The sequence below is a fragment of the Garra rufa genome, chromosome 1 (assembly GCF_049309525.1).
Source record: "Garra rufa chromosome 1, GarRuf1.0, whole genome shotgun sequence".
Classification (NCBI taxonomy): Eukaryota; Metazoa; Chordata; class Actinopteri; order Cypriniformes; family Cyprinidae; genus Garra; species Garra rufa.
This window is the reverse complement of record NC_133361.1, coordinates 104,715,908-104,787,996: the sequence shown is the minus strand read 5'-3', so window position 1 is coordinate 104,787,996 and position 72,089 is coordinate 104,715,908. Positions and strand designations below refer to the sequence as shown.

General features: G+C 39.7%; 1 protein-coding gene and 1 non-coding gene across 2 annotated transcripts; both read left to right on the top strand.

Moving 5' to 3' along the window:
• The first annotated feature begins 13,549 nt into the window (after positions 1-13,549).
• On the top strand, positions 13,550-58,695 carry LOC141323283 (uncharacterized). Its single transcript, XM_073833469.1, has 2 exons — positions 13,550-14,049; positions 58,312-58,695. Exons 1-2 carry the CDS (start codon positions 13,606-13,608, stop codon positions 58,693-58,695), a joined length of 828 nt encoding a protein of 275 aa, XP_073689570.1. The 5' UTR covers positions 13,550-13,605.
• trnat-ugu (transfer RNA threonine (anticodon UGU)) lies at positions 15,828-15,901 on the top strand. The gene has a single exon. It is a non-coding gene; the product is annotated as a tRNA-Thr (tRNA).
• Positions 58,696-72,089: the final 13,394 nt, after the last annotated feature.

Below are 72,089 nucleotides of genomic sequence, written 5' to 3'. Positions count from 1 at the left end.
CATTCACCAAAATATTTACCTTCTGCATCTGCAAGGTAGTCTCTCCAGAAAGGAACAACAATTTCTTCTGTACGCCTTCTATTGCTGCCAGCTGGAGACAGGCGAATGGTAAAGAGGCTATCAACCAGATCAGCTGTGAGGGTTGTAGGAGACCAGCATAGAAGGGGGCGAAAACTCTCCGGGTGAGCTTGTATTTTGTCCAGCACACCAAGTGTTCTCAGTCCATCATGAAATCGTAAAAATCACAGTTAAAGCTGACTCAGTTAAATTGATGATTTAGTTTTTAATCGATGATTGTTGTTTGAATGTTTTGACACAAAAAAAATTCGATTTTTATGTCTTTGTGTGGCATATATTAATTGTAACTATAAACCCTATAACCCCATTAAACATCTACTATTCTTCAGGTTAGTTACAACAGTTAAAGTGCATATTGCAGGTTAAAAAAAAATTGAGATAAACATATATCTGTGTATGAAAAAACTATATGAACCGTTAATGCAGAATTTGAAAATATTTTACAAGACGTAAGGGCACAAATTTAGAAGACAAAGTGACGATTTCCTTGACCGCTCTCAAAAACAGCTTTTTTTTCCACACCGCGTCATATGACGTCACGAGAGGGAGTCGTTCGCCAAAGCTCTGTTGCTATTCAGTAGGAGCAGTCGTGAGTTAGTGTGTTTTCGGTAGTTACTTTTAATTTCAATTGTTCATCGTCATGGTAAATTATTGTGTTTATGGAGGCTGTACAAACGCTGTACAAACGTGTCCACGGGTTTACTTACAACGGTGCTATCTTCCATATCTGGGTGCGTTTGTGCGGGCGAAGAGACGGGCCTATACTACTGCATCTGCTTCGAAAAACACGTTCACTTTACACTGGAGGATTATCCCGGCGATATGATGCAGTTCAACATGAGATCCTGAAGCAAGAACCAAGTGAGGCTCAGAGCTGGTGCAGTTCTTTCGGTGCACACAGCACCTTCATCGGGTCCGCCGTCAGCCTATGGCTCGTCCGAAGCCGTCAGAGATGCAGCTCGTAAGTCTTGTTTTTCTTCTCATAACTTCTCATAAATACCAAATCCGTGAAAATATTTTTTTTTAAATAATGAGACAATGAGATGTAGCACCGTAGCTAGCTTGTAAGCATTAGCAATATAATTTTAAGAACCGTGTAAAAACGGTACCATATGAGAAGGAATTACTGGTCCGTTATCCTCAGTTTGTTAATATTATAATCATCAAGTCTAGTTACAGCTTAGTAACATTGTTTGCACAACTAATTTGTAATTTTTTGTCATGTGTGTTTATAGGGCTTTGGGAGACATTGCAAGACATGAGGGTGTGTGAAGATCTGAAGCAGTGGAGGCCAGCTGTTCAGGGTTCTTGCACCATTTTAAAAGTAAAATTTAATGCTTTTTAAGACCTTTTTAAGACCTCAACAAATATAATTTAAGACCCAAAAATTTAATAATTTCTTTGGAATAGGCTACTCAATTTATTTCCTACTAAAATGGAAATCAAAACTTGAAAGTTTTCCATTTGGGATCAATTATGTGCAATGTGTAAACTCGGTAAGTAAAAAAAAAAGTTAAAATATTTTTCTTTGAGACCTTTTTCTTTTCTTTTCTTTTTTTTTTTTTGGTCCTTGTGATGTAGAACAGAGCCAACGTGACATAGATAAGTTGGATTACACTAAACGTAGTGTGTGCCAGTCAAATTTTTAGTAGTCCAGAATCGCAAATGAAGGTGTTTGACGACACATGGCTTCTCACTAACGCTGCACGATAGCTCCTTCTTGATGAATGAAGTGATGCCATATTTGGTGACATATGCAGTTTTATTTTCACCAGGTGAATGACTTTGCAAGCTGCAAATCGGGGAACATGGCAGCAATCATAACACTGATTTTGAGTCACGGATCGGATCATTTTTCGGATCAGCAAAAAACAAACAAAACAAAAATAAAGTTTGTTTTTTTTCTAATTACTGAATGCTTTAAGTAAGGGATAATGTACAGGCAGCCGGTAGTTATCGCAGAAATAATCCCCGACAGTGTGATCAGGACCCGACGCGAAGCGGAGGGTCTTGTATCACACTGAAGGGGCTTATTTCGCGATAACTACCGGCTGCCTGTACATTATCCCGCTTATTACACGGCTACTTGCCACATAAGGAAAAAACTGGACATGAATATGAATTTGAAACCTTTTATTGGCATATTTGTTTTAAATTAACATTTTTATCCTTCCGCGAAACGATATAGTACCACGTGACTAACATTCAAACTATGTACGTTAGTAAGACAATTTAAATAGATTAATGTCGAAATTTTCCATTGTTAATTGTGGTTGTCCAGTGTTTGTCACAAGATGGCGCCAAACGGTAATCTTTGTTGGCACGGAGGGATTTTAAACATACAAGTAGTACCGGCTATGCGTTATTACTTTGGAGCGGTGATTATTTGAAAAGAACGAACCTGCAAATGTCTCAACTGACCAATCAGAATCAAGCATTCCAAAGAGCCGTGTAATAAGTACTTCTAATCCACAGCAAAAACTACTAGCTGAACTAATAAAGTCAATAACAAAACAAGAAGAATTACACAAATGACAAGTGTAGATGAATACAACAAAGTCACTAATAAAATCAATAACCCTAGTATTCAGGTGCGGAGATTTAATAATTAATTGTAAAATAGCTAATGCTTCTCACTGCAGGTATTTATAGGATGCTGTCTCTTTAAGGCCTAATGCACGTACCGAATACTGGCACGCATCTCTTTCTCAGCTGTTTCGCTTCACTGAAGACATAACCGACTGCGTTTACCAGAAGAACAAAATGGGTATTTAGACATGACTCTGTATGTATGTTTCCATTCAAATAGAAGTTAAAGAGGAATCAATCTGTGTGAATCGCGCCTCTCTCTCTCTCTCTCTCTCTCTCTCTCTCTGTGTGCGCGTGCTCGCTTCAGGTGTGTGCGACAGCGGTAAAAAAAAAAAAATAAGAAGAAGAAATCATTGTGCGTGTTCCCTTTTTAAATTGTTTGAATTGGTAAATTGGCAAGACAAAACGTGCTAATTATAAACTTACTCTATGATGGTTAAACTTAACAGTTAATTCGCGAATCACATGCGTGCCGAACCGTGGGGGTTGGTCATCATGGATCTGTTACAAAGCTAGCAATGTACACTTTCCTATCTTTGCATTTTGAAGCTCACCTCGACAACCTCGTAATGGCAGCACGCAGGTGCAGACCGACGTCAGTGTCTGTAGCCGACCTACCGTAATAAGCTAATAAATCATGGAGACTGTCATTTCACTCCTGTTTCACACATACTAAATTAATCAACTATTAGATGTTTTACGGTGGACCACTGTGCTGCTTCCCTATCGTCATTAAGCACACCGGCTGAAAATTTAATACCTACAGCAACTTTTTAAGACCTTAATTTCCCGGATTTTAATTTAAGACATTTTAAGACTTTTTAAGGACCCGCGGGAACCCTGCTGTTATAACCACCTCTAATATAACACATTAGTGTGATACCCACACTGAAAACAATGTTCTTTCAGCAGTATATGTTTGGTACATCTACATATATATATATATATATATATGAACAGTTGCAATGTTGTGTTTTAATTTGGGTATTAACAGTACTATGAAATAATATTTATGATTTATTGCTTAATTAAATTAACCATAAATGCAGATCTGCTTGATATATATGTTGTAAACTAAATAAAATTTTTTTTTACAGTAAGACAATTTGTGATTGTGATTATTTTTTATTGATTGTCACCAAAATGGGGCCATTCAAAACCCTTATAAAGTAATCCTTCCTCTGTAAACTGTCTAATAGCTGACACAACACATGCAGGTAAGGGCTTCCTGATGAATACCAGCAGACAACTTGACTGTATGCTGTCAATATTAATTGTCTTATACCAATGGCATTAAAAAGTTTTACTTTATATGTATTTGCGACCTAAATATAGTCAAACTGTAATTGAGATTACATTTTACTGTTTAGTTGTACGTACAAGTATTTAGCTCAGAGTAATAAATGATCTCTACCATAAACTTACTCATGTCTGCTGGCCTGGAGATGTCTATGCCCCTGCCTGAAATGCATATAAACCATCTGTAGAACCTGTTTTGATTTCAGACAGCGTCCCTTAAAGCCTGGGTGCAGAGTCAGAGACAGCACACATCAAGTTTGGGGGCATTTCCCATATACTGTAAGCATATAATAAAACAAAAAGGTGTTTCTCTCTCTCTCTCTCTCTCTCTCTCTCTCATTCTCTCTCTCTCTCTCTCTCTCTCTCTCTCTCTCTCTCTCGCTCTCTCTCGCACGTGCGGTAATAAGAACCCGCTATATCACGTTTATAACGTTTGCGTCGGTGACACGCTTGATCAGCGATTATTAGTTTGTGTTACTGGTAAGTAGAATCAATACTTCTAGATGACCAATGCTATGATTTTGCCTGATTAGACATCGTCAGTTAACACTGATCTCTTACCAAGACTCCTGCCCTGTTCTCCTCACACCACAACTTAATTTGTCTCCCCTGACCGTTGTTCTGTTTAATCCTGCTCTCTTGGCCACATAACAGGCTCATATTTGTGTCTGTGGTTCGTCATGCAAGTGTAAATAAACATTTTAAATGTTCTCTGCGTCCGAAGAGTCATTGCGATCCATTGTTTTCCTATGGTTTACATTGACCGCACTCCCTCTCGTGACGTCACTGCCGGTTTTGCCAGTTTTTCAGATGCGGAAGTAAAATTATCTCACAAAAACGACTCCAGAAGCCCTAATAGCGTATTTTGAAGTATATTTTAAAGAAAATCTGGTTCCTACATTATTTTTCTAGACATCAATTCACCAGAGTCTCTAACCTGCAATATGCACTTTAAGAGCTGAGGGTGAAAACATATATATATGTAGTACGGCCTTTCAAAAGCAGAAATGTAAATGTAACACTCCCAAATAAATGTAAAATGTAAATGCAGAAAAAAAACAGAAGATAGGTGTTTCCTATAAGACAAAATAAGTTAAATTAACTCTGATCTTCAAATTCTAAAGTTTTAATGCATTGTTTTTCCTTCTGGAGCATCACTGAGAGTTTGAACCTTGTAATAGTTGCATATGACTGAAAAGATGGATCTCAAAATCATACAGTCATTGTTGGAAAGGGTTCAAATACACAAAAATGCTGAAAAACCACAGAATTTGTGGAACAGAGGGTAGTTTTACTGTTCAGGACAAACAATGGACTCATGAACAACTATCACTAAACAAAAAACACAGCTGTGGATCTTTCAGGTCACAACACAGCATTAAAACAATGAGTATTTATGTATTAGTGAAATAACCAGATAAATACAGTAAGGAAAATAATAACAATACCTTAAAGCCATCCTCCAAGCGTCTCCTTTCAAAGCCAACGCTGTATCTTCCTCTCAGAGCACTTTACTGGCTTCATCCCTCAAAATGTAGTCTTTAAAACAGATAATTGTAGTTGACATAAAATTTCAAGAGCTGACGGTAGTTTATGAAACTGTCTTTGGTTATGGCAGTAAACGCACCTTCAGCCATCATGTCGACTTGAACTAAAGCTGGACTGGACTTTTGACCACTAAAAGTAGCCTTGTCCTTCTCCAAACTCTTCCTCCTCATCCTCCTCTCAAGCAATAACGCCTGACGGTTATTCATCGCCACGTCGTGCTGAATTTTGGGAGTGTAATAATTGATGTTCACTTGAATAAGTCGCTGTAAATGTGTAAAAGTGCTGAATGATCAATCAAACACTATGCAGTCTGTGAGCGCGAACTCAAGTAATGCAAAGTTAGCTCTGCTCGCGACTGGAGAATGTTGTGATTCAGTTATAACGTCATCGCCATAGCAACGGCTAGTTGCGTAATTTAAAAAATATATGATAATAAATGTTTATGCATTCGTTATATAATTATTAAATAATAATTCAGCAAACAGCTAATTATATATAATATAATTATTAAATCACTATTATTCATTAGTTATTAAATTGTTTAATTTATGTTTAATTTACGCATTTATTGTTTACAATAAATAAATGACTAATAAACGATTAATAGCAAAAAATCGCATCCAAAATAAGTTTTTGTTCACATGCTGTGTATATTTATTATGTATAGGCCTATATAAATATGCTTATAGTTATTTTGAAAATAATTACATGTGACCAACCAAAAAACTACTTTTTTTTCATCCAAAACACTAGACGTCTTGAAAAATATAGGGAGAGGCAGCTGCATAATAAATAATCCTCTGCTGCCATCTATTGGTTATATGGGTAATTCCATATTATTTTAGCCAAAAAATAGACGTTTTTTTCGTTAAATGTCATTTTTCCGATGCCTTTTTTTATGAATGAAAAGTCCTTGAAGTACATTTTATTTCACAGCTGTAGAGTTAAAAAATAATAAAGGCTTTGAAATATTGCAAGATTTTAAAAATATGTTCATGACTATGAAGGCAAGTTAGTGATTATCAAGAATAAATTAAGATGTCCTTGAAGAGAAGTATTGCTAGCTAGCTAACGTTAGCCTAAACAAGTTACGATAGTGTTTAGCTGTCAGCATTTAAATGTACAACTATGCAGATACGGAGAGTATGGGATTACTGCAGGCTCCGCATTTAAATGATATGTTCAGAGCCGGATTAAATAAATGGACTACACTAGGCAGGCTGCATTTTTGGGCCCCACTCCATCGATGTTATTTATGAATTGAAATCTGAAACTTACCAAAGTTACTAATACAAGTTAATTCACATTTTACATAGCCTAGTCTTTAGTTACAAATTGGTTGTTTGTATACCAAAATAAGTCATGTGTTGTATATTAAACAGTCTATCAGACTATTTTTTGATATTCATTATTTATACGTCATTACAGGGCTCTATTAAATGCTATTAAATTATCCTCATCCATTGGGAGTATCATTGTTAAGGCAGTAGTATCAGTAAATAACCAATAGGTGTCAGTAAACTATGTAAACAGAGCAAATAACTTTATCTGTATAACTGGCGCCTCTATATGTATCAGTGATGCGCGGGTCAATGTATATACAACCCGAACCCGACCGATGTTTTCAACTAACCCGCCCGCAACTCAGACCGCAAAAAAAAAAAAAGTAAATTGTACCCGACCCGCTTCCTGACCCGCATGTTTAATATTTGCGACTGACACCAGCGATTATATGCGGCTATGCGGTGGAGATGCGTTCACTGTCAAACATCATTCGGCATTTATTAGGTAATTTTGTCAAAAGAAATGTTCTTGATTAGAAAAAAAATACAGATTGTTCTTATTGTGATTTATTTTGTCTTTCCTTTATACACATTAGTTTCGTTTTCGAAATATTCTAAATGATGTCAGTGATTCTGCGATGTTAAATATGATCAAGAATAATTTTATTTCGATTTACAGTGTAATAAAAGTTAAGAAAAATATTAGCCTGTAGCCCTAAATATATATAGACTACAAGCTAATTCCTTTTTTCTTAACTTTTAACTTTTTCTAAAAATTATCAAGAATATTTAAATCAACTTAATAGGCTAGGTTAACGAATTTTCTTATACAAACGAATGCACTTCAAAACGAAGTTTTCATATAGAAATTCAGGAATCAGGAATATGACAAAATAATATTATTTTATATATATTAATAGCTTTATCAAATGAATAAGGAAATTATAGTGCTTTGAATTTATTAAGTAATGTTTAATTTCGTTCGTTTCGCTCTCTGGAAATGTAAAGAAAACATACCGTTTTTACATGAATTTCGTTATTGATCCCTGGTTTTAAACAAGCATATATGAGATCATTTATATATTATTGCTTGAATAAACGTTTAAAAATAGTGCTAGAAATTTTATAATTAAGGAAATTAAACAGACCTAGGCATTTAAAAAGACATAGTGAAATGTGTCTAATAATTCTATATATATAGTAGCCTATAAAAATGGCATTGCTCAGTTCAACCTGTTGGGAAATCGGGCATTTTTCTACATTTAATAACGCTTAACATTCAAAAGGTAAATATATTATTCAGCCAATAAGTATATGTATTTCATAGAAAATCGTGTCTAGTACTATCTAAATTACAAAGGTTTAAGTGGCATCTTTATATTTTATATATTATATTTTCCGAATATCATTAACAAAAAATCATTAAAATATGAGCAAGAGTGCAATTTTCTCTGAATATTTAAATGATTTCAAATGTTGATTTTATAAGTTAAACAAAAAGGTAATATTAAGTGAACATTTTACATTTTAAGCACTGCACTGTCAATATTGTCCGATTTTACAACAAAGCAATAATAGATCCAACGAAATCCACAACAGAACTGGTGTGAGTCTCCAAGAAACAGCAGCTTTTCATTAGTAAACAAATCTGCAGCTTTCAAATTTTTATTGTCATTTTCATTTTGTCTGCATGTAATGCCTGATAAAGCTACCAGTCTCTGATGTAGCATGTGAGTTCTCTCAATCTGAGAGCTAAGGACTTTTCTCCATGAGCTCTGTGTGCAGTCATATCAGGTTCTTTGGCCTTTTCCCCCTTCCTTGTTAGTCTGCTCCTGTCTTTGAACTTGGCAGTGCTCCCTTCACTCTAGAGCAGGGAAGACTGGAGTCGGGAAACAAAATCCGGCCCTGAAGAGACACCATCCTACAGAATTCAGCTCCAACCCTATTTAAAACTCACCTGCCTGTAGCTTTCTAGTAACCCTTCAGACCTTGATTATGTTCTTCAGGTGTGTTTGATTAAGGGTTGAAGCAAAACTCTGTGAGGCTGTGGCTCTCCAGGGCAGATGTTCGCCACCCTACTCTTGAGGTTCTCTGATTAGCACACCACTCGCAAGGAAAACATCTGGGGCCCCCTCTCATCTATGAGAATGAAGTCCTCTGCTCCATGGAACTTTGTGAGGCAATCATACCAGGTGTCTTATGCTTCTGCATGCTTCTCCCAGGAGCTCCCATCATGTGACTGCCCTTATGACTTAGTTGGCTGTGCTATCCTAACCCTAACTCAATTTAGAGGGTTGCCTATGATCATGTCGCTCCCAAGGTGAGCCTCTAAGTTCTCCTTTGATTTCTGAGAGTTGAGTCCTCTGCTGTCTCAAGTTCTGTGAGACACCAAAAATTGTTAGTCCACCTTTGCCTATCTTAGGTGGCTTTTATGGTTGAGCACAGCAGTATTCCCCTCACTCTCAAGGGCCACCTGTGAGTACAGTGTTCCCAAGGGGAGCATCAGAGTTCCCTTTTCATCTCTTAGAGTTGAGTCCTCTGTTCCCTGAAGCTGGAGGTCAGGGGTGGACTGGGACAAAATTTCTGCTGGGAAATCTCACACTCATCCAGGTCATCCCATACACCCACAACAATCTCTAAAACATGGACAACCCTATTTTTGTATGGTCATCACATAAAAAAGGTTTAAATCGTTAGACTATGCAACATGTAAAATAATTCAAAGTCCTCTCCTGAACTGCACCTTCACTTCCATTTTACTTTCCAGTCTCTCTATTTTGTCCTGATCTCTCACATGACTTTAATACTCAAAATTCAGCAAACTATGCTTACTAAATAGCCTAAAAGTTCAAATTACAACAGTGGGGCAAATAATTATTTGATCCCCTGCTGATTTTGAGTAACACAAGTATTTCACCCCTTAGAGAAACATGACTTTGTTTTTGCTGGCTAAACCCTTTTTGGCAATCAAAGAGGTCAGAGGTTTCTTGTAGTTGGCCATTAGGTTTGCACACATCTCAAAAGGGATTTTGTTCCACTCCTCTTTGCAGATCCTCTCCAAGACTTTAGGGTTTTAAGGCTGACATTTGGCAAGTTAAACCTTCAGCTCCCTCCACAGTTTTTCTATTGGATTAAGGTCTGGAGACTGGATAGGACACTCCAGGGACCTCAATGTGCTTCTTCTTGAGCCACTCATTTGTTGCCTTTGCTGTGTGTTTTGGGTCATTGTCATGCTGGAATACCCATCCACAACCCATTTTCAATAGTTCTCACCCAGGAATTGATGGTACATGACCCTGTCCATGCTCCTTTTGATGTGGTGTACTGTAGTTGTCCTGTCCCCTTAGCAGAAAAACACTCCTGAAGCATAATATTTTCACCTCCATGTTTAACTCCAAGGGTGTTTTGGGATGCTAGAACAAAGCCGGTTATCATGCATACTTCTGGTTTAAATACCCAGGATGGTTTCTTTCATTATTTAGTTTTCTTTTATGACAGCATCTTAGTAATCGATTCAATGTGGCAAATACCACAGATATGCTTATTTATGTTCAAGCTTATATAATTGTATTAATGCTTATGAATAAATTAACAACAAATGGTGGAAATAATCTTGGGTATAACAAACTTTTTACTTAAATGAATGGATAATTGATTTGGTGTTATCGGGAAAGACTAAGAAAAATCCAAAACCTGACTTGAGATAAGATAACAAATCAATCTGGGTTAAAGTGGTTCCATAAATGACCAATTAAGGTCACACAATCTCACTAATGTGATCCTGGTTCAGTGAGTGAAGGCAATTTGATGTGCACGCTTGTTTTTAAGCAGTCCATTATGTTGATTATGGGTCTATTTGTACGGTTTAGTACAGTTGAGATGTTGTGTTTTCCTCAGGGCATATTCTTCATCTGTAAATGTTAGAAAGTCGTGCAAACAAATATAGTAGTAGCTCAATAATTCTGGGAAAAGTAGACATTTTGCTAAAATGTTTGTTGTCGGACATTAAATGTGACACATGTACAATTATAATCCTAAATATAAGTGTATTTATATAATAGCAGTAAATTAAAATAAAATGAAAGCTGACTAATACAGTCTTAATTACTAGCTCAAATGAGTACATTTATTTCCAGTTAAAATGTAGGCTGTTTTCTAATTTCATTTTTAATTTAGTGCCTTAAAGATTTGTAATGTTTTAATATCATTGTCATTAATATCATTAAATCTTGGGCACAAAACATTAAATGCAGTTGTCTGTAGTCTATGAGTCTGTAGTCTGCATGAGTTGCCCAGTGCTCCAGGTGTTGACTTGAATAGATTTAATTCAGAGCACAAATTCACCATACTTCACATCTCACTTCACTTTCAATTGGTGTAAAAATATTGCCTGTTCTCTTTTAAAGGATATGTTCTGTGATGTTTGTTTGTTTTGCAGTAAGTTTTTGGGGATGTTCCATTCAAAAGGTCATTGTAACAGACCAGTGGTTCCCAACCATGTTCCTGGAGGCACCCAACATTTCATATTTTGCATCTCTCCTTTGTCTGACCATTTGTCGTAGGGCACCTAGTGCCTGGGGGGGCACCAAAAAATCTGGGTCGTGAAATATCATCACGACCGGCTACTAGTATAAATAACAAATAAAATATGTCTAAAGCATGTTGGTATACAAAAGCAATATAAAGGTAAAATAGGCCTAGACCAAATTAGCAGAGAAAAGATTATCTCCTGTGCGGCCCTCTCTCCAGTCTCCCTCTGGTGCCCCCCTTCTCCACCAGTGATGCGCGGGTTGATCCAAAATGAGCGGGTGCCTGCGGTTACCCGCGGTTATGAGTCATCCAGAAATATTTCTAATGATATTCGGGTCGCGGTCAGTTGGGTTGAAATAAAGATGCCAATTAAAGGTTGTATCAGCGATTTCTAGCCTAAAACATAAAGTGTCAATTTCACCTGACCTTTCTTCACGATCCGCTCGCTGCATGCCCCATAAATTGTCTGTGAAAAAACCGCGTCTCTCTGGTCAGCCTAGGGTCCGAGATATGCCAAAAAAACAACCGGCACTACCAACCTTTCCACACAAAAACAAACAGTGTTCCAACCAATCAGCGTCAGGGGTTTGGTGTTGTGGACTTTCCTACTGGTGCTGGTATGTGAGGGAGGCGGAGCAAAAGTCCACAACACCAAACCCCTGATGCTGATTGGTTGGAACACTGTTTGTTTTTGTGTGGAAAGGTTGGTAGTGCCGGTTGTTTTTTTGGCATATCTCGGACCCTAGGCTGACCAGAGAGACGCGTTTTTTTCACAGACAATTTATGGGGCAGGCAGCGAGTGGATCGTGAAGAAAGGTCAGGTGAAATTGACACTTTATGTTTTAGGCTAGAAATCGCTGATACAACCTTTAAACCTTTGTAATTCATATTGTAGGCACAATTTTCTTTGAAATACACAGACCTACACAGACAATACATGCACTATTGGCTGAATAATATTTACCTTTTGAATGTTAAGCGTTATTAACTGTTGAATAAATGCTGAGGAGGAACAAAATGCCCGATTTCCAACACGTTGAACTGAGCAATGCCATTGTACCATTTTAATAGGCTACTTTTAAACGCAAATAGCTCAGTAATGTATAGGCTAAATTTAATAGGCTACTTTTAAACGCAAATAGCTCAGTAATTTTTTTTTATTTTTTTAAACATTTATTCAAGCAATAGGCTAATACATAAATTATCAAATATAAATATATGCTTGTTTAAAACCAGGGATTAAAAACGAATTCAAAGGATATTTTTCTTTACATTTCCAGAGAGCGAAATGAACGAAATTAAACATTACTTAATAAATTCAAAGCACTATAAATTTGTTTAATACAACTATTAATATATATAAAATAATATTATTTTGTCATATTCGTGATTCCTGAATTTATATATGAAAACTTAGTTTTGAAGTGCATTCGTTATGTTTGTATAAGAACATTCGTTAACCTAGCCTATTAATTTGATATAATATTCTTGATAATTTTTAGAAGTTAAAAGTTAAGAAAAAAGGAATTAGCTTGTAGTCTATATATATTTATGGCTATAGGCTAATCTTTTTCTTAACTTTTATTACACTGTAGATCGAAATAAAATAATCCTTGATCATATTTAACATCGGAGAATCACTGACATAATTTAGAGTACTTCGAAAACGAAACTATTTAAGACAAAGTTTATATATATAGACAAAATAAATCACAACACGAACAATCTGTATTTTTCTTGTAATCAAGAACATTTCTTTTGACAAAATTGGCTAATTAATGCCGAAGCAACCACCAAGCATTTGTGCTTAGGGCACCCAAATGGCTAGCGCCGGCCCTGCCTAGGAGACATTAAAAAAATGGTACACCATAGTTGAGATCAAATAAACTGTATAGCAGCTAGCTTAAACTCCATAGATCACCAGACCATGATCAGGTTTGGACACCATGATATGAGATCTAGCATACATGCATTACAAATCTACATGATTGGTGTTACCTGCTTTGTGTCATTAAACTGGGGTAAACTTTTATATCTTTGTTTTCCCACCTTAGGTCCAACAGCACTGAAAGAGGAGAGGGGAGAACTGAATGAAACTGAAGAGAAAGTTCAGTTTGAGATTCTTAATGTTTTCATAACTGGAAAAAAATCATTTTGTTCCTTACAGTCAGAAAATACATTTACCCAAAAAAGAGCTCAAAAGGCAAGAACTAGGAGTTTTTTCACTTGCTTTCAGCGTGGAAAGAGTTTCAATGAACAAGGAGAATTTAAAGTCCACATGAAAATTCACACTGGAGAGAGGCGTTTCATCTGCCAACAGTGTGGAAAGAGTTTCACTCGAAAAGGACACCTTAAAGACCACATGAAAATTCACACTGGAGAGAAGCCTTTCATCTGCCAACAGTGTGGAAAGAGTTTCAGTCAAAATACAAACCTTAAAGTCCATATGAAAATTCACACAGGAGAAAAGTCTTTCATCTGCCAACAGTGTGGAAAGAGTTTCATTCAAAAAGCATCCCTTAAAGTCCACATGGAAATTCACACAGGAGAGAGGCGTTTCATCTGCCAACAGTGTGGAAAGAGTTTCTCTTGTAAAGGATACCTTAATATTCACATGAGAATTCACACTGGAGAGAAGCCTTACACATGCAAACAGTGTGGAAAGAGTTTCAGTCAACAAGGACACCTTTACAACCACATGAAGATCCACAATAGAGAGAAGGCTGACAGATCCCCTAAGTGTGGAAAGAGTTTCAACCAAAATGTATAAAAATTCTGATTGGTTGAGCTACATCTGAAGCTGTTGTAAATTACTCTACAAACTGTCATTATATGTTGCCTATGTGTTGCTCGGAAGAAAAAAAAACAATGTAGGGTCAGGACCAATCAGACACACACTGCCAGACCAGATAATCTTTACAACTCAAAAGTATGTAGAGAGAATTTAAATAATTCCAACTAATACTCAAAAAAAAAGAAAAAAAAAAGGGACACATACTGCCATAGGAACTGACTTCTATTAATTCTTTGAAAAAAAACTTTCTGTAAATGAACACGCATATCCTTAGATCATTGTGTATGTTATTACTGTTTCTTTAGTATTGTGTAATGTTTTTATTAATGTGTTATGATAAATCCATGCATAGTATAACTACACATATAACACATTTGGTCTCCTTGAATTTGTATTTTGATGATCTAAAACATAGTTTGTTATCTTTTGATACCTATGCAACATATTAGTGTTTTAAGAAACCTTAGTAGTTTTTGCATTAACAACCAATCCCAATACCATTCTCACAAAGAGTTGTAAACTTTCCCTCCAAGAAGATAAAGGCTTCACACAGTGACTTGCCTCAGTTCTCCAGGCTTTTCTCGGTTCTTTTAGTTCCATGTCTCATCACCTTTCCATCTTCTGGTTGATAAGTCCCAGAGCCGATGCTTCTGCGCCTGGCAGGCCTTGAACTCCTAGGAAGATGAGATAGAACTCTCCAGAACCCTAAGCCTGTGCCAGGCCCTGCAGCCTTGTCTTTTCATTCCCCAAAGATCACAGGATTTCAGCTGGGTCTCACTCTCTCTCTCAGCTCATCATTCTTCTTCACTTTTCACGTTGGAAGAAACTCCCAATCACCTCAGAGTCAGGTCAACTTTGGAATTCATCGCTCTTCAAACATGGAAAAACGTGATCCCAAGTCCAAAACCTTGAAACCATTAAGACTTTCATCCGAGACTGCATCAAAACGCTCGTCAACGACCAAGGAAATACAAGTATCATACATTTAACTAGAGGTTTAGTTAAATTTGTAAACCCCGTTGTAAAATGACACTGATGGTTTCATTTAGTTGGGTAACTGACTCTTTTCATAGTCATTTTTCTTGTTTCTCTAATGTCTCAATTTATCCAATCTGACTTGCCCTTCCTCTATGTATGAGTGATTGTATGTTTGTTTGTTTGTTTAGATTAGTCATGGGTTAGTCCTTAATTAATAAAACTCTTGTGCACAAATTACATGAGTCTCTGATTCTGCCTTGTATGCATAGGAACCTGAATGACTCCACTGTGTTGACAGTGCTGTTCATGATGGTGAGTAGGGGAGAGCAGGGGGGTTTCTCATGAAGTCAACTATCATCTCCACAGTCTTGAGCGTGTTGAGCTCCAGGTTGTTATGACTGCACCAGACAGCCAGCTCTTTAAAGCTGTCCAGCGCCCAGTCAGCCAACCCCTGGCCTCTTCTCTGGAAGCCTGGATCGTCTGAGTCGCCTTCCTGTAGGGCGAACGTGCTACCAGGCTAGTCTAGTAAACAGGAGATCCTGCGTTTCGAATCCCAGCGATGCCTTTGGTTGCGCACCACAATACAGCCGAGCTCGTGCTTTACCAAAAAACGGACGGCGAATGGCTACACAGAGGAGCTTGTGGACCGCGGGCGGTTTCTCTTGCAACACTACCCTCTCACCTGCTTTTGGAGGATAGCATCCCAGGCTAACGGGTCCCACCAAGGAGGTGCCGTGGCTTAGCTGGTCAATGCGCCTGTCTTGTAAACAGGAGATCCTGGGTTCGAATCCCAGCGGTGTCTTTCCACCGGTGGCTGTCTCTGGTCTCGCTGTTGGATGGGGACCCCGACGACGCTCTGTTTTTGAACCATGCAAAGACCCGAGGACCTGTCTTTCTGCCCACACAGCATGTCACTCGGCTGAGCTGGACGGGCACAAATCTTTAAGCAGGCTCTGTGCAATTTGCTGTGGACTTACTGTTTTGAAACTTATATGGTAGTTACATAGCCCCTAGACCTCAGTTATCATGAAAATAGCCAGGACATTTTTATTTTGACAATATGGGACCTTTAAATGTAAAAAAAAAAAATGTCTTCTACATTTCCACTACCTACTTCCTCCAGTGTTCTTTCTGGTTGGAGAGTGAGAGATGATGGAAATATAGCAGTAGAAAGGATGCTTACATAACTATATGTTCCCACAACATTCCTTTCTATCATGCACCATGCCAGCAGTCACAATTATTGAATCAATTTCTGTTTATTTCTGTCTCTTGAATTAGATCACAGTTGTGATACTGATCCACAGTTCGAAGAAGATAACCTTGGAAATCATCAGCCTCCGAACGCTAATGAAGGTTAGTTCTTTTTTGTTCTTACATGTAAACTACTTGTCACTAGGGTAAGGGGGGGTACTCTCTGCTGTCCTGTTCAAGGGAGTTAGGGAATGTCGAAAAACTCCCAACTCATGTTCTTCTCCAAATTCAAAATCATGCTACATTGCTGTATTACAGTAGATGAAGATGAACCTAAGACAAACACAAACAACTGGCTAATAATGTGCCATGTATAATTAATTATTTCTAACTCTTGTATCCACAGGTTGATGACAAATGAGGTCATGGCACGTTTCAATATGAAGGGGGGGGGGGGGCAAGCTTGCCTTCATCAAGCTCAATCTGTACACTGTTGTCACAGGTAAAGAAAACAAACTAACTAAATAATAAAAAATTTAGTGTTGTATGACTGTGACAGATTTGTTTAGCTTCCTTTTTGATTGTTAAATGAAAACCACATATTGTAGTCAGCAGGTTGGTCAGCTGAGTAGATCAATTTAAGTGATACCCACAAAAACTTCACTGCACTTTTTTTTATTGTTTTCTTTATTGATTTCAGGTGAAACTGTTTTAACAGTTTGGGCCTGTCAAAACTATTTTTCAGAGTTATCTGTCACACAGAAATAACACAAATGTTAAAATATACACTGATTTCTTGATTGGCAGGTCATTCCTGTTACTAGACTACCTTTCTGTTTGAGATATTTATTGTTAGTCAGAACTTGAACATTTATTTTTGCATTCATACTGATGTCTTTCATCTATTGTGAATTTACCTTAAAATACTAAATAATTTATTTAATTAATAAAATAGTGCATCAAATCCTATATTCCTCATACATTTTTATTTTTAAATATTTCTTACAGAGGGTGTCCAGGAAACATCAAAAGAGACAGAGGCGAATATTGGGGCAGTCATGGAATTCTGTTAAATATATGCCCCAGAGTAGGTGGAGGTGGCAGAAGAAAAAGCTGTGAAAAACATTGATGTTAATATGTTTTGAAATATTGGAATTACAAGTGGATCTTGACCTCTATCCAATCTTACTCTCTCTCTCTCTCTCTCTCTCTCTCTCTCTCTCTCTCTCTCTCTCTCTCTCTCTCTCTCTCTCTCTCTCTCTCTCTCTCTCTCTCTCTCTCTCTCTCTCTCTCTCTCTCTCTCTATGTTTGTGTGTGTGTGTGTGTGTGTGTGTGTGTGTGTGTGTGTGTGTGTGTGTACCTGGTAAATGTCCCCACAGGGATAGGAATACCAGTAGATTTTGACCTTGTGGGGACATTTCTCAGGTCCCCATGAGGAAACAAGCTTATAAATCATGCACAATGAGTTTTTTTGAGGAAGTAAAAGTTTGCACAATCTCCTGTGAGGGCTAGGTTTAGGTGTAGGGTAGGGTTAGGGCGATAGAAAATACGGTTTGTACAGTATAAAAACCATTACGCCTATGGAATGTCCCCATAAAACATGTAAACCAGTGTGTGTGTGTGTGTGTGTGTGTGTGTGTGTGTATATATATATATATATATACATACAGATTCCAATTTGTTGATTTAATATTTAGATTTTTTTTTTAAGGTTTGATCTCATGCCAACAAAATCCAGATTAAAGGGATAGTTCACCCAAAAATGAAAATTGGATGTTTATCTGCTTACCTCCAGGATGTAGGTGACTTTGTTTCTTCAGCAGAACACAAACGTAGATTTTCATTTTTGGGTGAACTATCCCTTTAACCACATCTTTCTTTAAAGTTGGAATTTGACAGCTTAACTTTAATGTTTTGAAAAATGTTGGAAATGTTAATTTGAAAATGTTCAATTTCAATAATGCTAATATAATAAAACAAATATTTTAATATATAATCCAGTCATCTCTTTTGTCATTTTTCTGATATAACCAACCCACATTTGTGGATTCCACTTTCAGATTAAGTGAAATTCTTTTTACTAATGTCTTAAAATTATTAATTTGGTGTTGTCCCACATTGGATCTTGACCTCTGTCCAATCTTGTTACACTTTCTCTGTATGTTTTGTTTTTCTGTCTGTATGCTGATTTTTGCATCAAAAGTCCTGGCTCTGTTAAAGGATTGATGTCATGCTGACAAAATCCATTTGAACCATCTTTCTTTAAAGTTGGAATTTGACAGTTGTTAGATTTTGACTCAAACCGATTTCAACCATGACTATGCAAATGATTATCTGTTGGAAATAGGACACTGACGTCATTCTGACGTTGGGTTCTGACGTCAACCCGATTTTCATTTCCAACCAAAATGCAACGTCTGACCAACGTTGGACATTGACGTCTGTCTGACGTTGGGTTCTGACGTCAACCCGATTTTCATTTCCAACCAAAATGCAACGTCTGACCAACGTTGGACACTGACGTCTGTCTGACGTTGGGTTCTGACGTCAACCCGATTTTCATTTCCAACCAAAATGCAACGTCTGACCAACGTTGGACACTGACGTCTGTCTGACGTTGGGTTCTGACGTCAACCCGATTTTCATTTCAAACCAAAATGCAACGTCTGACCAACGTTGGGGTACAACGTCAATCTGACGTCACGTTGACGTCCTGTGCCTGCTGGGAAGCCTTTTACCTGCCAGCAATGTGGAAGAAGTTTCAACCATAAAGGAAACCTTAACGGACATATGCGAGTTCACAATGTAGAGAAGCCTTACACCTGCCAACAGTGTGGAAGAAGTTTTAAACGGAAAGGAAACCTTGACAGTCACATGAGATTTCACACTGGAGAGAGCCTTTTCACCTGCCAACAGTGTGGAGTAAGTTTCACTCAAAAAGAAAGCTTTATCAGACACATGAGAATTCACAATGGAGATCAGCCTTACACATGTGATCAGTGTGGAATGAGTTTTGATCAATGTGAAAACCTTGAAGTCCATATGAGAACTCATAGAGAGAAACCCTACACATGCTCTGAGTGTGGAAAGAGTTTTTGTCAAAAACAATTTAAAGTCCACATGAGAATTCACTCTGGAAAACAACCCTACACATGCCCTCAGTGCGGAAAGAGGTTTAATCATAAACAAACCCGTGAAAACCACATAAGAATTCACACAGGAGAGAAGCCTTTCACCTGTCAGCAATGTGGAAGAAGTTTCAGGCAAAAAGGACACCTTGACCAGCACATGGGAGTTCACTCTGTAGAGAAGTCATTTATATGTGGTCACTGCGGAAAGAGTCTCAGGAATAAAGCAACACTTAAATACCACATGAGGTATCACAAATGATAGATCTGTAGTTTTAGGTTATCAATGTGACAGTCATGTAATAACACCAGAGAGAAGTCTTTGCTGTGCCATCACTCAAACAAGACAATCTTGAGGATCACAGAAGCACCTCTGATAAGTTTCAAAATATCTGAGCAGTGAATTTGGGCTTTGTTTACACCTGGGTTTAAATGTGTTTTGGTTGATTGGATCACAAGTAGACTGTCTCTGTATCACAGTTTCTTTTGACCACTTCTCTCCTATTTAGTCAAGGGGAGGTTAAATGCATGGGATCTTTCAGATCTTCAGATCAAATAATATATAAAAAAAGAGTAAGTCTAGAGAAAACGACCAAAGAGGGAAAATAAATAATGAAGAAGACTTAGTAAGTAGTGCTGGTGATAGTGAAAGGGAATCAATAAATTGAGGATGGGAGGAATTAAAAATTGTAGTGCAATTTACAGAGGGGTAATTGCATTAATAAATGAGTTGAAACAAACAGATGAGATCAAGTGTAAAAAAGTTCTTGAGGATGGAGGATTGATGGTAATATGTAATAGTAAAGAGCAGAGGAATAGTGATAAAATTTAAATGGTATATGAGCAATGATTCAAATTTGCAATCAAATAGGAAATAAAATATAGAGGTGTGGAGTAATAACTGGGGTCCCATTAAGTGTGAACATGGGAAATGTAGAAGAAAATGTAATAGAAGCCGAATACTTACAGATGACTAGAGTGTTTTGTTTTCTCACCTGAGTCATGTTTGTCTTAAGCCCAAGTCATGCTATCTCTGTTGTTGTAGGTACATTTGATTTCATAATGGACTCTTCAGTGGTATGCAGCATGAGTAATTTTTCATCAATACGGTTCAGGAAAATTTCACCACACCAGAGCAACTCATTCTCAGTGTCGGGAGCATTGTGATCCTGCACCAGATCTACGTGACTGAAGGACTGAATTACCTCTGCTCCTGTAATTTATATCAGGACTGCCATGATGCATTCATATTTCAAGAACTTTTGTAGCAATACAAAGAGAATAAACTGGTTTTATAAGGGAAACTGGTAATGCTGTTTTTGAATTTGTTTATTCATTATCTGCTGATATCTGGATAGATTTAATAGTCTTATATTTGCAGTTGATTTCAGTGTTACTCAACTCTAAGTAGGGACAATTATAATAACAGTAACGTTCACTTTATCAAGCCATTCAAATGGCAGACTGCTGCTTGGTTTCAACCAGACCCCGAGACAATGAAGGCACAGTTTTATCATTTCTTAGATAAACTGAGCAGCACGTCAAAACACACCACAAGCACTCATGGTCGTTAATTGTTATAATCTATCGGCGTTACATCCTCTATTATTTTTATCTACAGCCAAATGCGCTTCATGGCCCCTTTCCATTTGTGTTACTTCTCTATAAAGACACTAAGCACCATTAAAAGCAGAATACATTGATACTTTGCAAAACCAATGCACAAAAAACAACACTGCAAATATCCCTGATTGTTCAAACCAAGTTTGTGACCAAACTTAATACTTTGTGAACACAGTACCAATCTGGGAACATTACTATTTTTTTTACATTTTTAAATAAGTCTCTTGTGCTAAATGCATGCCTGCATTTGTTTGATCAAAAATAAAAAGGTAATATTGAGGAATATATCACATATTTAAAATAATGCTTTTCTATTTTAATATACATAAAAATATAATATTAATACAGAAATACATTTATGTAATCAAAGCTGAATATTCATCAGCCATTACTTAAAGTCTTAAGTATCATGTCATGCTTCAGAATCATTTAAATATGATTCAAATGATCAATAGTAGAAACAGTTTGTCAGGAACACAGACTCAAGATAATGTTAAGTGAAGTGGATGATACAGTTTGTAACACTCTCCTTATCAGCCGAGTTACAAGACTTAAATGGGGTCGGATTTAAATGAGAGAGATGACTGGTGGTTACAAGAATGAGACATAAAAGAAGATTGGTTTAAATAGATTTGGTGTATGTACAAGGTTCACATAAACGACTTTAAAACAACACGATAAAACCAGGTAAACTCATTCTGTTAAAAGAATACAGTTTGTTTGTCCATACCCTAAAACAGTCCAAGAATAGACCTTTCTCACTAAAACCGGAAATACGCAATCACAGTGTCATGTATCTGGTCTGTCTTCTCATCATGAACTCTTGCACACACATTCTGGACTGCAATCCCCATAAGCCACTGCACCAATCACTGCACACAGCTGCTCCTTGTTTCCCACTGAACTGATTGCTGCACACACCTGTTTCACATTTACCCACATGCATTTAAGCCACAGACACACACACTTCCTTGTGAAGTCTTATTGTTCCTATGGTCGTAATTCTAAGTGTTTCTTTCTGTGTTGGATTTCCCGTGTATGACTCTGGACTGTGTACCCCGTTATTGATTCCTGCTGCCTGCCATTGCGACCATTGCTTGAGTATTGAACTGTTTCCCGGATTACCTACGTTGTTCCTGTTTTCTGGTGTTTAATCTTGCCTGTTGACACATCTCAATAAATGCTGCAAATGGATCCGCACGTCTCAGTCTGACCCTCCTTGTGACACACAGGGTATGCAGACTTCCTGTGTAATGTCAACACAGCAGAAAGCCAGGTAATTTAAAATTAAAATGGAGAGAGTCTACACAACTTCCCTCACTGGTTTGCCAAAGATAACTTTTGCCGAAGTGATAAGAGTCGTGGAGGAAAACTCCGTCACAAAGAGGAACAAATAGGATAAAGGATATACATTTTTCCACAAAGAGTTTATCCATAACTTTCAAGGTAAGTAACGTAGCTAACGTTAGAGAGCAATCAGGCTAACAAATTACTAGTGTGTCCACTTAGACCTAGGACTAGGGTTATAAGGTTATGTATGGATAGTATAGAGGACATGTACAACTTTATTAAATCAATATAACAGTCGTGGTCGTGATGTTACAAACAATATGACATTCACTGTCTGCCTTTGGTCTAAGTGAACGTCTTGTGTGTAGCAGCTATCGACGATAGCCTAATATTAACATTAGCAGAATGCTGTCATCATCAGTTAACATTTTATTTTCTCTGGCAATGTCTGTGTTTATGTTCATGTGTTTGCTTGTCATAGTATCAAATGTAGTAGACGGGCAGGTTTTTTGTGAGGGCTAGATGCTACCCGTCTCAGAGGAAAAACAAGGAGCCTCACAAACTAGAGGTTTGACCACTGAGTGCACAAGTTCTCTGTGCGTCTTACTGCCGTTGCAGTACTGTTCACTTGCTGCTGTTGCAGCTCTTTCTGCTTAGTTTCTGCACAGCTAGCTACAAAATGGATGTAAGTATAGAAACGTTATCATTTTATTTCCAATGTAAGTCTGAAAATCTACCTTAATTATTATATGGAGGAACTCTTTGTCCACCATCTCATTTCATAAGTTATACATCTCTATCGCTATTTCAACTCTTTCCTTAGACCAGTGGTTCCCAACCTGTGGGCCACGGCCCACCAGGGGGCCTCAGTGATCCTCCAGGGGGCCGCGAGATATCTTAAAATGAATTTAAATATTATCCTATAATTGTTTAATTTCATTATATTATAGCTAAATAAATAAATAATCAAAGCACGGCCTCTCTCGTGTTCTGTGATTGATTGCTTCGGACTCTACGCACTGTTAAATACAGACTGAATGTCAGCTCAAAACTTCCAACCGCTGCACATATAACAGTGTTTCCCCTACCATTACAACGGCAAACCAACCCCCCCCCCCCCCCCCGTACGTCAAGTTAATTTTATTTTCGATATAGCGCTAGATCACAATAGAAGTCATTTAAGGTTATCTTTCGTATAGAACATGTCTATACCTTGTTCTTTTATTAAACAAACTTAATAGCCTTATGTTATTTACGGTACCGCCGTTCCCTATACGCAGAGTACACAGTCTGCGTAGGGCACCAACTCACAGGGGGGCACCATCCCAGCTGCTCAAAAAAAAACTTTTTTATATATTATTATAATAATAAATTAATATTAATAATATACATATACAAATAAACAAAAAATATAAACGTATATATTGCATTTTACGGTGAACGTAGTGTAGGGGTGTACGTAAAGCACACGTGATGACGCGCAGCATCTGCGTCGCGACGCGCCCTCACCTCTGTTTACGGCTGCCTATTTGGCCAAAAATTATGATAAAATATGACCCAAATGGGTCGCTTTAATTTTTATTTTAAATGTTACAAAATGTGTGTAGTTCATTATAAGAGTGCAATTTATTTAAAATATCACCCAAATGTGTGGCTTTTATTTATTTTATGCAAGAATTCTATTGTGTATTGGCAGCTTTTCAAAATAAAGATTTTGTAAGTTCTTATTTTTTTGTACCGAAAATGAACCGAACCGAGCTCTCCAAGACACTGTACCGAACCGAATACGATTTTAGCGTACCGTTACACCCCTAATATATATATATATATATATATATATACACACCCACTTTTTTTTTTAACATAAATGGTTAAAAATTGTGTTAAATTATTACATTTCCATGTTCCACGTACCAACAACATAATCATCAAAAGCTCTTTTAGCTCTTTTCCTCTTGCCCCTAACCACTACCTCCTCCTCCTCTTCCTCCTCCTCCTCCTCAGCATGGCTAGTCAGGTTGTAAGTTTCACAGTCACGAATATTTTCTAGAAGTTATACACAATTATATAGTGTAATAAACATTGTAATAACTGTAATAAATATATTAATAATGTAATAAATAAATATATTTCTTTCATCAAAACTTACCTGAAGTCATTTTTCTTTTGCTTAATGGGAACATCAGCCAGTCATCTTGGGGGTCCTTTTGCCTCTTGAATGATTCTTTTATTTTAGTATTTGGCCATCTAACTGTTTTTTTTATTTATGTCAATCCAATTATCGGGAACTGTACCCTCCATTTCCCTTCCATTTTCCACCCAAACAGCCCTGGAATACATGGCCTGAAAAAGACAGCATATGCTTGTTACTTTAAGATGTATATTACATTTTCATTTAGCGTAAGTCCATATCCATATCAACTTGTATATGTGGTCCATAAGAATCAACCCCATGATAAGTAGCATTGCTAGCACCCTATTCTGCTAATTATACAACAGTAACATCTGACATTATTATAATCGTTAATGGTGTACTCTTCTACAGTTAATTAAAATGAAGATAAGACTAAATTTAACCTTTAAGATTTGTGCTCTATGCCATGGCGTAGGGGCATGAGGTCTGCATTTTTTTCTCGAATGAAAGCATATCTGTCATCTTTCAGGAGAAAGCAACAGTCTTTTTTTTTCACAGAAACAAACACAGGCTTTTTGTCAGGCTGTGTTTCGCTGTTGTTTACTCCTGCGTGACCTGTTCCAGGGGACTTTTACCACTTCTCACACATTTCTTAATTTTTTGCAGGTGGTTGTCAAAAGGAAAACAACTGATTTCATTCAGTGACTGATTGAAGTGCCTCACATCTTCGTGAAGGTGCACTAGTCCGTGTTCACTGTACACCGGAAAACAACTGGATGTAACGAAGTGCTTCATGAGTTCTTGAGCGAACTGCAGGTAGGCATTACGAGTTCTGTCATCAGACTCCAGCATTATGGACAACGCCACTGTCAGTGACAAGAAATGTTTGTACCTCTCAGGAGATAACACATTTTTTTAGCACCACAGGTCCTGTGTATTACAGAAACTGACGTAGCTCAGTAGCCTTCCACCGGTCCAGCTCATTCAAACCCCGGGGTTGCCGTGTAAACTCACTTGGCATTTTTCCTCTTAGCTCACGTAGTTTATGGGATATTTCATCCCTTTGCCTCAATGACAAACGGCAGTGTTTTGGGCCACGAGTGAGGAATGTCAAGAGGCGTCTGACTACTCCTGAAATGACCATGTGCATGTAATCCAACACAACTGCACTTACACACGGTATCCCTGCAGCAGTTAAGGGGCTGACACTGGTTTGGTGGGTTCTGTATTCAGCTCTACTGAAAGCTTCATCTGTTCTTGCAGGGCATTCTTGTTCATCGAACACAATTCTTCCTTCGACATATTTGCCTCTGATAATACACCTTTCACAGCTATCATATGCATTGTGATTCTTAATGCATTTTAGGTATGCTCTTGCTGGTGCATCACAGATCAGAGATTCAATGTGGATGGTGTAAGTCTGGCCTTTATAACTGATTCCGTTGTCTTTGAGAAGCTTGTAATCATTCAAGAAGTCAGAAAGAAACTCCTCAATAGGACTAGGTTTCTTTTGTCCACAAAATATAGCGACAATGAATGGATCAAAATGGCTAAACTTTGCCAGTATTGGCCAAAATTGGATGCCGCTGCTTTTGAAAAGCGGTATACCATCAATGTTTATACTGAGGTGTACTGCATTCACACTCCAAGTCTGGCTTAAAAATTGGCAGATCCCTTTTTCTAGGCCAAAGTATTTGTACTGCCAACCACATTTAACCACATATTTTTTTATCCTGTGGCGTAGAAAGAAGTGTTCTGGCATCCATAGGCAATAGGTGTCCTTGCTTTCTTAAAATAGACAATAACTGATTCACAGATCTCTGAGTCTCTCTTTTGTTGTTGTTGTTCTCTCAACTTTTTAAGTTATCTTTTTATTTTGACTCAGTTAAGTTGTATGTACAGTACTTACAACAAGCATTTTAAGCTTGACAAATTTTAGTTATTTAAATTGAATTTTGATTGTTGATGTGTGTGTGTGTGTGTGTGTGTGTGTGTGTGTGTGTGTGTGTGTGTGTGTGTGTGTGTGTGTGTGTGTGTGTGTAGCCCTCTTACATTTTATGTAGGCACTTTTGTCCTGGGGAGTGACTGGCTCTGATGAATACCCTGCAGGAATTCCCTCAGCCACTGGCCTTCCAGTGTTCAGACTCAGGGCCATCTCCTCAGCATTTGTGAGTGGTGGTGGTGCAGGGCCTCCCCCTGTCTTGCGAGCCTCTGCCTTCTTTCTGTTGGCTGAAGAGACGTCAAATGAAAAAGAGCACTGTATGAAAACAGCATTAGACATGTATTGCCATTTACATAATAAATGTCATTTGTAAAAAAAAAAAAAAAAACTACATCCATGACATGCTCAAACCTTACCTGATCGAATTATGTTTTTATATTTCATTTTCAACTGCTACCATGTTCTTTTAATACCTGCAGTATTGCACCTACGGTATATGAAAATTACAATTAGATTCAATACCATAGTTTTAAGTTTTACCTTTGATATTACTGCAAAAAATAAATAATTAGCTTAAATTCACTGACCTTCAACAGGGACATGTACTGTAACTAGATTGATGGGATTATTACTTGTTCTAAAAACTGTTTTTTAGTAGTGCTTACATTCTAAATGTCATATCAACCTCTACCACTTGATCAATAAAAAAGGCAGACACACAAGTGCACTTTTAAGTGATGTTTCATTAACAAATTTCAGGAGGAGCTCGCGCAGATAATTAACACGGCCAATTCATCATCAGCAATCACTACCTAACCAGCCACTCTCCCTATCCAATTACTACAGTTCCTTTAAATAGCCAAGCAGTCCTACCTTCAGCTATCTCTGATTCCAGCATTGCTGCATAATGTCCGAGACCCAAACGCCTCCCGAGGACTACTCCACGGACTCCGAGAGTCCTGCCGTCGAGCCCACCAGCGCTCCGCAGGACCCCACAAACGCTCCGCAGGATCCCACAAACGAGCCCGCCGCTGCTCGCTCTCCTAGACGCCAGAGCACGCCTTCTCCAACACCTTCCAGGCGTCAGGTGTCTTCGCCAGCGTCATCCTACGCTTCGGCCATCTCCTCCGCCCCAGCAAAGGGGAAATGGAACGTGGCGGGGCTCCGCAAGGCGCTCACCAGCACCGGCGTCGTCGCTCCCCGCCGCGCCTCGAAAGCTGAGCTTCTCGGCCTCTACGAATCCCTCCAACCGAGGGAGAAACCGAAAGCCACGCCTCCCTCCAAGGCCGCTCGCAGAGCGCGCGCGGACCGCGGCGCTCCATACTCCACGCCGAGGCGCAGCAAAAGGCCATCGCCCGGCTCGGGCCACGCCGCAGCTACCAGCTCCGGCCTTCCTCCTCGATCTCCCAGGCGGGAGATCGCTTCACACGCCAGCGAAGAGCCAGCCTCTGCCTCTTCAAGCCGCCGCCGCCGTCGCGGCAGGGACCCGCCCCCACCAGCCGCTGATTTTCGCCAGCAGCTCCCGCCCCGCCTTTCCCTTAATCCCCTCCCACCTCCATGGCCCGCAGCTCCGCTGTCAGACCACAGCGCGAGTATTCCCCCGCTCATGGCCCAAGCATCAGTGCTTCCCATGCCCTCTCTCTTTCCCCCCCTCTCCTCAGCAGCTTTCCCTAACACGAGCCTGCAGCAAATTTCTCAGGTTCCGGCTCCCGCCATTCCCTCGCTTCCCCCCCCCCATTTTTCGCCTCACGGGACGGCCTCAACACAGGCTATCCCCCGCTATCTGTCCCAGCAGCCACCTTTCCTCTGCCTCATACCCGTTCAGCTTTCTCGCTGACCTCAGCCACGCCCCTTCCGCCCCCTCCAAACGCTCTGGTCCACGAACCACCCCCCGTACATAACTCCATCAGATCACAGATCCTAGCAGGCGCGGACGTGGACCTTTTTTCCCTCCTCTCTCCCATTCTCCCTTCACCTGCCGATCGCCAAATCAATTGCGGCGATTTTTCCGTCACCCTCAAAAGCTCTGCCCCCGCCCAGTCACGTATCCTTTCCTTTGCAGAATTCACCATAGCGTTTACCCGGTACGCGGAAGTCATCTGCGCCGCCTTCCCCCATAGGAGGCGCGAGCTTAGCGATTACCTCACTATAGTTGCTGAGCTCGCGCTGTCCTATGGCGGCACCCATTTCTACACTTACCACAAGCTGTTTTCAGCCAAATGCGCCATCCGGGTAGCTCAATGGAACCAGTGTCCCTATTGGGGAGCTCTCGACTCCGAGCTCCACAATAGGGTGTTCCTGGGCTGCCGTAACATCTCGTGCGCAGTCTGCCGCTCCTTTTCTCACCCCACCCTCAGCTGCCCGTTCACCAATCCATCTACCCCCCCCCGCCCCGAACCCTCCCAGCCCAAGTCCACGAGCTACGTCCCACACCTCATGGACACCCCAGCCACCCCCTCCCTTCGCCGCCGCACACCTGCCTCCAACAGCCAGGTCTGCGCTGACTTTAACAGCGGCAGATGCATGAGACAGCACTGTCGCTTTATGCATGTTTGCAATTTTTGTGGCGGCGCTCACGCCCGCCTAGTCTGCCCCGTCCACAAGGCGGCGAATAAAAGTCAGAAGAAATATTTATTGTCTCCCGTGAATGTTTCTCGCTTGTCTGCAGAATTATTACATCACCCTGATTCACATTTTGCTGATTATGTCCTTTCAGGTCTCACGCACGGCTTCCACCCCGGCATCCTAAGTCTCCCCTCCCAAAGCCTCGTCTGCCCAAATCTCAACTCCGCCCTCACCGAACCTGAAGTTGTCGACGACCTGATCAAAAAGGAAATCGAGTCCAACTTCATGATCGGCCCCTTTCCCACCCCCCCCTTCCCCATTTTTCAAGTCAGCCCCATCGGCATAGCCACCAGGAAATTCTCAGCCAAAAAACGTCTGTTCATCGACCTGTCATCTCCCCATAATTCCCCATTCCCAAGCATTAACAGCCTCACCCCGCTCGAAGAGTTCTCTCTTCATTCCCCCGCCCTCATGCCCCTGCTAAGACGCTTGATTTGGATTTCGGCTAGTGACCAATTCATAATAACTGCTAAACACATCCCCGGTTCAAGAACCAAATCGCTGACTCTCTTTCTCGCTTTGCTTTCCAGAAATTCAGATCGCTGGCTCCAGAGGCGGACCCGCTCCCAACTCCAGTTCCTCCCTATTCAGAGCTGATATTCCCGTAAACCACCCCCTGAGACATGCTTCTCTCTGGTATCCCAGCCGATAACTTCTCCAGCCATTCATTTCGCATAGGCGCAGCAACTACTTTCCCACACGCCACAGCAGCACCTACTCAGGCTCGAGCGCCCAGCTTATTTCCCCATGCCATACCAATGCCCGCTCGAGCACCCCACCTATTCCCTTACGCACTGCAACGCCTGCTCTTGCTACAACCCCCGCATAGTTTCCCACGCCGCAGCAACGCTCGCTATTTCTAGAGCGCCCAGCTTAGTTTCCCACGCCACAGCAGTGCCCGCTCACGCTCGAGCGCCCCGCTCAATTTCCCTTGCCACTGCAATGCCCACCCATGCTCGAGCGCCCCGCTTTTTTCCCCATGACCCAGCAATGCCCGCTCACACTCGAGCGCCTCGCCTATTCCTTTACGCACTGCAATGCCCGCTCTCGCTGCAGCCCCCGCTTAATTTCCCAAGCTGCAACAATGCCCGCTCTTGCTAGAGCGTCCCGCTTATTTCCCTATGCCCGCTCACGCTCGAGCACCCCGCTTATTTCCCTATGCCCGCTCACACTCGAGCACCCCGCTTATTCCATTTAAGCACTGCAATGCCCGCTCTCGCTGCAGCCCCCGCTTAATTTCCCAAGCTACAACAATGCCCGCTCTTGCTAGAGCGTCCCGCTCATTTCTCCCACGCTGCAGCAATGCCCGCTTACCCTCGAGCGCCCCGCTTATTTTTCCTACGCCACAGCAATGCCCACTCATACTTGAGTGCCCCGCCTATTCCCTTACGCTCATCAACGCCCGCTCCCACCGCAGCCCCCGCTCAATTTTTCCATGCCGCAGCTTGCCTGCTTATGCTCGAGCGCCCCACTTACGCTGCAACCCCTGCTTATTTTCCCACGCCGCAGCAACGCCCGCTCACGCTCGAGCGCCCCGCTTATTTCCCCATGCCCGCTCACGCTCGAGCTCCTCGCTCATTTCCTTGACACACAGCCATGCCTGCTCTTGCTGCAGTCCCCGCTCATTTTCCCACATTGCAGCAATGCCCGCTCACGCTCGAGCGTCCCGCTATTCCCCCATGCCCGCTTACGCTCGAGCTCCCCGCTTACTTCTTTTACGCACCACTATGCCTGCTCTTGCTGCAGTCCCCGTTCATTTTCCCACACTGCAGCAATGCCCGCTCACGCTCGAGCGCCCCGCTTATTTTCCCATGCCCGCTCACGCTCAAGCTCCCCGCTTATTCCTTTTACGCACCGCTATGCCTGCTCTCGCTGCAGTCCCCGCTCATTTTTCCACACTGCAGCAATGCCCGCTCACGCTCGAGCGCCCCGCTTATTTTCCCATGCCCGCTCACACTCGAGCTCCCCGCTTATTCCTTTACGCACCGCTATGCCTGCTCTTGCTGCAGTCCCCACTCATTTTCCCACACTGCAGCAATGCCCGCTCACGCTCGAGCGCCCCGCTATTCCCCCATGCCCGCTTACGCTCGAGCTCCCCGCTTACTCCTTTTACGCAACGCTATGCCTGCTCTTGCTGCAGTCCCCGTTCATTTTCCCACACTGCAGCAATGCCCGCTCATGCTCGAGCGCCCCGCTTATTTCCCCATGCCCGCTTACGCTCGAGCTCCCCGCTTACTCCTTTTACGCACCGCTATGCCTGCTCTTGCTGCAGTCCCCGCTCATATTTTCCACACTGCAGCAATGCCCGCTCACGCTCAAGCGCCCTGCTTATTTCCCCATGCCCGCTTACGCTCGAGCTCCCTGCTTATTCCTTTTACGCACCGCTATGCCTGCTCTTGCTGCAGTCCCTGCTCATTTTCCCACACTGCAGCAATGCCCGCTCACGCTCGAGCGCCCCGCTATTCCCCCATGCCCGCTTAAGCTCGAGCTCCCCGCTTACTCCCTTTACGCAACGCTATGCCTGCTCTTGCTGCAGTCCCCGTTCATTTTCCCACACTGCAGCAATGCCCGCTCACGCTCGAGCGCCCCGCTTATTTCCCCATGCCCGCTTACGCTCGAGCTCCCCGCTTACTCCTTTTACGCACCGCTATGCCTGCTCTTGCTGCAGTCCCCGCTCATATTTTCCACACTGCAGCAATGCCCGCTCACGCTCGAGCGCCCCGCTTATTCCCCATGCCACAGCAATGCTCGCTCACGCTCGAGCGCCCCACTTACCCCTTTACGCAGCAATGCCCGCTCTGACTAGAGCGCCCCGCTTATGCAGCAATGCCCGCTCTGACTAGAGCGCCCCGCTTATCTTCCCACGCAGCAGCAATGCCCGCTCAATCTTCTCTAACCCAGCAAAACCCACCCATCCCAGAGCACCTAGCATTTCTCTCCTACGCCGCAGCAGTACCTACCCCCAAGAGAACACCATTCTTCATTTTCTCTGAATGCCATCCCACTTAAGGTTTTCTCTGCTTCCTTCCCTTGCAGGGCCCGCAGCAGCTCCTCCCGCGCTTCCCAGCCGCTAATCGTCCAGCATCCCTCCAGCACAAGTTAAGCCTTTTTTGGGGGGCCACCTGGCTGCTGTCCTGCAGTTATCTTGCATTTTTGGGGAGCGCTATTGGGTTCGGGCCAAAGGCCGGAGCCCTCTCCCGGACAGCATGCCAAACACGCTTAACTTTACGCTGTTTATTATATGCAAAAGCGAACTAGTGAAGTGATGTTTCATTAACAAATTTCAGGAGGAGCTCGCGCAGATAATTAACACGGCCAATTCATCATCAGCAATCACTACCTAACCAGCCACTCTCCCTATCCAATTACTACAGTTCCTTTAAATAACCAAGCAGTCCTACCTTCAGCTATCTCTGATTCCAGCATCCCTCCCACCCCCCCTTTTTTTTTCTTTTTCTCCTGCAGAAAAGGGGGGAGCGCTATTGGGTTCGGGCCAAAGGCCGAGCTCGGACCCCTCTCCCCGGGCAGGGGGAGTGCCCCGGGCTCGGGAATGACTACCGAGCTCGGAGCCCTCTCCCGGACAGCATGCCAAACACGCTTAACTTTACGCTGTTTATTATATGCAAAAGCGAACTAGTGAAATCTTTTAAAAACTCTTCATCTTAAACTGATCAATGTGTGTGAAAGTGGGAACCTTAAATTAAACATGACTGAACATTAAATTAAGGTTATATGCATTCTTGTTTTGTCAAATTTGGTGTAGAAATTATGCAGTAGCCTATTTTATGTAATTTAATGCAATTACGGCCAATTCCCCACTCTTTCCTGTAAAAAGACAATAAACGCCACACATTACATTACTTATTTTTTTAATTATACCTAAATAGTTAAATATTTTAAATGTGAACTTACGCATTAACTTGAGCAGCTATGTTTTCCCACGCTGTCTCTGTTTCACCGATGCAGTGGTGTTGCTTTTATTTTTAAATATATGCTCATATTTGCTATAACTTTGCATGAGCACATCAAGTTAAAAAAATGCAGATCTCTTTTTTTTTCAGATGTTGCCATGGTGACTCGTAATATCTGCGCTCCATTGATGATGGCTTTTTATAGTCATGGTGTGCACGATTAACTCTAAATTAGTCTACTCAGAGTTGATTGACCTAACTCAGATCCGCTGTTCTGAAACCAAAAACTCTGAGTTTTTAATCTCTCGGTAAGTCAACTCAGAGTTCAAGCTTAAACTCCGAGTTGGTTGAACCCTCTTATTGAAATGGGCCCCAGAGCTGCACAGTATACACACAAACATTGTATTGATTGGCGTTAATGCAAAAACAAACAGAGTTTACGCTGAAGGAAGCAGAAGCAATTCTTAGTAATACTGAATGCTACAAAGATTTAATTTCTACAGAACCACCACTGCATCCAAAAGGTGGGGATATCTTTCATTTTAAAAGTGTAAAGTCTGATGATTCTAACATGGACTTTCGGTACGACCAAATGATGTGGAAACAAAAGGGTTCTAATATCATATATCAAAATCAAAAAATATGGAGGAAAGGTTCTGAAACGATACTATCACATCAGAACTCCCCAATGTGATAAAGGGTCCCCAGTTTACAGAAAGAGCATTTACTCTCTAATAATGGATGACAAACAGTTGGCTGCAGACTTCTATTTAATACACTACATGGGGATGACCTGCATATGTCCCACTGAAGCATGGAAATGCCAAAACAAATAGAACATTTATTCCCACCAAAAACAGGTGTTCTCTGACATACTCCTTAATGACCAAGGGCAAACTCCTTCTAACATTTATAAGGCTGTCCTGCTAAATCAAGCACCAATGATCAGGAGCAAATGCCAGTAAATTGCCGACGGAACCTAAAGCAAGTCCAGAACACTGTGTATGCCCAGAGATGTTAAGAAAGAATTTCACATGATGAAATGTTTGGTCTCCATGAATTGGCATATCAGCTGCCAGGTTTTATTTGGGATATTACAACTTTCCCGGACCTTCTTGTTTTTGCAGGCATGCCAGACATTGTTGATTTAGCATGTGCCAATTTAGAGGAATCAGTGAAATTTGGATACCCTCAAATCATCAGCTATGACAGTACATTTGAGATGGGAAATTTTTTTGTGTCTATTCTGGCTATGAGAAACACTGCACTGGTCAACGACCCAGTGTATCCAGTTGGCTTTATGCTACATGAACAGAATTTACGCAAAATCATGAGAAGTTTTTGACTGATATTTTAGGAAAGCTTGGAATGGATTCCACAAAATTCAAAGAAATGCCAGTTACAGTTGACAGGGAAAAAGGAATTGTGGCTGCTTTGAAAAAAAAAAACTTCACCACACTAAGCATAGTGTTTTGCCACATCCACATCTTGCGAGATGTAGAACACTGGGTAAAGGGACATGAGGGGAAAAGGGATGATGTAAAGGTACTGAAAGACCATGTTGAACAGCTGATTGTTTACACCTCTCCAGGTGAATGTGAGGCCCGTTACCATGCATTTGCCCAAGTATGGTCAAAGGAATTCTTGTCCTACTTTGACCAGCATCTGAAAGCAGATGTTTGTGAAAACACAGCTTCATATTACAAAAAAACAGTTTACTGCATTCAAAGACAAAACCCCAACGAACAATGTTAGTGAGAGCATGAACAAAATGATAAAAAATAAAAATGAATGGCAGGGACTTGCAGTGGACGGTATGGTTCTCTCACTGTACTACATGCAGTCATAAATGTGGCTTGGGCAATTATGAAACCTAGCAAAATCCATGTACAGCAGTGAAAGATTTGCAAAAGCCCCCTTTTCTTCCTTTGGAAGATATTATCAAGAGGGTCAAGTCCACTATAGAAAAAGAGCCATGTAAGAGCTAGACTCCTGTCATCTCAGGCATTCTTGGCCAAAATAGTCACTGAAATGGGTCTTGTAAGTCTAAATGCAGCATTGCGAGTTTTTGTTGAAAAAAGTCCCTCAGATGAAACTTGCTGTCAGGAATACCACAAATGGTGCACATGCCCAGCACTGGCAAATGCTACCACATACTTGCAGTGGAAATGGCTACTGGGCTTCCTTTAGCTACTAAGCAAACATACAGCCTCTCATTGATCAGAAAGAGAGGGAGAAGCAATGAGAGGAAATCTGGACGGAAAAAAGCATGAACAAAAGACTATGATTATTTAGTCAATCCGGCACCAGATTAATTCCTCTCCTCCATGCCTGACTCCTTGGTGGACACCATTCCATCACTTTCCATGGATCCTGAAAAGGGGAGGAGATGAAGAGAACAGTGACACCTATGATGTAATGGATCTGTCTAAGGTGCCACCACGTTCAAATGACTTTGACTATTCTGTCTGTAACACTCTATCACTTTCTGTGGATCCTGAAAAGGAAAGGACACAGAGCACAATCACAGTAATGATGCAATTGATCTGCCTAAGCCTGGTGCTAGAAAAGATGACGACACTCACCAGTTTTCAGACATAGGTAGCCTGTCTGAAACATCACCACAACTTTCTAAAGGACCCATGGCAAGCAAAACAGAGGCCTCCATTTGCTCCTTGGATGCATACTGAAAGTGTCCAAAGTCTTACTCAGAAGTCAGTGTCTGTCTCCAAAGATGTGGCTTGAAGGAGAAACAATTGAGCAGACTATTGCAGCGTTCATTCAGCAGAAAAGGATGTCAGACTCAATTTTATGTGTGTCCACATACCTTTACCAATTACCTGCACTTGAGGACTTTGTTCCAGTTTTGCAGTTTCGTGCAGCTGAGAGGGCTCTAAATTGTGATGCACTCATAATACCTTTCAAGACAGACATTTCAGGCTGTGGTTGTCACTGGATTCCAGCCATTGCAAATTTTAGAGAGCAAGAGATCTCTGTATTTAATTCTAATCATAGTCTTGAAACTGTAAAACTTGCTGCCCCAACACTAATGTAGGTCATATCATGTATATGTCTCAACAGGAGAAAATTTACAGGCATCCGGCTGGAGAGTTACTGATGATGTCAATGCTCCACAGCAGGATAATGGATATGGCTGATTTTCCGGCTTTGCTACTGTTCAGACGCTCTTGCTTACTGCTCCGTGCTTTGCTCCCTGCTTATGAACTTTTCTCTGATTTTTCTAAGATTTTAACTTCAGCAGATCAGCACAGTGCTCAGACAACACATTTTTGATTCAAACATTACGAAAAAGAAGACTTTTTGCCTCCCACTCCCAGCAGCTTACATTCCAGAGACGGGAAAACACAGCTTCCTACTTTCAACAGACAAGAAAGAAAATGCCTCTTCTGGAATCTACTTGCTGCACAAACTGCCACAGACTTTTACAAAGGATTGTGGTTTTAGAAACAAAGTTACTTGCTGGACTTCCAAAACAGGCGGAACACACAGAAGATCATCATCACAGACCCCCTCAGCATACAGCCGGTGAGTCCTGTGAATCTAGTCAATATCGACATTTTATAAGTGTAGAGGAACAAGCCAAAACTGATCAACACACAAATCGATGGCAAAAACAGGGAGCGAGACCCAAAGACACTCGAAACATTAGACTGTCAAGAGTATCTCGTATTGCTGCGATATCATCCTCTACTCCAGATAGGGTTAGTGTTTTACCACCCCCTATACCGCTTGAAAACAGATTTGAAGCATTAATGAATGTGGGTGAGGAATCCCCAAATGTGACTGAACATGAATCGTATCAGCCAGCTGCTAACATTGCTACAAACAGGCGCGCAAGGTCGAGCAGACAGCGGCACTCAGCTCAGAGCGCAGCCGAGCCCAAGACTCTGATAGTGGGTGACTCTATTATCAGAAATATAAGTAGCAGAACTACAATTACATGCTGCTGTCCTCAAGCAACCATCTCTGATGTGAACAAGGAACTTCGGAACATTCTAATGAAACACAAGACTGCAAATTGAATCATCATCCATGTGGGAAAGAACGATATTCGGAAAGAGCAGTCAGAGCTCCTAAAGAAGGATTTTGGTGAACTCATTGAAACACTTCGAAGAGTTCAGTCGTTCATCAGTGGACCACTCCCAGCAAGGGGAACTAACATGTTTTCACGGTTTCTTGGACTGAATACCTGGCTACAAAGAACCTGCAGTCTAAAAGGAGTCAACTTCATTGACAACTTCAACCTTTTCTGGGGCCATAGACAATTGTTCAAACTGGACGGCCTCCACCCAAACAAACTTGGTGCGAGAGTGCTAAAGGACAATATCTATTTTTCACTCCGGCATCCATCAGTAGAATGTGCCAGTCCACCCAACATGAATGGCACACACACACTTGGACAATGTATGCGTGATGACAGGACATCTTATCAGCCTCAGATTCATCATGTTGTCAACACAACCCACAAGGACACTGACATCGCCACACAGCCACAACAAGCACTGCTTATGGACACTTTCCTGGCTGAGCCCTGCCCACAGAGCTCATCACAGACAGACTGTGACGTATTACAACAGCTCCAAGACTCAGCACCGAAGGACGACTTTCTGGTAAACAGTCAGGGAAGCCAGGACAACATATTTCAGCCACCGGAAACACCAGAGCCAGAGCTCCATTCACCAGACACATTATCCCTCTCTCCAGCATCTCCACTTTTAAGCTTCTCACAGAAAATGGAGGAACTGGTATATGCTGGAACCAGACTCTCCCACTCTTTTGCTGCAAGCCCCCAGTTATCAACTAAAAAACGGCGGGCACCACAACCACCAAAACCTGTGGGTCCAGCTCGCCCTCCTCCTCCTCCTGTGAGAGCTTAGGGTTAGGTTAATTTAGGTTAATTTCTGCAGACTCTGTTGATCTTCTCCAGGAGTCCTTTGACTCAAAAGTTAAGAATGTCATTGATGACATCGCACCTGTGAAAATCAGAAAGATGTCAGGCAGACAGAAATCATCGTGGAGAAAATCAACAGCAGTACAGAGTATGAAAAGACAATGCAGAAAAGCTGAGCGGATGTGGCTTTTCTGAGAAGATCAATAATATCAGAAAGACAATCAGCACACCCTCAAGTTATGCAGAGATCAGACAGATTCGACCGCAATCTCAAAAAGAAGTCACTATGTCTACTTTTGAAGCAATCGATAGCAACATTTTGGAAGAAACAGTACAGCACCTCAAATCGTCAACCTGCTACCTTGACACACTTCCCACATCTTTTTTCAAAAGTGTGCTTAGCTGTTTGGAAGCAGATCTCTTAGAAGTGGTGAACACCTCACTTCTTTCTGGGACTTTTCCAAACTCACTGAAAACTGCAGTTGTTAAGCCCCTTTTGAAAAAGAGAAATCTTGATAACACCATATTGAGCAACTATAGACCAATATCAAATCTTCCTTTCATAGGTAAGATTATTGAAAAGGTTGTTTTTAATCAGCTGAACCACTACATAAACTCAAATAGATACCTGGACCATTTCCAATCTGGCTTCAGACAACATCATAGCACAGAGACAGCGCTCATAAAGATAATAAATGATATTCGCCTAAATTCAGATTCTGGCAAAATATCAGTGCTGGTATTACTAGATCTCAGTGCTGCGTTCGACACTGTCGATCATAACATTCTTCTTGATAGACTGGAAAACTGGGTCGGGCTTTCTGGGATGGTTCTCAAATGGTTCAGGTCATACTTAGAAGGGAGAGGTTATAGAAGTGGACGTCCATGACATGCGGAGTCCCACAAGGCTCAATTCTAGCGCTGCTGTTGTTCAGCCTGTATATGCTCCCACTAAGTCAAATAATGAGAAAGAACCAAATTGCATAGCACAGCTTTGCAGATGATACCCAGATTTACCTAGCCTTATCGCCAAATGACTACAGCCCCATTGACTCTCTCTGCCAATGCATTGATGAAATTAACAGTTGGATGTGCCAAAACTTTCTTCAGTTAAACAAGGAGAAAACGGAAGTCATTGCATTTGGTAACAAAGATGAAGTTCACAAGGTAAATGTGTACCTTGATGCTAGGGGTCAAAAAACAAAAAATCAAGTCAAGAATCTTGGTGTGATTCTGGAGTCAGACCTCAGTTTCAGTAGCCATGTCAAAGCAGTAACTAAATAAGCATACTATCATCTCAAAAACATTGCAAGAATTAGATGTTTTGTTTCCTGTCAAGATTTGGAGAAACTTGTTCATGCCTTTATCACCAGCAGGGTGGACTATTGTAATGGTCTCCTCACCGGCCTTCCCAAGAAGACCATTAGACAGCTGCAGCTCATACAGAACACTGCTGCCAGGATTCTGACTAGAACCAGAAAATCAGAGCATATCACACCAGTCCTCAGGTGCTTACACTGGCTTCCAGTTATGTTTAGGATAGATTTTAAAGTACTTTTACTTGTTTATAAAGCACTCAATGGCCTAGGACCTGCATACATTGCAAATATGCTCACTGAATACAAACCTAACAGACAACTCAGATCACTAGGATCGAGTCAGTTAGTAATATCAAGGGTTCACACAAAACAAGGGGAATCCGCATTTAAGTATTATGCTGCCCGCAGTTGGAATCAGCTTCCAGAAGAGATCAGATGTGCTAATACATTAGCCACATTTAAATGCAGACTCAAAACTCATCTGTTCAATTGTGCATTTATTGAATGAGCACTGTGCTACGTCTGAACAGACTGCATTATTTTATGTATAATCATCTTACTGTGCTAATTAATTTTAAAATCAATTTAAATCATCTTATTATTATTTTAAATTTTTATGCTTTTTTATGTGATGTGATGTTCTATTGTGATTTTAATTCCTTTTTATGTACAGCACTTTGAATTACCATTGTGTATGAAATGTGCTATATAAATAAACTTGCCTTGCCTTGCCTTACCTGGGCAGTAGTATGTATTTGGTTGGCATTCCTCATCTGTTTCCTCTTCCAAAGTGTTCAGAACGGAATCAAAGATGTTTTGGAAGAGTCTACTGTAAGGAGAACCACCATTGATTGTAATAGATGCTGTTTCATCAACTTCCTAGTTTGGGAAATCTATTATGTCCTGCAAATATACTACAATGCTTGATACACTAGCAGTGACGTATCATGAAAGCAGTGCAAAACACAGGGCCTTGAAGATCTCCACGGCATCGACCACACATAGCAAAGGTTTCCAAGCCTTTATCACTGGTTTTCCTGTGAAAAGCAGAGACGGCTTCAATTACGTGTGCCGCGCACAGATACAAAATGGTCTTAGATCTGATCTCTGGTCTGATCATTTTGCAGATTGATTGCACACTTTAAAGGTATGCAAGTACTGATTCTTTGTTGACAGACAGAAGAACTGCTTGCATTAGAGACCAGCTGTAATCTGTCTCTACACAATGTATTTACACAGTGGAATAAGTGGACAGTTTCAATAAGGGGCACAGAATGTTTAGAAGACATTTTGCTAACTGGCAATAGTGGGCATCTCTTCCTCTTCCTGGTAAGGTCAGAGCATTGTACAGTATTCTCATTTTTTGATTCGGTACACTGGAGATGACACTGCCTGTAGCATCTAAATACAGCGTCACTGGGGACTTCTTTAAACAATGTGCTAAAATCAACCCAGGCTCATTGGAAATACGTGACTCTGCCTACATTTCTGCAGAACCTGAAATACGTATCTCCAGGTACAATTCGCTGCACTTTTCGGGTGAAACGTCCACTAGAGGCGCTAAGTGGTTTAATTTTTTCAAATGCATGTTTATTACAGGTTAGAAAGCAGACAATATCGTTAAATGATATGGTCTTCTCAGTGTACATACATTTTAATATTAATTCATTAATTCCAAGCTTTTGAGGAGCCAAGGATGCGTGTCTGAGGATAAACATGCGGTGTTCTTACTTTCAGGGTGTAACATCGCACTTCGCCAAGGCAAAGACTAGGCCTACATTAGATAAAAAGCGACTTTGGCTGAGGTAAGTTGTTTACCGAAAATGTACGTTAGCATATTGCACCGCTAACAAAATAATTAACGATAATAAATGTATTTGTATGTTGTAGTTTTCTGTGTTTTACCGAAATTAAAAGTTTGGGATTTACGGGCATATGACCGGTTATGAGCCAAATTGCACAAAATTAGTTGACAAACTGTTATTCAACCAGACTGTCGTTTGTTGCCACACTAAGTTACCGGGAATGAGTTAAATGCAAGTCAAACATATATTCAGATATCAAATAATGTGGGAAGCAATAATTAACTTTGCCAGAACGTAAAAATAGTACGTTTAGGTCAGGTGGTCTTGTTATGTACTCAGTGAAACGTATCGATGATAAAACGGGGTAAAACGATCGACTGAATTAATTCAACTTTAACTTATAACTAACGTTAAATATATAAATGTTCTTTGTTATAGATCAGTAAATGTAGACAGATGTAAGCATTGTACAAAATTAAGCATTCTGTAATTTCATTTTACACTGTCTACTTCGTCAGAACAATGGCCAGCAATGATTTGCCTGATCCAGCTGCAGAAGATGAAAAGGAATTACAACTTGACCTTGAAGAAATGATGGCTGATTTGCAAGAGTTGCAGGTAGAAAACCATTTCTCAAACTGTTTAATAACAGTGATACTGTTTATACTGTAAGCGGTCCTCAACCCTGGTCCTGGAGATTGACTTTCCTGCAGAGTTCAGCTCCAAACCTGACCAAACACATCTGAACCAGCTAATTAGGATCTCAAGGAGCACTTGTTCATTACAGACAGGTGTGTTTGATTAGGGTCAGAACTTAACTCTGCAGGAAAGTCGATCTCCAGGAATGGAGATGGCACCCCTGGTGTAGGCAGTTCTGCCCCCTCCCCTCCTTCTGGTTACGAAGATGTTCTTATCATTATGGCTAGGAGGAGACTGCTCCTAAATCACGACCCAAAAAGAAAAAGAAAGACATTCCAAGGATCAGATGGAAAAAGAGAGACATAAAAGGTCTCTTGGTATATTCAAAAAGGAAGTCAAACAAGGAAAAGGAGGCAAGTGATAATGTCATGTTGTTGTTTTTTTTCATCTTAATTGTCATGGCTCACAAATCTTATAGAGCCTTATCACTGTACAGGTAAATCCAGAGCTGCAGTGGTCCATGCATTAACAAGCAACCAAACTTTGATTGATCCTGGTAAGCCAGCTGTGTTACTTTAGTAGAGAAGTGCTAAAAAAAACTCAAAAAAGAACATTTCAAATATACAAAATGGCTTAACCAACAAATGCTTGTAATTTATTCCAGTAACTACAAGTGACACTGAGTCTTCAATGAATTATGATTCTTCAGATATAGGCACTCATACACAGCTTGCTATTGGTATGTTACAAAATACCTTAATCTCATCAGGAGTTTCTTTATCATTGTAGTACAATGAGATTATTAACATTTTTTTTCTTATATTCTTTTGTCTTTCAAGATATACAGTTACAGCAGCTCCACAATGCTCTTACTTCTGAGAAAAGTGTGTCTACATCTCACAACTGGACTTTAAGACAAATAGTGTCTGAAAATCATTGGATTGAGGCAAGACAAACACTATTGGATTGCTCGCTTGCCTCAGAGAGGGTAGATTGCCTAACTTGTGATCACTGCAGAGTGAAAGCAGCAGTGATACGGTGCAAGGACTGTTTGCCTAAACCACATTACTGTGACAGCTGTGATGTGTCCACTCACCAGCACCTTGTTCTGCAAGGTCTTTTTTGGAAAATTTCTTTCGACCCATCTCTCCATCAAGTATCATCAAAGACATCAATGGCCAACAAACAATATGTAAGCAAGGTAAGCAACACTTACTTATAAATACATAAGTATTAGTAAGACAGTATTAATATGTTTTTACTTTTCTTTAGCATGTTTGTTACCCATCTACGAGCCTCAGAATATTTGTGTTTGTGAGCATCAAAACATGTCTGTAAGTGCTGGACGATTAGTAAAACTCATTAACATAAATGGTATGTACTCCCCAAAAAAACTAAAAGTATTTAAGCCATTTTTTTTTTGTTATTATTCAAGGTTGTCATTGTATGTTATTTGGATTGCATTGTAGGTTGCTATGACCTCTATTTGCCTTTGTGGAGATGCCTTACTTGCCACAAATCCTGGACACCTGAACTGCAGGACCTTTTCCAGAATGGTTACTGGCCAGGCTCTGTTGCATTTCATACAGTGTATCAGATTGACCTCTTCATATCTTTTGAGCAGTTTAAAGTCACTGCACCAGGTCTATCAAGACAAGCGTTTATTAAGATGTTAGAGCATAGGTCACGGACATTTGGGCGGGTAAAAATACTTCGAATTGCATCTTTATAAATAAACAACTTCTTACCCCCCAATAATTTAATGTTTTTTTTTCACCTACTAGAGCAGTACAATTTGTGGCAAAACATTCCAAAAATCATTTTTGGAATGGACATATTGTCGCCATGAAAAAGAGAAGCTCAGTGGTGTGGATCACTTTTCATGCCCTGCATGTGTCCCAGATGGAAACCGCAAACTATACCGGTTTAACAGTCTCATTCACATTTTTCTTACTATCATCATTGACTTTGTTAGGACAAGAACGAATTAAATGTGTTGTTTCTCCACTCCTAAAACACTTCATTTTCTCTGTTGTGACATAAATAATATAATCACAATCCTCTACTTTGAGGCGAAGTGACAAATCAATCTCTTCATCATCTTTTAAGATCATGAACAGATAGCGTCTAAAAGACACCACATGTTTCAACAACGGAGACTTGCATCCAACTGGAATCATCTTAATCAGTGATACAACTTTACCGTACCGTGACATAATATTAACTAAAGTTTCATCACTGACAAACGGAGGGACGTTCGATAATAACACTTTCTTAGACGGCATAGAAAGCGGGAGTACCGGAGTGAAATTCTCACCCACAACAATGCCGGTTTCAACTAGCTCGTTAGCTTTTTCAACTGAACTAAGAAAGATTACTACGGCACTGTTCATTCTAGAGGCCGACAATACATGCTCATGTCCCACCATTTCACCTGCAGCCAAACAACATTCCTCTACAGTCACCGCGGACGCCACTTTCACTCCGTGACGCCGTGTGAGGGAGCTTAAAATTTGCGATCGCGGGGCCGCCATACTGCCTATAGCAACAGCAGCACACACGGCCCAACTCAACAATAACACCACGAAAAACTCCAATTACTAAACTAATCCTACAAAGCAGAGAGAAAAAAAGAAGAAAAGTACTCACATTCACTTCTCACAGTCAAGCCATTCAGCCTCACACACCCGTCCACTCGCACCGGAAACGGAAACGAGAGAGAGAGAGCGCAAAATCCACTTCATTGCTCCCCAAAACTAGCCCAAATGTATTTCAAAGAGGTCCCCCGGTATATATACCCCTTTTTATTTATTTATTTTTTTGCTTCTGGTGCTCTTGTATATGTGGCAAATTTTATATAATGTATAATATTTTCTAGGCTTAAAATAACATGAAACATGAAATATATTGTCACACATATGTACATATATTTTTACATGCAACATGAGCATAACATTTTTAGTTAGAAATTTTATGCATTTGGAAAATATATTTTGAAAATATATTTCAATATATTCAACAGTGTTTCACATGTATGTGAATATATTGCACTTCCGTATGGGCTTCAACGCACTACGCAGTCTAATTTCGAACAGAAAGCAGTTCGCAACATTCATCAATGGTCTTAAAGAAGGACACTGTTCAAGGTAAGTTTATATCTTTACTGTTTAGTCTGTTATGTTTCTCCCAACCTGTACAATCGCCTTTTTCACAAGGTATTTTTGACTGTGCTGATTACTGAGTGCGAATTGCGTTTTGTCGACAGAGCTCTTAAAGGTCCCATATTGTACACATTTCTGGGGGTTTATTTTAGTTGTTGATGTCCTTAAGAATATATATTTGCGGTATAAGTGCCAAAATCCATCTCAATATATTTTTACAGCTCCTTTTTTAGGAGCTCTGTCAAAAACAGGTCGATTTTGGCCCATCTAATTAATATTCATGAGCCTCTCTTCTGATTGGCCTGTTGTTTTCTGAGTGACGCACAGCCAGGCCAACCACAGTTAACTACGGTCGTGTATGCTTTAGCCGAGCCCAGAGCCATAGAGAGAGCCTAGCTTGCTGATACTCAACAGGATATTTCAGAATGATCATTAATGTTTTTTCTTTTTCAAACACCGAATGCAGTAAGCTACATAACTGTTGCTTTAGTAAAGCCCCTTTCACAATGCGCGCTGATTCTGGAAAATTACGGGAACAAGTGCTGTGTGAACAAAAGCCAGAACCATAAAGGCAGTGTTGCACGTTATCATGCGACTCTTCACAACGAAAAAAATATGTGCAAAGTGGAATGAAGCGGCGATCGGGCAGAGCCAGCTCTATCAGCTATCAGCGCTGAAGCACAGTTTGTTCAGGTTAGTTTCAGTTTAGTGAAACGTACGCGTTGCATTACATCTCACATCCAAACGTCACATGTCTTTATGGGTTCTGTGTAAAGCACGCACAGATTCCGGAAAATAACTGTGAATGAACCAAATCAAACAACTCCGGAACAAATCATGAGAGTCATTGTGTATTTACCGGAATCGCTGTGTGAAAGAGGCTGAAGTTGACGTGCCGCTGGTCTCTTATATTCACGTTGTTCTGAAGCCTGTGCAATGATGTAGTTTCGACATCTATCGACTGAACAGGGTTTTCTCGACGTGTTTTCGTGTTGTTGTTGCTTATCTTGTTGTTATGGACATGATATTGTCTGGGTTTGTCAAAAGGAGGGTGGGACGTGATTGGTGCTCGGGGTGGTGACTGAAGGCGGTGACTTGAGTCGATCGGACGTCACATCGTTACGGAAGTCACAGCGGCTCCTGAAAATGAACAGCTACTTTAAGCAGGCTGTGTGCAGTTTACTGTGGACTGACTGTTTTGAAACTCATATGGTAGTTACATAGCCCCTAGACCTCAGTTATCATGAAAGAAGCCAGGAAATTTCGATTTTGACAATATGGGACCTTTTACGTTTGAGGCATTTTGCCTGCTAATGAATGTTCTCTGAGCTCCGATTATCACGGCGAACTATTTGCTTGATTAAAGTTAAGTTACCATTTAGAAATTAGTTTGGCTTTCATTTGTAGTATACCTTAACTCGATTTACATGAATTTCTGATTCAGTAATGTTACATGATGCGAATCTTACAAGATGCATTAATGGTAACGTTATTCACATAATCTCATGCACATAAAATGGAGAATAATTACAAAACTACTCTAAATATCCAGATCCATTATAATAATTAAAATTTAGTGGTAAATTTGTTTAGTTTTCATGCAAATAATGTAAATCTGTTAAAATTCCCAAAGCAAAATAGATATTTATGTATATTTTTTCGATTTAGTGCTGCGATTAGGCTGTTACCTGCGTGTTTTGTGAAATTCACAAGTAACTTACATAGTATTAAAAAGTCAAAGAGGTTCTTTTTGAAAGACCAGGCGGATTTTCTCGACTTTTCGGCGCGAAACACGTTTTGTAGATTGACAGTTCTCAACAGCTGAGGCCTTACACTCAGCTGAATGTTCTCTGTGCTCGACGTCGAATTGCTTTGCTTGGTTTAAGATGACGAAATAATATTTTTTTTCTTCTTTTTTCTAGGAATCGTTTACTTGATGTTTTACTGAGCCCTAATCTTTGGTGAGTTTCAGGGCACGCCATGTATACTTTAATTCAGCGGTTCCCAACCGGGGGGTCGCGACCCACTAGGGGGCCTCAGTGATCGTCCAGGGGGGCCGCGAGATATCTTAAAATTAATGTAAATATTATCCTATAATTGTTTAATTTCATTATTAATGCGCTAAATGAGAATAATAAAAGCACAGCCTCTCTCGTGTTCTGTGATTGATTGCTTCAGACTCGGCGCAGCAAGCCTCATCGCACTGTTAAATACAGACTGAATGGCGGCTCAAAACTTCCAAATGCTGTACGCAAACTAATGTTACATCTCTCGGCTGCACGCATGAAGCAAACCGTCGTAAAGGTAAAAGGTAAAAACGATTAGTGTCATAATAACGAACTTGCACGTGCCTAATGTCTCGTGTAAATCAGAGTCGTGCATGAAACACGCATAAGTCTGCTATTGATTCACAAACTATGCGCGCTCTCTGGGCTCTGATCCCTATCGTATTTTTGTGTGAAATTACAAACATTTGCCTAGTTGTCCAAATTAACTCCCTGAGGCCGGCTGTATCGCAGGGTGATTTCTGTTTTCTCTGTCTCCGCGAACTGCTTTTAGAAATGCATCACTTAAATCATTTAAACTTGGTGAATACTCAGCACACAAACAGAAAAGTGATATCTACTGAAAGCTTGAGATTTATGCTTTTAAACGAAGTAAGTTTGATCAAAAACAAATAATCTGTGATAAATTAATCTATATGAAACCAAGGAGATGTCTAGTCTATCCAGTTCCAACTAATTATCTCTAATGTGACCGCGCCCACTAGCGAAAATCCTTTAGATATGCAAATTAGCCATGTGCCACAAGCGCGTGAGGAAACTCCCACATCACCGAAACAAAGCAACATGACTTCAAGTTCATCTTGGTTACAGTTTGTTTCTGAATGAAGATATGCTGTGAGGAATAAGACTTATATTTACCACGATCACAAGAAGGACGCGATGCAACGCAAACCCAGCAGGAGGAGACATTTACATGAGTAAGTCTTACTTTCATTTTCCTACTAGCTTTCGCTGTTATTTACTTTGACAAAACGTGTACACATTTTACTAGTTAGACTTATTCCAAACTAAAATTCCTGACTTTATCAAATGAAACATTATGAAGTACGTTTGATTGCATTGCATCTCTCACGATGCCAGGATATTTATAATGTTCTAGAAAAACTATGTGATTATGACTGTGAGATGCATTTATGACGATATGTTTATGACTGTAGAATCATACTTATTTATTTATTTTATTGTATAACAGTAGGGTGTAAAAGTAATATGTGTGCTTACACTGAATGTATGTTTACATCACGTTTATTAGTAATATAGTGCTAAACGATAATTATTAGTTTCTCAGATATTACATGTCCTTTTTTACATTAGTACAAATGCTAGAATCTATGACTATATACTATATACCAGTTATTCCCCTGTAAAGGGAAGTGTGTCCAAACCTTTGCCTGGTAGTGTATGTGTGTGTATTTATTTATTATAGATGCTCCTAATATGAATAGGCTCACAGATGTTTTGCTTTTGTTGTTTTTAGTGCTCAGAAACCTGCTCAACAGATGAATCTTGCTGTCCTTTCCTTGAGTCTCTTCAAACTGTTTTCCTCTGAGAGCGCTGTACAAACTTCAGATGATACAGATAAAAATACAGTACAAATACAGATATTTAAAGTGCACACACTTTAATATCAGGTAAGATTTACTTGTTTTATTTGTTGAACTGAATTCAGAAAAAGTTTTCAGAAATGCCACAAAGTCTGTGCACATCTGTGTGGTTAGATGAGGGAGCTCAATATTGTGTCTTTGACCTTCATTATGTATGTTTTGATTATACTGTGTTGTAAATAAAATACAAATAATCTAAAAAACGATTTTTTTTTAATCTTCTCACATTGTTTCTTCTTCTGCTAGTCAAGTCAGTCATTGATGGGGCCATTAGGGAGGGCCCTTTTGTCTTTCAGGTGTGAATTGCTAAATATTCATGGGCCATTGCCACACCTATGAATAATCCCTTTCGATCACAAAACATGTTTTAGAAAATTTACATCAATATATTGTTTTTTCTGAACGAGTGAACGAGATGATTTTCACATCATTTGGTTGATAAAATTCTAGCCTACGACATCCAATTATCAAAAGTCTTGTAAAGAAATGTCCTATATGTGCTTCATGGCCTTATTTCAGTGACTTCAAAACTTTAGTTTTTCACTAACCACGCATAAACGTAGTTTTCTCAAAAACACAACCATGTACATTAATGTTGCTTACATATTATTGTAGCCCAATATGTGCTGATTACAATGTAATCAGACTTTAGCCATTAAAATGTTTTTAAGATACTGAAAAAACAACAAATGTCAGGGCATGTCAAACTTCTTCAGGGCCTCAAAACACCCTCAGGCCCCAGAGGGTTAATGTGAGTGTTTTATAATAGATGCTCACCCATAGAAGAGGAGTAAGGCTTGGTGTTTATGAGCATCAGGCGCGCACTGACAGAGTTCACTGATCCCGTCTTGGTCGAACCTTCACATCAATGTGTTTCAACAGATTTAGAATGTATTTGCTGTATTTTGAATTCGTGTATTATTTTTTTAATGGATACAAACAGTAGCTATTCAGTCAGTCAAGTTCAAAGGGATAGGTTTAGTGGTCTTTTGGTATCTCCCTGTTGTAGAGCAGGTTCACTTATTTAAGAAAAAGTACTCTTAAGTTGTAAAGAATGTCTAAAGTAAAATAATTTTAAAAGTTAGAATTGAGCAGAGGTTTTCTTTAAAGATTATAAGGTATATTTGAAGTTAATTAAAATTTTATTTGAATTTTGAGGGTTTTTTTTATAACATGCAGTAGAAGAATAATTAAGGCAAAACAAATGTTTTGGTTAATAAAAAAAGTTTAAAAAATAAATTATTTTTCTTTACTGTGGAAGTACAGTATAAGATGACATGTCAGGCATAGGGGGGCCTTGCAAAATTGGCCGGAGAAGGAGGGGGGCCCCGGAGTAAAAAAGGTTGGGAACCCCTGCTTTAATTTATTTGTGTATGTGGTGAGCAGGATGAGGTCAAGGGACATGAGCGAACACCGCAAGTCCGGTAGTGTGATTACTGATGAGTGACACCTGTGTGACACACCAGTCTTGTATCTCTCACAGAGGAGCAGAAGCATAAAAGGAGGAGCGACGACAATGAACATCGAGAGAGGAACTGGCCTGATTTTATGTTGGGTTTTGTTATGGGAAGGAGACGGGAAGTAGCAAACATTAAATTATTTTAATTATTAAACCAATAAAAAAATTAAAGTATAAGCCAGCAGCTCTTTTGATCTCCACTGTTGTTGCTACTCCTTTTATGCTTTTATACCGGTGCGTTGTGCAGGTGTCACTCATCAGTAATCACGCTGATGATGAACAGTCTTTGCGCCATTCTCTCACGTCCCTCAACTTCGTCCCACTCGCCACAGTGTTCTGACAAAAAAAAGTAATACACTCCTAAATAATCAGAAAATTAAGAATATTGTGTAAACTTATTTTAAGTGTTGTGTATAATTTGAAAAAAATCATTTCAGGGAGGGCAGAGAACTGCACTGAACGCTGGATGGTTACCCTAGAGCAGGGGTTTTCAAACCTGTCCTGGAGCCTCCCCTGCCCTGCACATTTTGCTTGTCTCTCTCATCTAATACACCTGATTCAAATCATCAGCTCATTAGTAGAGACTGCAAGACCTGAATTTGGTGTGCCTAATAAGGGAGACATACAAAATGTGCAGGGCAGGGGAGGCTCCAGGACAGGTTTGAAAACCCCTGCCCTAGAGGGTCATGTTGTTTGTGAGGGCATACAGCCTAAATTTCTGACTGGAATAGCAACCATGTTTGCAATGTTCTACGTCTTCAATCTTCAGTATTCAGAGGAGGCATGTTGCACATTGGAATTCATTCAAAGGTATTTTATCACCTTTTATAGTACCCTTTAAATTGGTTTATAATTTTCTTTTATTGGTCCCTAATTTAGCAAATGTATATTTAATCCAATATTTAAATTGATAAAAGGTAGATTTTGTAAGTTTTCTTTTTTAATGTGTGTGTGTGTGGGTGTGTTTTTTGTATTACCCTTAGACGATTCGTTGGGATAAACCCTGAAAGAAGTTCAAAGACCTGCAGAGGCAAGGTGGTTTCAAAGAAGACTGGAAAACTTGTCAGCAAGAAGTCTACCACGGTCAATCCCAAAGTTGCTTCTCTCCTGAAGAACCTCATCGATTTCGAATGGAACTTCGTCTAGGTAACTAAACTTAAATGCCCACTGACACTCACATTTGTGCAGCCTCCTAAAAGAATCAACACATCTTAACTGCATTCATATTCAGTGAAAGTATCTGAACCCTTTGGAATTGGATGATTTTATGCATTATTGGTCATAAAATGTCTTCATCAGTCACATGTATAGACAAACACAAAGTTAGGGATGCACCGATCCGTATCGGCCGATCACTTGCGCGTTTTGTCAGTAAAGCCGTTTCTGTAATCAGCGGTAAATGCCATCAGGTGTGTGATTTCACGTTGAGCCGTATATACTACACACAGCCGTTGTTCACTGACGAGCTGCGCACATTCACACTGATAATGAACATTGATTTGCGCAGCTCGTATCGGTGCATCCCTACACAAAGTGTTTAAGCTAGCTACACAAACAATTATAATCTTTCATGACTTTACTAAACACATCCCATTAGCCAGTGCAGTGTAATAAAAATGTACGTTTTGTTAGTGACTACCTTGTTACATTGTCTATGAACCACAAATGTTTTTGTTTTGTGATGTTGGTCATTAGTACCTTGTTTGATCTGTTACACACAGCTAAACGTTCTCATCTTAACCCCATAATCTTTCTGTCAAGATTATGTTTTTTATTTTTTTCATCTATGCTGTAACAAACATTACACCATCATTTGCTCTCTAAGATTAGTTATGTACAATAACATGATCATTTTATGTCTCTTTTAAAAGTGTTCGTAGAATATGTGATTGCTAGTTTTTGACGTGATTTATTTTACCACTAAGATTTTCTTTTTTTTTCTTTCCTCTCAGATTTGGATTTCCTCTGAGAACAGATCAAAAGCTGATGTAGGACGTGTTGGCTGTTTTTTTGCCTTTTCATACGTTTTTTTTTTTCACCACATGGTTCTCTTGTCCTCTCAAATCCAGACTTCCCTCTTTGTAAGGTTTCTTCTTTTTGCCTACTGGTTCCTTTTTTTGTGACCCCCCCCCCCCTCCCCCAACTGTTAATATATTTGTTAACCTGTTAGATGTTTTAAATAAATGGTAAACAATACTGTACCATAATCTATTTTCTTCATTTATTTCCATTGAGTAAAATGTCTGTTTAGATAGTCTGTATACATATAGGGATGTTAATAGATATCGGAGAATAGAGTAAATAGAAAACAGTATTTATATTAAAACTTTTTTATAAATTATAGTTGGAACCTTTACTGCCAGTACTTGGTGAAATTTTACAGCTCTGCTTTAATTTAAAACCGTAGAATTACGGTAAAGGGCTGGAACCACAGCTGCCAGTATTTTACTGTAAAATTACAGCATTGTTGAAACCGTAAAATTACAGTAAAGAGCTGGAACCACAGCTGCAGTACTTTACTGTGAAATTACAGCATTGTTGAAACCGTAAAATTACGGTAAAGAGCTGGAACCACAGCTGCCAGTTTTTTACTGTAAATATACGGGTGAATTTTTTACAGTGCATGTATTTATTAACTGAACTGTTCGCTGTTAAAAAGGGAAGATGAGGAGTAACAACTGAATATGTTGACATGGTTTTTGCCAGTTAAAGATGATGAAAAGGTCATAATCAAGTTTAATAAAGGAATGGCAGAGAGGATGGGAAAAGGAAATCAAGGGTAGACACATTTTTCTGTTTAATCTAAAGTTGGAAACAAATGTTTTTGTACTTGTCCAAAGGGGCATTGTGTGTGTGTTTTTTTTTTTTTTTTTTTTTTTTGCATAATGTAGAAAGCATATTTCTGGCTAATATGAATATGGAAACAGTAGGCCATATTTTCTTGTTATGTAGGAAGTATAATTTAGAATGAAAAACACTTTGATAAATTGGCAGAAATTGGTTTTGAAGTGTTTTCTTTTACTTCTTTGTTGGACACAGTGACAAACAGAAATTCATGGAGAGCAGTAGTAGAGTAATGTTACTGCCGGAAAGATATAATGCTGCGTTCCAGGCAGGTTTTTGAGCTTGTAAATCACGACTTTATATTGTACTAAAGTCTATTTCTTTAGGACAAGAAGTGTCGTCCTCAGTGGAGGATGAGATATTTCCATAAATTATCGCTAGTGTGGACGGAGAGCATTTTAAAATGAAAACTCAGTTTTTAAATGTATCCGGATTAATGTAGACGTAGCCTAAGCTTGTGATCTGAGAGCTTTGTCTTCATCTGTAAGAACGGCCTCCTGAAATCTGAATAAAACTCCAGTGTTTGAGTGTTTTAGTCAGTCTGGATGACCACAGCGACACACAGCACCATCTCAAACAAGATCTGATGAAGATTCAGTCCTGATGTTCTCTTCTGAGTTTACTACAGGTCTAACTGGATATTGTAGGTATTTTGGTTTCAAAACATTTAACTTCACTAAAATCATAACACTAATACAACATATTTTATTTATTTTCTGATAGATGTAGCCTACTTCTAGTTAAAGTTTCTAATAAAAAGTTTATTGTGTCTTGTATTTATTAGCCAAACCTTTCACTGTTAATAAGGGAAGATATTGAGTAACAGCTGAATATATTTGCAAATTTTGCCAATTAAGGGAACTAAAAATTTAATAATCAATGAACCATATTCCTTTACACTGCAAAAATTTTAATTTAAAAACAAAATTGCTTACATAAAAGAACATTACCATTGAAATAAAAAAGATTAAATACAGACTATATTATTTCTATCCAATCCTTAAAGAAGATTTGTTCATTTTCAGCGTGGATCTGCTATTAATGACTTTAGTTCCAAAACTGAAATCTTAATATGTGACTAGTTAATATTAAAATCATATTTTATTATAGATTATATACCAATTTAAAAAAAAGTAATAATATTCTGGGGAAATGTAAGTCATATTTCATTAATAAATAAACTTCTGTAGTGGTAAATAGAAACTGACACAAATATATTTTGTGTCCTCATATACCTGACAGTGTTTCAGTAACTTTCCAAAAGAGGAAAAAATAAATGCACAAACAAATTAACAAAATAACAAGAGATTGATTACAATAGTTTAAAGAGTGCTAGATTAAATTTGCCCTCACACCCTCTTTGTAACAGTTACACCAGCATTAACTAGTTTATGTGAATTCAATGGCAATGTATATCAACATAAAACAGTGTTATGAATGTGCATGAAAAATAGAGATTAATATTTATAGATTTGGTAACTTAAGAAATGCATCATTATATGGGTACGAAATTCTATTCTATAATCAACATTTCTATGATTCTAGAGAGCAGTGCACCAATGGGACTTTTATTTTGCTCTGATGATGTGACGTCATAAAAATGCACCGCGCTCATCTGTTGTGAGTCTTCTGAAGAAAGGTTTGTGCTTTTAAAGTTTTTAAACCAATGGAGATTGTTGCATCAATAAAGCGTTTTCACAAGCTATGTAAAATAAAGGTAATGCTTTATTTGGTGTTAGTTAAAGCGTTAGCCTTTAGTAACAGAGAATGTGCGTCTCATTTCGCTCTCTCTATATCATGAATCAATCGTGTGATGATAAGAAGTGATGAGAGAAACTGAGAATCCGAATCATTTGAATCAAATCATTTGTGAAATGATTCAGTGATTCGATTCAGCGGCACGCGGACTTCAAACGACAACAACAACAAACACAAACGAGTGAATCACAACCGAGAATGATTTCATTATATGATAAACAGAAAACTGAATACCAAATATAAATCAAAATAGCCTATCTGAATATGAACGATCTGTGTAATTTGTGTACATTTAATATATAAGTCTGTTATCTAAGTCAACTGAAGTCTGTTTAACTACAGTGTTTCCCCTAGGTTTCCAGCTTTGGGGTTACTTTTTCCCCCCAGTACTTTACCCTACTTTGTGAAATAACGAAAACATTTTATTTCAGTAAAAATATAACTTCAAAACTCTCTATTTTAACATTTTGAACAATTAGGGCTCTACAATCTTGCTTTTTTTTAAATAGAAATTCTTGTGTTTTAATTTTTCTCATAATCATAAACAAACTATAGGTTTACTATTAAAATCAATAAATAATAATTTACCGTTTAAATAATAATTGTAGTAATTTTTTCTACAATTAAGTGGTTACCCAGCTAACAATTTTTGGTTCCCAGAAAGTTCCCAAGAACGTTCCCTATTGGTTAGCCAGGAAAGTTTTCTTTATGTAACTAGAACGTTCCCTTTATGCAATATGCAAAATGGCAATGTAATTCTGTATTTAAATTGATATTTTCCACCACCTCCAAGCGTGCAAAATTTGGTGCAGAATGAAATTGAAAATAAGATTATATTATTTACATTTGCCATTTCCAAGAGTAGCCTTAAGTTGTAAAGTGCATACTATTTTAATGCTTTATAAATAGCAAAATTAAAATTAAAATGTATAACCCAAATTGATTTGATATGTGTAACGTGTGCAAAATTATCATTTAAATGTTATTTTTCCTAAATGCATTTAGACTAACAGTTAGGACACCTACGATTGCATTTTCATCATGGCGCCAGTGGGATATTTGTAGCAAAATTCAATGCGGCTTTGAAAATGCATTCTGAGCTGACCACGCCCACAAAAAATTAAATTTCTATTGGAAATGGCAAATCTAAATAATATAATCTAATTTTCAATTTCATTCTGCACCAAATTTTGCACGCTTGGAAAATGTCAAATTAAATACAGAACTACATTGCCATTTTCAATATTGCATTGTCATTTTGCACATTGTATTGCCATTTTGCATATTGCATTGCAAATTGAAGTTTGCTACACACATGCTTCCATAGGAACCAAGTGTGCGGTAGGTGTCCTGAAAAGTGAAGCTAAAAGTTTTCGATCGCCCCCTGGTGGCTGGCTGCAGTATAGGTCATAAACCCCGCCCTCTCATTGTAATCTAATGGGATGTGAGCCAAACTAAATAATCAAATTACACTTCAAATAATTTTTTTCCAAAGATGGTTTCCATCGTTTTTCTAATAATTTCTTTTTTAAGTCATTATTTGATGCCATAAAAACGGGGTCTGGTGTAGTGATTGTGATCTTGCGATTGGGTTTGCGGGAGTTTGGGGCGCCCCCCGAGAAAATGGTTGGGGAAACACTGAACTACTCTCTGACTGTCTTACTAGTGCACTGACTACTGAACTAGGAGGTGATTGAAAAGCACCCAAAGATTGTGTTTGCATTGCTTTTTCTTTCTATTAATTATTCTCATTTTAAACAGGAAAAAGTATTCAAGCACACAGAAAAACTCCTGAAGAATCCACAGAGAAGACACTGGGATCCATGTGACACTATTATTAAGATGGTGTTTATTAAAGTGGAGAGTGAAGACATGAAGATTGAAGAAGCATTCAGAGTCAAACATGAAGATAATGAGGAACAAACAAAGATGGCGTTTATTAAAGAGGAGAGTGAAGACATGAGGATTGAAGAAACATTCAGAGTCAAACATGAAGATAATGAGGAACAAATAAAGATGGTGTTTATTAAAGAGGAGAGTGAAGACATGAAGATTGAAGAAGCATTCAGAGTCAAACATGAAGATAATGAGGAACAAACAAAGATGGCGTTTATTAAAGAGGAGAGTGAAGACATGAAGAGTGAAGGAGCATTTAGAGTCAAACATGAAGAAACTGAGAATCAAACAGGTTGGTTTTCATTCTCAAACCTGAAGTCACTACAGAAATTAATGATATTTATGAATAATGTCACACAGGTGTAGAAATTTTTTGACATCAAGTGTTGAGATCAAACACTAATGCTGCCTTCAATTGCAGCTGAGAAGATCTTGCTTTCACACTGGCCATTTGTTATTATGACGTCATGCATTTAAGTTGTACAATAATATGGAATTAGCCTAAACCAAATTATATTTTTTTTCTGTAACATTAAACCTAGTATCTGCTTCTAATATTAAAACCATTGATTTCTGTCACTTTGGCTACTTGCGCAAAAGTACTAACAAAGCAAACCTTGAAATGTTAATCACATTTGGCTTCTGCATTCTGTCTACATTTGTTAATTTAAAGTATTTGGTAAGCAAATATACAAGTAAACACTTAGGCTAAATTAATCTGGATACAACTGAAAACAGCCTTTTAGTTTAAAAATATTCTCTATCCACACTAACATTTTCAAGCAATTTCTAAAAGTTTCTCATCCACACTGAAATGTCAGAAAGTGTTAAATTTGCTTATTCAAATGGCACAAATGACACTTTTTGGTGCATTTCTTCTAGTAAGATCGTTTCATTTACCTTTTTTTTTTTTAGAACAAGACAACGTAGGACATACAGAAAAACAGTACAAAATAGGAGAAAAGAGCTGTAATGTAAAGTGTTTATGTGTACATATATATAAGTATAAATAAAATAAAAAGCAAGTCTGACAATAAAACAAACACAAACTAAGCAAAAACAAAAGCATTAACATGGCAGTTAAATTCTGATGTAATTATGTGAGGTGTGAGATTGTAATGCATAAGTTGTACACCTTTATATCTTGTGTATTTATAAAGTTAAAAAAGGGAATAAGGAGGAAAATTAGGAAAAAGGGGAAGAAGAAGGAACAAAATATATAAACTGTTCAGGAGGCATCAGAGTGGAGCAGTAGGTCATTCTTACACCAAGGTACTGTATTTTAAGATGTGAACGGTATAAACCAGTGGTTCTCAAACTGGGGCATGAAAAACAAAAGCTGAGCTTTGGCATTAATCTAATTCTAGCCCAACTGAAGGTTAAGGTGATGAGTTGGCTTAAGTGGTGTTTCCCATACATGGATAATTTTGTAGCGACTTGCCACAATATCAAAACTGACTGCCACAAATAGATTCTCCAAAAGGCTTTGGCTTTGTGAAACAGGCGTAAAAGATAGAATGGTAAATTACTTTTTGGGGAAAACTTAACACTTATTGGTTTGACCTACTGTTATATGTATTTACATGTTGTGATGTTAATTGCTTTGTGCCATTTAACTGGGGTTAACTTTTATCTCTTTGTTTATCCATCTTAGACCTAACAGCGCTGAAAGAGGAGAGAGAAGATCTGAATGAAACTGAAGAGAAAGATGAGTTTGAGAATCTTCACTATTTCGTGTCTGGAGAAAAATCTTTTTGTTCCTTAGAGTCTGAAAAGACTTCTAAACAAAAAACAGCTCAAAAGACAGGAACTATGAGTATATTCACTTGCTGTCAGTGTGGAAAGAGTTTCAAACTACAAGGACACCTTAAAAGGCACTTGAGAATTCACACTAAAGAGAAGCCTTACTCATGCAAACAGTGTGGAAAAAGTTTCACTGAAAACGGAAACCTTAACAAACACATGAGATTTCACACTGAAGAGAAGCCTTACTCATGCAAACAGTGTGGAAAAAGTTTCACTGAAAAAGGAAACCTTAACATTCACATGAGAGTTCACACTGGAGAGAAACCTTACTCATGCAAACAGTGTGGAAACAGTTTCAGTCAAAAAGGAAACCTTAACATTCACATGAGAGTTCACACTGGAGAGAAGCCTTACTCATGCAAACAGTGTGGAAAAAGTTTCAGGCAGAAAGGAAGCCTTAACAGCCACATGGAGATTCACAATAAAGAGAAGCCTAACAGATCCCCTTATCATGGACAGTGTTTCAAACAAATTGTCTAGAACAGACAGTTCCGGTCCTTGATTCTGATTGACCACATTCAAAGTTGTTGTAAATTACTCTACGAATATACACCTCTTTGTTTCTCGGGAACCACATTGTTGCAACTACAATTACAGTTGGTGTCAAAAGTTTACACCCCCCTTTCAGAATCTGCAAAATGTTCCCTTGTCAAAACAATCCTAAAGGATTCCAAAAATAATCATATACTGGTCCTTCTAAAAAAAATAGCATATTGTGATAAAGTTCATTATTTTCTGTAATGTACTGATAAACATTATACTTTTATATATTTTAGATTCATTACACACAACTGTAGTAGTTCAAGCCATTTGTTTTAATATTGATGATTTTGGCATACAGCTCATGAAAACCCAAAATTCCTATCTCAAAAAATTAGCATATCATGAAAAGGTTCTCTAAACGAGCTATTAACCTAATCGTCTGAATCAACTAATTAACTCTAAACACCTGCAAAAGATTCCTGAGGCTTTTGAAAACTCCCAGCCTGTTCCCAGAGTGCTGTATTAAGGCACCTCAGTGGGAAGTCTGTGGGAAGGAAAAAGTGTGGCAGAAAACGCTGCACAAAGAGAAGAGCCTGAGGAAGATTGTGGAGAAGGACCGATTCCAGACCTTGGGGGAACTGCAGAAGCAGTGGACTGAGTCTGGAGTAGAAACATCCAGAGCCACCGTGTACAGGCGCCAGGTCAAGCCACTTTTGAACCAAAACAGCGGCAGAAGTGCCTGACCTGGGCTACAGAGAAGCTGCACTGAACTGTTGCTCAGTGGTCCAAAGTACTTTTTTCGGATGAAAGCAAATTTTGCATGTCATTAGGAAATCAAGGTGCCAGAGTCTGGAGGAAGACTGGGGAGAGGGAAATGCCAAAATGCCTGAAGTCCAGTGTCAAGTACCCACAGTCAGTGATGGTCTGGGGTGCCATGTCAGCTGCTGGTGTTGGTCCACTGTGTTTTATCAAGGGCAGCGTCAATGCAGCTAGCTATCAGGAGATTTTGGAGCACTTCATGCTTCCATCTGCTGAAAAGCTTTATGGAGATGAAGATTTTATTTTTCAGCACGACCTGGCACCTGCTCATAGTGCCAAAACCACTGGTAAATGGTTTACTGACCATGGTATTACTGTGCTCAATTGGCCTGCCAACTCTCCTGACCTGAACCCCATAGAGAATCTGTGGGATATAGTGAAGAGAAAGTTGAGAGACGCAAGACCCAACACTCTGGATGAGCTTAAGGCCGCTATCGAAGCTTCCTGGGCCTCCATAACACCTCAGCAGTGCCACAGGCTGATTGCCTCCATGCCACGCCGCATTGAAGCAGTCATTTCTGCAAAAGGATTCCCGACCAAGTATTGAGTGCATAACTGAACATAATTATTTGAAGGTTGACTTTTTTGTATTAAAAACACTTTTCTTTTATAGGTCGGATGAAATATGCTAATTTTTTGAGATAGGATTTTTGGGTTTTCATGAGCTATATGCCAAAATCATCAATTTTAAAACAATAAAAGGCTTGAACTACTTCAGTTGTGTTGAAATGAATCTAAAATATATGAAAGTCTAATGTTTATCAGTACATTACAGAAAAAAATGAACTTTATCACAATATGCTAATTTTTTGAGAAGGAATTTCTTGCCCACTCCATTTCAGGATGTCAAAAATGTTTTCATGTTGCAAAAAGTACAAATGTTCAGGTATGCACCGTAAATGTACATGTACATATATGGCAGTAAGGAAAACAAACAATGCATTATCACATGCCTGGCAAAATGCAAATCAGTGTAGTGGTAACTGGTGAAGTGGGTATACGCTTCATTTGTGAATTTCGTTTAGAACTTTCTATTTGAACGCATTCGTTCACTGGATCCTTGGACTGACATGTTTACAGGGGTTCATTGTTTTAAAAAAAATTTCAAGGTATTTTTTTCATTATTATGTACTGATTCAAATGACTGGCGTGCGGGCGCAGGAGCATTAGGCGCAATTATCAAATACATTTCAAAGCAAGCCGGCACCACGGTCCTGACTGCATCATCACTGTCTTTATTGGGTGTTTTTAATAAATATTGACATTTATTCACACATGACTGAATGTGGTGGACTGCCATGATTTTGCACCATTTCCCCCACTGCCATCTGCCTCAGGAAGTCCCATGACTTTACCAAACACCTTCTCAGGAGAAGCGGCTGAGTGTAGCAGTTTTCTGCTTCAAGTTCGTCTTTACATCAGCATGCAACCACAACAATTCTCTACTCACCGGTAAAGCTCTTAAGTGGGCTGAAGCTATATGGAATACCGACAACCCCATAATTCAGTCATTTGAACAATTTACCAGTAAATTCTCTGATGTCTTTAGTACAACCACAGAAACTCTCACCGTATCAGATCAGCTGTTCTGGTTACGATAATGAGATTTCACTGCTGGGACCATATCGACACGGCCTCCAACCAGAACTGCGTGCTGCTATGGCCTTAAATGATGATTCGGTCGGGTTGGAGACTTTCCTACAGAGAACAACCAGGATTTCTCAACGCCTAGCCGCCTGCCAGCCCTCAGAAAATGCTCCTCAGTCCGCTACGGTGGCAGCTTGCTCTCCAGTACCAGAACCCTTGCAAGTCGATTCAACATGCTTTTCCTGGTCTGAACATCAACGCAGGATCACTTCCAAACTCTGTCTATATTGTGGAAAACCTGGTCATCTTCTACAGAACTAAGCATCTAATCTTAACTGCTCTAATACAAGATACACAACTTTTTATGGTCTTGTCTAGCAGAAACATGAACATGATGAATTGGACATGTGGCTTTGCATGGTAAAACAACATACTGCTGTTATCACTTACAGTGTACTCAGACATAGTCCTATAATTTCAACTTTGACTACTTTTTCCTGTGGTTGAAAATGCGCATTTTTCTTCTAGTTGTTTCTTCTAGTAAATAAAAAGAAAACAGATAGAATAGAAAAAGAATAGAGCAAGATAGTGTTTTTTGTTAATTTTATAATAAATAAAAAGAAAAAATTGAGAAAATATGTTTTTAAAGAATAGAGAGTTTCTAGAGTTAGAGGGTAAATTAAAGATGGAAGAGATGTGTTTTTAGCTGATTCTCAATGCTGCTTGGATTGAATTGGGTAGGCCATTCCACCAAGAAGGAACATTTAAGGTAAAAGTCTGTGAAAGTGATTTTGTGCCTCTTTGGGATGGCAATAAGCCCCAAGAAGCTGTAGTTTGCAGGGAATTTGTAACAGCTGAGGGGCATTGTTAGGCAAGACTTGATGCGAAACCCAAACTCAAATGTAAACAAATGCGTATATTTGTAAAGTTATGCTGCATTTCAAGCAAGTTTTTGAGCCCGTAAATCACGACTTTGTAGCGTTCCAGGCAAGTCGTGCCAAACTGCCTTATTAATATATTATTATTCATTGGGTAACGTGTATATATATATATATATATATATATGTATAATAAAGTAATTTATATCAAATATCGTTCATTTCTAGCTGTTAATTACATCTTCAGCACTAAATTGTTGTAATAGTTACTCTCTAAAAATATGATGGCCATTTTAGTTATAACGGTAACTACCTTAGATAAATGCAGAGCCATTGTGCTGGAGAGATGGTTTCACGGCAGATGCTCTGTTTGCTGATGAATGTCATCAGAGATGTTTAATCCACAACTATCCACAAGAATTCTGAGGCATTATTCCTGTCTGCTGGCGTTCACATCAATCAAGACTTCCTTTAGGCTAGGCTATTTTTGTGAATGAATCTGTGGCTCTAAACGAATCGTGAGTCAATGATTAATTAGTGATTTATAAATACAGCGATTTGCTTTGTTAAAAAATGACTTGACGTCTGGTGCTAAGTCACTGAGTTTAACAATTAAAAGGATCACTTCATTTTTTATCATCATAGCATAGTTCTCTTTTGAGCCTTTTTATTTAAAATATTATTTATTTTTTAAATGTATTCAAACAGGTAAAAACAATTAATTGGAAAATATATTTAAATGGCAAATACTGTCCCTTAATGGTCAAAATTGTGTGAAAGAGAGGTACTGATATTCAGTTTAGATTACTAGACCACACCTATTATATCTACTGTTATTACAAACAGCAATCTCAAAATTAACTCAAAAGTAACACAGAAGTAGTGTAAGACATTACAATTTAAACACAAAAATATTTCAATATTGTGAACAAATTGCATCTTCAGCACTAAAAAAAGAAGAAAATAAAAAAACACCACATCTGTGGTCTGGCATGAGGGCACGGCTGGACGAAATGCAGCAGAGATCACCTCGGCCTATGTGACTGTACTAAAGAAAGAAAGGGACATGTTCCACAGCATCTTCTGGGTGGATAACTGTTCAGCCCAAAACAAGAATTGGTTCCTGCTATCATCCCTGGTCTGCATTGTTAATGGTGATACCACCTCCATGGAGGATATAAGTCTAAAATACTTTGAGAAGGGACACACTTTCATGAGGGCTGACAGTTTTCACCATGGTGTTGAGCAGGAGATGAGAAATCATCCTGGAGGATTGGTGTATGACTTTGAGGATTTTGTGAGTGTTGTGTCAATCTCAAACTCCAAGAAGGTGGAAGTGGTCGAGATGAAAAACGCTGATGTGCTGAACTGGAAGGATGGCCATTCCAGTGTTAAGACCAAGAAGGCACCAAATCTGAGCAAGATGGCAGTCATTCAGCTGCGACGTGGCTCCAGGAGCCTGTTCTTCAAACTGTCCCGTGCAGATGCTCACTTTACCGAGCTGGACTTCCTCTAGGCTAAGTTTGAGCTGAAGGAGCCTTCTGTCTTGAGACCACATGACCGTGGAATTGAAGAGGCAAAGAAGAATTAAATTATAAAAAAACTATGTCCTTTTATGCCCCCGAACAGGAGAGCTTACTGGTGTTCACTGCCTGTGAGCGATGTTGTGGTGGATGTGGAGTAAAGTCAACAGGATTCCAATGAAAGAAAGAAGAGGATTCCAAAGTTCACTTACCTGTACATAATTTGTTTTATCTTTGCTGTATTAAATACATTTTAAATGAATTTAATTAAATAAATAGTTATGTTTACTCATTAGTAATGTGAAGATCTTTACTCATTAGAAAATCTTGAATTTATTAATATAATTCACTGTCACCTATCAGTCAACCTGTTAGTTTTACTGCACACCAATTAAAAATACTCTTTACCAGAAATTATTGTTTCATGTCTAATGTATTAATAATGGCACCAGAATGCAACCAAAACACAGGATAGCAATAAGTAGATTGCTATAAGTAATTATCAGTCATCCAAAATAAATGCCATGATCTCTAGATTTTATACAGTTGTTACTAATGATTTTGTAAATGGTGATCAGCAACTGAATACTGATAGTGTGGAAGTTACTGCTCTTTGCCCTGGGACGACGTCTCACTTTTTTGCATAAAATTCAAAGGCAGCGGATTTAAAAATAGGGGTCAAAAGTCAAGTTTGAGCTCAAGATTTTTTATGTAGATAAATTGCATTATTAAACACGACACACATAAACCAGCCAAAAGGCTTTATATTTCTTTAAATAATAACTTCTGAACATTAAACATTGATTGTCAGCCTTTATTCACCTGTTTCTTGTGGTTTCTTATCAAAATCCTTAGAAGTAAATAGTGTAAACTGAACCGCTAATATCAGAGAAAAGCATAGTTTAATAACAGCGGGGCATATTGTAACACAGTGTTACAACGTTCCCCATCAGCGCAACTGGAATATAATACAGGTTAGTGTCTTCTGCTGGTTTGCGAAGCATTAATTAACTATCTAACTGATAAATAACAAATTGGAAATTAAAATAATAGCATATTTGTCTAATTTTAAATGAAATAAAAAACTGTAATAAAGTTTACTTCAGCCAGAAATTTACTTTAACTATGGTAAAAGAAATATTCAGCGATATCTTCAAAAGGTGAATTTTGGTGTTCTTTTTTTCTCTGCATAGTGTTGATATGGCAACTAGTAAATACCGTAAATTTGGTTATGCTAGCATGTGTGGAAATATTTCATCCACGTGTGTTACAATTAACCCCGCGTTAGGTTGTGCCCCGCTCACCCCTAATATGAGGGTTTACACTGAGTGTATGTTTATACAATATGTATTAGTAATACTGTGTTCTCGAATGGACGTTTAACACGATAAACAATTGTTATTAGTTTCTCAGAGGGTTAATTACCAACCACAAGAGAAGATTTTGTCAAGAAGAGAAAAGGAATTCAGTAGTTTGTCTTACCGTCTTCACCAAAATGGACTCTCATCCCTGGTAGATGCAGGCTTGTCATGCATAAAATCGTTTGTCTTGGACTACATGCATCTGGTCTGTCTAGGGGTGGTTAGACGCTTGCTCGTCTTCTTGAAACAGGGTCCTAGAGAGTGCAAAATTTCACGGAGGCAAATTCGTTAAACTTCATCCAAGCTCGAGTCTCTTAATGGAAAACTCCCAAGGGAATTTGCTAGACAGCCATGGTCTCTTGCTTTTCTGGAAAGATGGAAAGAAACTGAATTCCGGCAATTCTTACTCTACACTGGACCTGTTGTTCTTCGTGCTTTGTTACCTGACAGCTTCTACCACCACTTCTTAACACTGACCGTTGCCATGTCCATACTGTTGGACGCTGATGATGACACGAGGAAGGTATATACAGCCTATGCCGAAGAGCTGCTAATGCACTTTTATAAAACATCTACTAAGCTCTACACCCCTGTCTTTACTTCGTACAATGTCCATTCTCTTATCCACTTAGCAGAAGACGTTAGACATTTTGGAATGTCTTTAAACAAGATCTGTGCTTTCCCATTTGAAAATCATCTGCACAAACTCAAAAAGAGTGTCAGAAATGCAGAAATGCAACCAATCCTATTTCACAGATTTCCAAGAGAATCTCTGAGATGGATAATGCCAAAGTTCACAATATTCCAGCACCCCACCGGGTGTCTGTCTCCACCAAAACAAAGGACTCCTGTTTTCTGGTTGGAAGTGGCTTTGCATTTGTCAAGGAAAAAAGAACTGATAAAGTGTGTGTGTGTGTGTGTGTGTGTGTGTGTGTGTGTGTGTGTGTGTGTGTGTGTGTGTGTGTGTGTGTGTTTAAAAAAAGCATATAATACAGTGGTTCTCAAATCCAATCCTCAAAATTTTGTAAAAGAGAGAGGACATAAATTCTATTCTTTCATCCATGTACTTCTTTAGGACACAATATCACACAATTCAAATAATGTGAGATTGGGTCAAACCAGTCCTTGTTGAATGGGATTTTTATAATTTGACAATAAACGTATCTTAATTTTCCACATTTAGTGGTGTGATTTGTATAAATATAATTTTGTACTAGAAAAGCATGCATTAGTGCTTTATAATGATAATATATTTGAGAATATATTTCACATAAATTCTCACATAAATACATCAGCCTAAAAAAAATAATAAATATATACCTCTTTCTCTCCTCTGCAGGCAAAAGAGAAATTTCAAGTTGTCTTTCTCAACACTGTAAGTGTTTTTTTTTTTCAGGTTTATTTTTACCTGCAACTCTGTTAGGAATGCTGAATCCATATGTGGCTTGAGTTCCATTTTCCTGCAGAGTTTAGCTCCAACCTTGATCAAACTCACCTTCCTTCAATTATCAGTGAATTTCTTTCATTCAGTTAATCAACCTTGATTAGCTTAATCAGGTGTACTAGATTAGGGAGTTAAACTCTGCAGAAGAGTGGACTTTGAAAACCAGTGTGAAAAATGCCTAGTCTATGTGGATATTTTTTGTGCAGCAGATGAATCCCTGCTGGAGTCCCAACTGCCAAGCATATCATGACCCCTTGAAGGTATTTTACTAAAATTCACCATATTATATTTATTGTAATTATTTTTCTAGTTAGAGTAAAATTTAGTTTTTATGCCACAGTTGCTTCGCAGCTCCTGATCGAAGAGCCTCAATATTCTAACTCAGCAACAAAGAGTAAGTCAAGTTTTGATTTTTCACATTATTTAAAATAATATTGTACAGTCAAGGAGCAATCTGCAATATTACTTAACAGGCTATCGCACAAAAGTCTTACAAAAGCTCCAAGAGACTGTTGAGAACCAGCAAGACATCCTGGCTATGCAGAGACAAATACTGGTTACTGTAGCTGTGACGGTGACAGAGGAAGACGTGGAATTCCTGGAAAATGGACCGTGCCAAACTGTGGAGGAACTGCAGTTCCTTGACAGAGAATTGGAAAACAAAGAAAAAAGTTGCCAAGATGGTAATACATCCCTGGTCAAAAAAAAAAAAAAAATACCAAGTATATAAAACTTTTTTCGCAGTACATCCATTATATTTCCATGTTCCACTTTTAAAAGACATATTATAGCCCTGCATTTCAACCCGTCATAGGCCACTTTTCTCCAGTTATGTTCAACTCTAATAGCTATTCCGCATTTTGCACTCTTTTTGTTTGTTTGTTTTCTAAGAAACCTTAACATAGGCCTATACCTAACAGAATCTGCAAAATATTAATAATGCAAAAAATAATAAAAACAAAAAATTTCCCTAAAGCTTTTTCACATAACAGATGTTTATATAGTCCACAAGACAATATCTGAATTTAATCCTGGCTTAATAAAAGCCCCGTCTGTGAAACCTATATTGTCATGCTGTCATGTTCTTTTATTATAAATAACAGTCTTTCTTTTTCTTTCTTTCTTTCTTCCTTTCTTTATTTTAATCAGAATAACTACCTTCGGTCCCTTGGGGGAATAAACCCAGGTGCGTCTGTGCACAAAATGTTGCGCAAGGTTGCAACAAACAATGTCCTTGGAGCCTACAGCCTTAACCCTTTGAGCGGTACGGTCCCACATATGGGATTCTAATTTCTGTGCCCCTGGGAGTACGGTCCCACATATGGGATTTATTGAATTGCATTTTTATTAAATGCTTAATATGGATCATATTCCATTAGCATATCTAAAGCTTGCACATTTCACTCGTTAACATTACTTTGCGGTCACACTAGGCTGTGAGCATGTAAAATTATTTCTTCTGATGCATTCGCATGCATATGAATGGAAGTCAATGGAATGAAGAAGTGCAGTGTGTCCGCTCCTTTGGGCAGGTTTCATTTCACGAGTTCCCACTTACATATAATTAGCTGGAGTATGTAAGCATGTTTGGCGTGCTGTCCGGGGAAGGGCTCCCGAGCTCGGGAATGGCCCGAACCTAGAGTACCCCCCCCTATGTATATGTGTAGAAGGAACTCGGAGTGAGGAGATGGGGTGGTGGAGGGATGCTGATAATCCGTCAAATGGGTAGAGGTGAGTCGGCTGTATTTATGCATGATGTAGATTGGCTTGAGTGAGTTCCAGCTGTGTTAATTAGGCTAAGTATCTGACGTGCTCCTCCCGAACTTTGCTTTAAGAAACATCATTTCACGAGTTCCCACTTACATATAATTAGCTGGAGTATGTAAGCATGTTTGGCATGCAGTCCGGGGAAGGGCTCCGAGCTCGGGAATGGCCCGAACCTAGAGTACACCCCAATAAGCAATGGAGTGTAGGACAGCCGCCAGCAAGAGGACCCCCCCCCCCCAAGCGCTGAGATCTGGCGGGGGCCGTTGTTTGGGAGAAGATGTTTGGTTAGCTGGCCGGGGGAGCCTTTCGTACTCTGATGGGAGAGGTTTTTGTATCAGGTCGAAAGGCTCTACCGGCTGCTTGTATGGATTACGGGATTTAGGGCGTCCGGTCGGGAGAGCTCAACCGATACTCAACGGGAGCACACGGCGTTGGAACGGGTGAGCCCTACCGGCCGAAGGAGGAGCAGCGTGGTTGGGGCCCGACCAGGAGAACCCGGGTTGCCTTGGCCGGAGCATCTTACGATGTTGGCATGAGGGCTCTGCTGGTCGATCGGCCCCTATTGGTGCTGACCGAGAGGACCCATGAAGCCTCCGACGGGAGATCAAGACTCAGAACGTCAGACGAGTGGGTCCTCTCGGTTTGGCAGGTAAAAAGGTTTTGGGACGCCTGGTGCGGGCGACTCTCGCGACATACGATGGGAGACCAAGGCAAACGGCATCGCATGGATAAGTCTCGCTTGCAGGCGCCAAGTAAGTAACCCGACCGGGAGAACTCTCGCCGGCGTCCGATGGGAGACCAAGGCTCGCGGCATCGAACGGGTAAGCCTCGCCGGCCGGGGAGGCAGAAAGGAAAACCCGACTGGGAGGGCTCTCGCCAGGCATACGAGGGGAGATCAGGACTCAGAACCTCGAATGGGTAAGCCTCGCCAGGTGGGGGGAAAAGATGTGAAATTGGCCTGAAGGGGCTCAGATAGTGTCCGGCGGGAGGCGGAGACTTGTGGAGTCGGACGGTTGAGTCTCGCCGACCGTCGGACGGAACGGAAAAAATTGCATGGTCGGTTTGGCTCTCGCAGCGTCCGATAGGAGACCAAGGCTCGTGATCGGACGGGTAGGCCTTGCCGACTGTAGGGAAGAAAAGTGCAGTTGACCGGGCGGGGGCCCCTGCGGCGTCCGACGGGAGACCAATGCTCACGGCATCGGACGGGTAGGCCCCGCCGACTGTGGTGTCGAAAAGGTTAGGTGTCTGACCTGGGGGCCCCTGCGCATCCGACGGGAGACCAATGCTCACGGCATCGGACGGGTGGGCCCCACAGGACGTGAGACGGAAAGGTAAGTTGGGGTCGGGGGCTCCTGGGGTGTCTGACGGGAGGCCAAGGCTCACGGCATCAGACGGGAATACCTCGGCGACCGTAGTGAGGAAAAGGTCAGGGATGGAAAGTTTTTTTTTTTTTTTTTTTTTTGCAGCAATCGACGAGAGTTCAATACTCAAGGCATCAGATGGGTAGACGGAACTGGTATACGGAACTGAGGGGCCAAGATTTGCTTGACAGGAAGGCTGTTGTAGCGTTTGACAGGAGCGTTTAATAATCACAGCGTAGACGGAACGGAAAAAATTTGCAAGTTCGGTTAGGCTCTCACGGCATCCGACGGGAGACCAATGCTCACGGCATCGAACGGGTAGGCCCCACCAACTGTGGGGTCGAAGAGGTAAGATTGTCTGGCCAGGGGGCCCCTGCGTATCGAACGGGTGGGCCCCGCCGAACCTACGACAGAATGGTAAAGTTGTGTGGTCGGGAGGTTCCTGGGGTGTCTGACAGGAGACCAAGGCTCACGGTATCAGACTGGAATGCCTCGCCGACCGTAGGAGGGAAAAGGTTAGGGATGGGAAAATCCAAAAGTTTTTTTTTTTTTTGTAGTTGAAGGAAAACATTTACGAGCGGAAAGGCTCTCGCAGGGTCTGACGTGAGTTTAATAGTCGCGGCTTCAGACAGGTACGTTTCGCCGGTAGTTGAGAGTCGAAAGAGAAACATATTTGCACCACCGGGATGCTCTAGCAGCATCTGACAGGGAGTTCGATACTCAATTTGAGTTGTCTAAAAAGGGGTAAATGCTTTGAGGATTACTTTATGTAAAATGTTTGCCAAATCCAAAAAGCCGCTTCTGATAACGTCAGAAAATCTTGGTGCTGCTTGCATCTGAAAGTTAGGTGCATGACATAGGCTTCTTGTGGTAACGTACCCTAAATAAGTGCCATGGTTCTGGATGGATGGCATAGCTTTAAAAGCTGAGGTGATGTCGACTTTTGCCAGTGTGAAGACCCATGATTTAACAAATTGGTTGCACGATCAATGTCCTACTATTGTGAGAGAATTCGTCAAGAGGATTTTTTTTTTTTTTTTTTAGGCGACAATGCTTAGAAACAGGGAGTTATGCGGAGCTGACAGATAGACTAGAGGGCATTTCGTACCCAAGAATTATGCTAGTAGCCACTTCGATTGGCTAATGTGAAACCCTCATTTAATTCATGCCACCTACGGGGGGAAATGTTGGAAGGTTATTTTGTGAAATGACTGAATGTAATGATATATTCGGAAGAGTGCCAGCTTTGATGTCCGCATCCAAGGATTTGCAATTCCAACATGTCTGTTGAAAAGAAATGGCCAAATATTAAAGATTAAGTGGTAATTTCAACTGAATGTGATTTAGTCAAACGAAAATGAAATTGCATGGTGACATGTAAAAACAATCGTCAGCTCATTGGTGCTCTACGGTCTGCTACAGGAGTTGGAGGCCACTGAAAAGAAAAAAGGGGTTATTAGTAGTTGCAGGAAAAAGGCTGAGATTTGTGGGCCTGTGTTGCAAGCAGAGGCAGCCTCACGCTGGCTTGATCTGTGGACCACGGGGTGGGAGTCTGGAAGAACCCGTGTAGCCTGCACTGCTAGCAGAGGCAGCATCACAGTACTGTTTGCTACAGGAGCTGGAGGCCACTTCATTCCATAGACTTACATTCATATGTGAATGGATAAGACTGGAAGCACGATCTTGCACGAGAAATTGCTGCATTCTTAAGTTCAAGCTTTGTGAACTTAGAATAAAAACACATTTAAAACCGCGGTGCTGTGGGAAGGTGGGGCGGGTAGATTGTATGTTGCAGTATGGTAGTGTTACCAATTGGACAAATTGTTACCAGATTTTGCGACTTCTCAGATTACCTTAGCGACGTCTTTTCCAAAGCACATAGCAACATATTTAGTAGGGCTGGGTAAAAAATATTGATTCTCCGATTTTAATCGATCTTCAGTTGAATGCAACTATATCCATTCGGGAAATCCCCGAATCTATTCTTAATGCACGTGCTTCACGTAAGAGGATATGAATATTCACCTCTCGTCCTAGTGTGTCACTAGTGTTCCTGCTGAGAGAGTTTTCTCAACCGCTGGTGATCTAATCACAGCGCAAAGGAGCTGCCTTAGATCAGATCAGAACATGTTGATCAGCTGCTTCTTTTGCAGAAAAATGATTAGGCTGTAGTTAAGAACTGTTAGTTTTATGGACAGTTAGAATGTTTTGTATAAGCAGACAAAGGCTTTATGATGGGCCTGTTTTGAGTGTTTTGAATTTAGAAAAAAGTTTTATTTCTTAAACATGTTTGAAGTTCTTAATAGATTTCACTGTTGCACATTTACAGTCTTTTTATTTTTTACAGTAATGTGCATTTTGCAGTTTGTTTACATGGTGTACAATGGATGCACATATTTATGACTTCTTGTTACAGTGTTCATTTAAAATAAAAGTTGTTTAAAATAACAACTGTGTGCACCCTATTATTAATGTAGATGTGTATTTCAGTAATAAACTTAAGTAAGAGAGTTTCAGTTACCAACATTTATATCAAAATATGGATCATATGTCTGCAAAGCTAACATTTTAAATGAAATATTGATATCAAAACGAAACCATAAAAATAAGAATCGAATCGCCAAATTGGTGACAATACCCAGCCCTAATAT

What these genes read in the sequence shown, in the direction of transcription:
- LOC141323283 (XM_073833469.1), top strand. Translation starts at nt 13,606, where the DNA reads ATGAAAATTCACACTGGAGAGAGGCGTTTCATCTGCCAACAGTGTGGA. An exon ending in AGATCCACAATAGAGAGAAG is followed by an intron (nt 14,050 to 58,311) that starts GCTGACAGATCC and finishes ACTAAAGAGAAG; the next exon opens with CCTTACTCATGCAAACAGTG.